This window comes from Staurois parvus, unplaced genomic scaffold (assembly GCF_062004578.1).
Source record: "Staurois parvus isolate SC_StPar_1 unplaced genomic scaffold, SC_StPar_1.0 ptg000327l, whole genome shotgun sequence".
Taxonomy (NCBI): Eukaryota; Metazoa; Chordata; class Amphibia; order Anura; family Ranidae; genus Staurois; species Staurois parvus.
This window is the reverse complement of record NW_028318123.1, coordinates 3,801,895-3,873,983: the sequence shown is the minus strand read 5'-3', so window position 1 is coordinate 3,873,983 and position 72,089 is coordinate 3,801,895. Positions and strand designations below refer to the sequence as shown.

General features: G+C 42.2%; 1 long non-coding RNA gene across 1 annotated transcript; it reads left to right on the top strand.

The window, feature by feature from the left end:
- The first annotated feature begins 26,896 nt into the window (after window positions 1-26,896).
- Window positions 26,897-65,320, top strand: LOC149457302 (uncharacterized). The gene is made up of 3 exons (XR_016313646.1): window positions 26,897-27,078; window positions 60,771-60,854; window positions 65,174-65,320. It is a non-coding gene; the product is annotated as an uncharacterized LOC149457302 (long non-coding RNA).
- Window positions 65,321-72,089: the final 6,769 nt, after the last annotated feature.

Genomic DNA, 72,089 nt, shown 5'->3' with positions numbered 1-72,089 from the left:
ATGGAAGATGGAGTGCTGAGGAGACTGTTAGTGTCTAGGAGGGGTGTGCTAGGTCTGGGGGAGCCTGCCCTCTAGGCTGGGCTTGGGCTGAATCAGGAAGATACATTCTGCGGAGAGGAGCAGATGGCATTAGTCCTGGAGAAGCAGGGTGCAAAGAGGACAGTGTGGGTACAGCAGTACACTTTGGGATCTGCAAGCGGAAAGACTGCCATGCGTAGCAAGCTTTCCAAGGACAGCATTGCGCTAAATCCTATATCCTTGAACTTCCGAAAAGCCAGGAGGGCTGGTAGTGCCTGCAGCTGTGGAGCTGGGAGCAGCTCCATAGGGGGGAGAGAAGACATCCATGCATGTAGCTACGAGAAGTGAAGTGATTTTTGAAGGGATGCAAGTTCCTCGCCCATAAGGGGCAACTGCTACTGATTCGCAACGACTGGCAGCTTTCAGGAAAAGAACATTTCAGGATCTGATCTGTACATAGGAGGGAAGTGTCCCTCTTCCATTGTTTCTAGATAAATGGGCATCCCATATTACCCTATCCAAGTTGAAATACCCTAATAAAACAACACAACCAAGTTCATGGACTGGTCACTGCCTTTGGATGGAAGTCTGTGTGAGAAATTCCTGTTGCCTGGTGGTTCGGAGGGAAGCTTAAGGATACCCACAACACAGCAGCACTCTCAAGGGTAGCGCTGCACTAATTAGCTACCAGGAAGCAAGCAGTATATCAAATTGAGGAAATTCCCTTGATGTCATTTGTAATAGCCACTGTTTTCCACATTAAAACATGAAAGCTCTCTAGCTCAAAGTAAAGAAACGATATCTCAGAAAGCTTTGTAATCTTCTGGGAAAATGTGTCACCTTGGTAAATCTAAAGGACTTGATAAATAATGTAACACTGTTTAATCAGTATTCAATATTTACTAACACAACTGATGTTATGCATTCCAACAAGGGATTAAAGCACTCATAGCAATTAAAGTATACACTATGGATATTATGGAGGTTGGATAGTCTGACTGCTGATTGATTGTTCAGATTGTTTAAGCACTGTGCAAGTTAATACCAAGGTAATACCTACAGAGAAGATAATACAGACAGACAATCCCGGAAGAATATATTTAAAAAATATATATTTTTTAAATATATTCTTTAGATTTTTTTTAACATATAAAAAAGTCATTTTAACATATATTTTTACATATACAGTGCGGAACAGAAGTATTTGAACACCCTGCGATTTTGCAAGTTCTCCCACTTGGAAATCATGGAGGGGTCTGAAATTCACATTGTAGGTGCATTCCCACTCTGAGAGACGGAATTTAAAAAATAAATTCAGGAAATCACATTGTACATTGTATGATTTTTAAAGAATTTATTTGTCTTGCACTGCTGAACATAAGTATTTGAACACCTGAGAAAATCAGTGTTAATATTTGGTACAGAAGCCTTTGTTTGCAATTACAGAGGTCAAATATTTCCTGTAGTTCTTGACCAGGTTTGCACACACTGCAACAGGGATTTTGGCCCACTCCTCCACACTGATCTCCTCTAGATCTGTCAGGTTTCGGGGATGTCACTGAGCAACACGGAGTTTCAGCTCTCTCCAAAGATGTTCTATTGGATTTAGGTCTGGAGACTGGATAGGCCACTCCAGGACCTTGATATGCTTCTTACGGAGCCACTCCTTGGTTATCCTGGCTGCGTGCTTTGGGTCGTTGTCATGTTGGAAGACCCAGCCACAACCCATCTTCAATGCTCTGACTGAGGGAAGGAGGTTGTTGCTCAAAATCTCACAATAAATGGCCCCATTCATCCTCTCCTTAATACAGTGCAGTCGTCCTGTCCCCTTCGCAGAAAAGCACCCCCAAAACATGATGTTACCACCCCCATGTTTCACAGTAGGAATGGTGTTCTTGGGATGCAACTCATCCTTCTTTTTCCTTCAAACACAACGAGTGAAGTTTAGACCAAAAAGTTCTACTTTGGTCTCATCTGACCACATGACTTTCTCCCATGCCTCCTCTGGATCATCCAGATGGTCATTGGCAAACTTCAGACGGGCCTGGACATGTGATGACTTGAACAGGGGAACCTTCCGTGCAATGCATGATTTGAGACCATGACGATGTAATGTTCTACCGACAGTGACCTTTGAAACTGTGGTCCCAGCTCTCTTCATGTCATTGACCAGCTCCTACCTTGTAGTTCTGGGCTGATTCCTCACCTTTCTTTTCATCAGTGATACCCCACGAGGTGAGATCTTGCATGGAGCTCCAGTCCGAGGGAGACTGACAGTCGTCTTTAGCCTCTTCCATTTTCTAACAATTGCTCCAACAGTTGATCTATTTTCACCAAGCTGCTTGGCAATTGCCCCGTAGCCCTTTCCAGCCTTGTGGAGGTCCACAATTTTGTCTCTGTTGTCTTTTGACAGCTCTTTGATCTTGCCCATGGTAGTATTTGGCGTCTGACTGACTGTGGGGTGGGTCTTTAAAGAGCTCAGACAGGTGCTACTAAGTTAGATTAATGAGTGGAGTAGAGGTGGACTTTTTAAAGGCACAGTAACAGGTCTTTGAGAGCCAGAATTCTTGCTGTTTCTTAGGTGTTCAAATACTTATGTTCAGCAGTGCAAGACAAATACATTCTTTAAAAATCATACAATGTGATTTCCTGAATTCTATTTTTAAATTCTGTCTCTCAGAGTGGGAATGCACCTACAATGTGAATTTAAGACCCCTCCATGATTTCTAAGTGGGAGAACTTGCAAAATCGCAGGGTGTTCAAATACTTCTGTTCCTTACTGTATTTGTAAATGCATTCCAAAAATGTAGATTTGTATTTTTAAAGACATACAGTATATTTGAAATGTATTTTTAAAAATATTTTTCATATATTTTGTAATAAAAACGCATTTCAACATACAGTCTGTATATATATATATATATATATATATATTGAAATATATTTTGAAATATATTGAATATGGCCAAAATTGTAGTATTTCAAATATATGTCAATATATTTGGGAAGAATATTTTTAAAATATATTTCCAATATATTTTTCTTCCATGTGGGTGTGATTGACAGCAGTGGGAGTCATGGCTCCTGGTGCTGTATCTCAGCCAATGAGGAGGCAGAGACCCGGGAGAGCTTCTGCTCTTGTGCACATCTCTGGATCAGGATTGGGCACCGGTGAGTATAGGGGGGGACTGTGGGAGAAGCTGCACACTGAAGGATTTTTTTACCTTTCTTATGTTCATGCATACTATGTAGTCATACCTATGCGTTCAAGCTTTAGAACCACTTTAGGGACTCCACTGGTAAGATTTCTGCATTTAAGTTTCAAGCCTTGCGTACTTGCTGTAGCTATTATGAAGAGAGTTGCTTGAAATGATTGATTTATATGTTATGAAGAAAAAACAAGATTCTGAAAACCCAGAACTCCATTATGGATGATAACACAGTTAGAACCAACTATGTTGTAAAGCGCTGCATAAACTGTTGGTGCTATATAAATCCTGTATAATACTAATAATAGTAATAATAATAATAATAATAATAATAATAATTATTATTGCAGTTAGGTCTCCCTGTTGCAGTACAATAGCTATAGTAAGCTAGTGGGCATCTCAGCATAATACACCATACCTATAACTACACTGTTTGCCTTGCTAATTAAATAGTTTTTATTTACTTGGGGAAGGCAATTCCACATTTTTGTTGCTCTGAAGAAAAAAATAAAAGAAAGCTTTACAATCACTTTACATTGTGGCCACATGTGCTCCTCAGGGACCTAAGATCAAACAGGTTTTTACCAGCTTTACAGTCACCATTGATTACTTTGTAGATAGCAACCATGTTTCCTCTTAGGTGCATTCTCTAAGGTAAATAAGTTTAATTTACTTAATGTTTCCTCATTGCTTCAAAGGTCCTCCATTCCCTTTATTCATTTAGTTGTCCTTCTCTGGATTCTTTTCATTCTAGGACATCCTTTATACTGATTGGGAGCCAAAACTGAATTACATATTCAAGATGAGGTTGAACTAATGTATTGTAAATGGGAAATAATATCAATTTGTCCTCAGAATAAATAGCCATTGTAAAGCATGAGAGCATTCTATATGCTAAGCTAGCCATGGCTTGGCTTTGCATGCTATTACTAAGTTTGTGGTCCACCAGGACCCCAAATGTTATTCCATCACTGATTCTCCCAGTGTAGCCCCTCCAAATTAGTATCTTTCCTGCAAATGTTTAGCACCTGAATACATTTCTTTTTATTTTTCAACGTTGTAATGCATCTGCCAGGTTTCAGCCCACTTCTCTGTTTGAGCAGATCTTCCTGTAATGTTGCTACATCCCGTGCCAAAGTTATTTCTCTGCATAGTTTTGTATCATTAGCAAATAGAGAAATTTAACTCCTATTTTCAACCCCAATGCTGTTTATAAACAAATAACAGCATTGGCCCCAAGCAGGGGTGTTTTCTGAAAGCAGTGGGCCTGTGTACAAGACTAGAAGTTGGGCCCTTTGCGCTGTGAATGATAAAATGTGGCCTGTGTGCCACAGCAAAAATGGGCATGTTTCTAAGGCTTAAAGGGATGTGATTACATGAGTTGGAGTTGACTTAGTGTAAAATGATACAGCGTTGTACAGCACAGTATCTGCACATTTGAAGGGCTCAATATTAGATGTTCGAGCACCTGTTCATTGGTTAGTAGTAGGTGGATCACTAACTACTGATCTCTGTATCATATACTACTGACCTCTGAGCCATTACTGACCTCTGAACCCTGAAACACTTACTACTGACCCCTGAACTTTGGACTCTACATCACTTACTACTGACCTCTATACTCTTCTTCACTTACTATTGACTCCCGAACTGTGTGTTACTTACTACTGACCTCTCAATTCTGGGTTACTTACTACTGACCTCTGCATCACTTACTACTGACCTCTAAACTCTGCTTCACTTACTACTGACCCCTGAACTCTACATCACTTACTCGTGACCTCTAATCTCTGCTTTAAGTACTATTGACTCCTACTCTTTGACATTTACAACTGAGCCCTGAACTCTGTACCACTTACTATTGACCTCTGAACTCTGTGCCACTTACTATTGACCTCTGAACTCTGTGCCACCTACTATTGACTTCTGAACTCTGCATCACCTACTACTGACCTCTGAACTTGCCATCACCTACTACTGACCTCTAAACTCTGCATCACTTAATACCGACCTCTGCATCACTACTGGCATCTGCATCACTTACTACAGAGATCAAGGGTCAAAAGTAAGTGATGTAGAGTTCAGAGGTCCGAGTGCAGTAGTAAGTGACCTTCTGTCTCACAGTACAAACAGCCCTCCTCTGCACTGCTTACCTCTGTTTCCCTTCTCCTTCCTGAATTCTTCACAGTACCCAGGGTACAGCAGCTCTGGCTCTTTCCCCATCTTCTATTTCCTGGCCCAGTAGGCAGGGCTAAATTACAGTCAATCATAGTCCTGCCTACTGTGCTTGGGAATATAAGAAGAGCCAGAGATGCAATACCCTACGTACTGTGAAGAGTTCAGGAAGGAGAACAGAGGTTAGCCAATCCCCGCTTTGTGTCTCCGCAGCAGGTATACTTGTTGCAGGCAGTCTCAGCATAAAACCCATGTTGGTGAGGGGGTGGGTGCTAAAGGTCAGCATGGGGAGTGAGGAGGGGCTACGATTGGCTGTGATTGGCTTACCAATCACAACCAATCATAGCTCCACTACCCTACTCCTAGTGTCGGCCTTTGGCATCCATCCCCTCCCTAGCACAAACAGCGTTTTTGATGCAGCTGCCTGACAGAAGCATAGCTGTCCTGGAGAAACAAAATGGGGAACGGGACAGTGTCTCCCCACATTTGTTTTGCAATATGTGAGAGCACAGTGGGCCCCACTTCTCTTGTGGCCTGCGTGCACTACACACATTACAATCATGGATGATACTCTTCTGGCCCCAAGATAGAACCCTGGTGCACCTCACTCACCACTCAGTCATTCAGCGTTATCATTTGTACTCGTTCTTCAAGTTGGCTTTCTATGTCTTGACACTCTAAGGTGCTTTTTGGCACATTGTGCAGATTTCTGAAAACTGTGTCAGGCCTGCAGAGACTATACAGTGGGGAAAAAAAGTATTTAGTCAGCCACCAATTGTGCAAGTTCTCCCACTTAAAAAGATGAGAGAGGCCTGTAATTGGCATCATAGGTAGACCTCAACTATGAGAGACAAAATGAGAAAAAAAATCCAGACAATCACATTGGCTGATTTGGAAAGAATTTATTTGCAAATTATGGTGGAAAAAAAAGTATTTGGTCAATATCAAAAGTTCATCTCAATACTTTGTTATATATTCTTTGTTGGCAATGACAGAGGTCAAACGTTTCCTGTAAGTCTTCACAAGGTTGGCACACACTGTTGCTGGTATGTTGGCCCATTGGTCACACATACTGTCATCCTCTGCACAGCAAGTTGTGGGATTTCTGCAATTGATCCTGGATGGTATTTGACTGTGTTTGGCCGATGGAGGCTATATAATAAAAAGCCTTTAATGATTTTGTGAACCACGAGTGACCTGGCATTATTACTATAGATGTAAGAGGAGGTCATTAGCAATATCACACTATATGCAATATTTTCTTCTTTGGCACAACGGTGGAGCGGTTTTGGAGAAAGGAGGTGGAAGAATCATCCTAGTCTGGTGAGTGCGATTAATGTTGGTTTTTTCACTGGTGGATGGTGGATGCACTTATCACAGAAGGATAACCACAATACATATTTATTCGTGTTTGGTGAAGCACTCTGAAGTTGGAGAAAAGCTTTTTATATATATATATATATATATATATATATATATATATATATATATATTTATTATATTTTTTATATATATATTTTTGGACACATTAATTTTGGACACTTTAAATCAAAATATGAGTTTTTCACTTTATTCCTTTATTATGTGAAATTTGTTGGGTATTGTTTTGCGCTGTTTATTATATAATTTTCATTCACTAGGTCCCCCCCTGTGGTCCTGGGATTTTTGCTCACCGTTCTTGTGATCATTTTGACCCCACGGGGTGAGATCTTGCGTGGAGCCCCAGATCAAGGGAGATTATCAGTGGTCTTGTATGTCTTCCATTTTCTAATTATTGCTCCCACAGTTGATTTGTTCACACCAAGCTGCTTGCCTATTGCAGATTCAGTCTTCCCAGCCTGGTGCAGGTCTACAATTTTGTTTCTGGTGTCCTTCGACAGCTCTTTGGTCTTCACCATAGTGGAGTTTGGAGTGTGACTGTTTGAGGTTGTGGACAGGTGTCTTTTATACTGATAACAAGTTGAAACAAGTGCCATTGATACAGGTAATGAGTGCAGGACAGAGGAGCCTCTTAAAGAAGAAGGTACAGGTCTGTGAGAGCCAGAAATCTTGCTTGTTTGTAGGTGACCAAATACTTATTTTCCACCATAATTTGCAAATAAATTCTTTCCAAATCAGCCAATGTGACTGTCTGGATTTTTTTTCTCATTTTGTCTCTCATAGTTGAGGTCTACCTATGATGTCAATTACAGGCCTCTCTCATCTTTTTAAGTGGGAGAACTTGCACAATTGGTGGCTGACTAAATACTTTTTTGCCCCACTGTATCTAAAGAGCATCCAGGGGACTGTATTATAATTAGAGAGTTGCAGTAGATAGGGGACTGGTGCAGAATCAGGGTAATGCACTTTAGGCTGGCAAACTCAGCAATATTCATGTTTCAAAGTCTGAATTTATAGTCTAACCTTTAAAGGCTCACATGGTAAATGTGTTTGTGTTACTGATAAGGCAAATTGAATGGCAGCTCCCCTTTTGCATTCGCTGCTTCTGAAAAAGATATGGAACATAAAAAGGAAGATAAAACAGCATTAACATAAGTATTATGTACAGGACAACTGGAAAACCCTGATAACATTGAGTAAATACCAGAAACTACAAATACATAGCTGAAAGAGGACCTAATATCCATTGTATTTTCCACATTAGGGGCACAGAGGCTAAAATTTGTGCAACTGTAACACTTATAATTAATATCTCTCCCAGAGATCACGGTATTCACTCAACAATCCCTTCATTTGCTTTTCTATCCATAAGGATTGTGCTTTTTTGTTCAGGCATCATGCAGAATCACTATTTACTTCTTGGACTGAGATGCTGGTTTAGAGATGACACAATTATACACTGCTCAAAAAAATTAAAGGAACACTGTGAAAACACATCAGATCTCAATGGGGAAAAATATCATGCTGGATATCTATACTGATATGGACTGGGTAATGTGTTAGGAATGTAAGGATGCCCCATCGTTTGATGGAAATGAAAATTATCAACCTACAGAGGACTGAATTCAAAGACACCCAGAAAATCAAAGTGAAAAAATGATGCAGCAGGCTAGTCCAGTTTGCTGAAATTTCATTGCAGCAACTCAAAATGCTACTCAGTATGTATGGCCCCCCACGTGCTTGAATGCATGCCTGACTACGTTGGGACATGCTCCTAATGAGACTACGGATTGTGTCCTGGGCAGCACTGAGTCTGAGGTGCATCCTGTCAGCGTCGGATGGACTGAAACATGCTATCCCAGAGGTGTTCTATTGGATTTAGGTCAGGCAAGCATGGGGGCCATTCAATGGTATCAACTCCTTCATTCTCCACAAACTGCTTGCATATATTCACCACATGAGCCCAGGCATTGTCATGCACCAAAAGGAACCCAGGACCCACTGCACCAGCGTAGGGTCTGACAATGGGTCCAAGGATTTCATCCTGATACCTATTGCCAGTCAGGGTGCCATTGTCTAGCCTGTAGAGGTGCGTTCACTGCTTCTTCAGATAATTTCATGGTCCTTTCACATCTGTCACATGTGCTGAGGGTGAACCTGCTCTCATCTGTGAAACGCACAGGGCACCAGTGGAGGACCTGCCAATTCTGGTATTCAATACAAATGCCAGTAGAGCTCTATGGTGCCGGGCAGTGAACACAGGGCTCACTAGAAGACGTCAGGCCCTCAAGCCACCCTCATGAAGTCTATTTCTGATTGTTTGGTCAGAGATATTTACACCAGTGGTTTGTTGGAGGTCATTTTGTAGTTCTCATCCTGTTCCTCCTTGCACAAAGGAGTAGATACCGGTCTTGTTAGGCTAATGACCTTCTATGTCCCTATCCAGCTCTTCTAAAGTAACTGCCTGTCTCCTGGAATCTCCTCCATGCTCTTGAAACTATGCTGGGAGACACAGCAAACCTTCTGGCAATGGCCTGTATTGATGTGCCATCCTGGAGGAGTTGGACTGCCTGTGCAACCTCTGTAGGGTCCAGATCCTGCCTCATGCTGCTAGTAGTGACACTGACCCTAGCCAAATGCAAAACTAGTGAAAATTAGTCAGAAAAGATGAGAAGGGAAAAAATGTCAATGGCTTCCACCTGTAAAACTATTCCTGTTTTGGAGGTTGTCTCATTGTTGCCGATCTAATGCACCTGTTGTTAATTTATTTAACAACAAAGCAGCTAAAACTGATTAACAACCCCCTCTGCTACTTAACTGATCAGATCAATATCACAGGAGTTTAATTGACTTGATTCTATACTGTGATTAAAAAGTGTCCCTTTAATTTTTATGAGCACTGTATAAAGCCTGGTATCTGTGCAGTGTTTGGCTGTGTTCACAAATGTCTGACACAGATCAGCTCCTGCTACAGCTTCTCGTGTGACTTGCCACAAAGGTACAATGTTGCAGTCTAATCACTGAAGAGAAGGTAATGCTTCCCCCAACCTGCAGCAAACTGATGACATCACCTCATCCTAGGGAAAAGTCACTTATCAGAGCTCAAAGCTCAAGTCTGGATTCATGCCTGAGGATAAGCCTTAATTGTTGACTTGTTGTTTATTTTTTTTTATTTTACTTGTTTTTCAGGTGTTTGTAGGTTTGAGTGTGTTTGAAAAGCTAGGTACTAGAAGGAGATTTATCCTCACTTCCTTTTCCTGCTACAGTGCAGAAACAACAAAAACAGTGGTGGTATTAAAGTCCTGAAGCGTTAAGAACTGTCTCAAAATGTTTATTCCAGTTTGTACCTTTCCTCTGTGAAATCCAATCTTCTCTTTTTTTCCCTGATGTTAATAGGACAGGAAGTGAGGGAAATGGTACCCATAGCAGTCAGAGAGAACAATAAAAACCAGGCAGAAGTTCCCATTCTTCTCCACATTATTCAGATCTAAGAAAAACACGTCCGAGGAGTTGGGCTTTGGTTGTTCATCCACAATACTTGCTGTTACCACAAATTGTAATGCATATCCTTTAACAATGTTCTCTTCTAATTTCAGGGAAACAGCCAAAGACAAGAAATATGATATGGAATAGCTGCATTTTATTTCAGAACTCTAACAATAATGGGAAAGTTGGAGGAATGTTCCTATTAAATGGAATAAACAAGTTACTGTAAAGGTCAGAGGTAGGAGAACAACATAATGTAAGCTGCCTTTAGTTCATCATTGGCTAACAGATATTTAGAAGGCATTTTTTCCAAATGTGTTGGCAATTTACAATAATGTTTGGCTCCATCAATAAAACCAAATTTAGCAGAAGGTGTGGAATACATAGGCAGTCAAGTAACCCTCTTTATACATGGAACTTGGTAAAATTTATCAAATTGATATATCAAAATGTTACCCTTTTACCACTACCAAGGCAAATTCTGCGGGTTTAAGATTTGCAGGCTCACACAAGAGAAATTTTTGGACTTTAGCCCAGGCAGGCTTACATGGGCCAATATAGGGAATTTTGGACAAGTCAGCTTTTTCACTATAAAAGGTGGAGGGGTTACAGAGCAGCCAAAATGTCAGTGTTTTAGAAGCTGCTGTAAGGAAAGCCTAGGGAATGCTGACAAACTGCATAGGGAGTGATCAGGGTCAGTTAGAGAGCTGTCCTTAAATTCTGATTGCTAGCTCTTTGAGCAAAATCACTTGGCTGCTTTTTTTGTCCTTAATATAGGGGGCTTTTTGTCTTTAAGGTGGAATTCCAAGCTGTACCTAACCAATCTTAAAAATGCTTCCTCCCCTCCTAAAACCTATTCTGGCTCAACAATGGCTGGAATGCCTGGGATCGATGATGTCACCCATAGCCATTCACTGACGGCATGCCCTCCTCTTCCCAGAAGGGAGCTGCTTCATGTTTCTATTTTATAATTCTACAGTTCTACTTTAAACAATCTTAAAAATGCTTCCTCCCCCTCTAAACACCTATTCTGGCTCAACAATGGTTGGATTGCCTGGGATCGGTGATGTCACCCATATCCCATCCATTGATGGCATGCCCTCCTCTTCCCAGAAGGGAACTGGGTCATGTTTCTACTTTATAATTCTACAGTTGTACTTTCTACAATCTTAAAAATTCTTCCTCCCCCTCCTAACACCAATTCTGGCTCAACAATAGCTGGAATGCCTGGGATCGGTGATAAATACCGTGTAAGATCCTACTGGATCTATAAAAAGTGTAAGCAATTATAATTTTCTACAGTGCAATGAATAAATGGCTCTTAAACCAAGGACCCTATAAGATGCTAGCAACCAGTCCCTAAAGGGACCAACTCCTAACTAATAAGTGACAAAAATAGTGAAGTATCCCCACTCTGGGATATATATCAATGTGAACACAAATAAAGTGACTGGTGTAAATATCCACATAAATTAATATACATAAAAGCCAAATGTCCAAATACAACAATCTCAATAACAACTGATGTGTAGCAGTGCCTTTATCTTCATAAAAGTACTCCAGTGCTGGTGCAAATGGTGAACATATATCCTAGATAGCAGGCATGCCCCCTCACCTCCTTGATGTGACCCACAAGGGTCAACACGCCTTTCGGATCTCCCTGGATCCTACTGGTATTGATTCTCCAGGCCACTCAGGTTCCACAGCCCCTCCAATATGAAAACACTCCTCGATAAACAGGTACTGCAGTATATGTATCAACAGGTGAACCTCATATTAGGACCATAAAGGGATAAAGAACAGATCTCCCATAATGTAATACACGTTACGTCACGCACACGTGACTTCCTCAATAAAAGTTAGATTTACCTGTTTTTGTAGATATTTTTATCTTTTTATTCTTATATATATAGGGTCATAGGCAATATATAGGGGAATAATATTATGAGTTTCATCTGTGGTTTCCCACTTGATGTATATAATTTTGTAGTATAACATACTGCATAGTTTGCGTAAGTATATATGGTACAGTTATTTCATAGATCGGGTGTTGATGGAGTGACATGCCACTTGTTATAATTAGATTAATATCAGCTAGATCCCCGGACAAATGGCCGTGTTATCAATATCCTCGATGCAGTAGAGACTACTGAAAAATGGCCACAACTGATCTTCCCACCGCTGACAGAGTGGCATGTTATATGCCATTCACTGATACTCAATTAGTAAGATAATCCAAAAAATGGCCGCGAAGCTAGTGTCTACTAAAAAATGGCCACGGCGGACCTCCTTACCGCTAATTGATTGATAGTCAAATCTCCCTATAAATACAAGTTCTTAGTCACCATGACGCTATCCTGAGGAAGTCACGTGTGCGTGACGTAATGCGTAGATGCGGCGTGGTGACGCACGTTTGGTAAAGCACCATCTTACTACTCCAGAGTGCATGCAGTACACCCATGCTGAGTGGTGAAAAAGCCTGTTTGATCTGCTTACATGTGAGTCTGAACTTGGTGATTTTATATGCTTTTATACAAATAAACAGTATTGCACTATGGGAGATTTATTCTTTATCCCTTTATGGTCCTAATATGAGGTTCACCTGTTGATACATATACTGCGGCACCTGTTTATCGAGAAGTGTTTTCATATTGGAGGGGCTGTGGAACCTGAGTGGCCTGGAGAATCAATACCAGTAGGATCCAGGGAGATCCGAAAGGCGTGTTGACCCTTGTGGGTTGCATCAAGGAGGTGAGGGGGCATGCCTGCTATCTAGGATATATGCTCACCATTTGCACCAGCACTGGAGCACTTTTATATGAATACTGTATAATAATAATAAGAGGCTAATTAGACCAGAATGGCTCTGATCACCTAAATGACATAGGAAACCGGAAACGATCAGTATACATCACTTCTGGTTTCACCGGTTGTCAACAGACCATTTTTAGAAGGGATAAGCATCTTGGTGTGATGAAATGTTCTTAAAGTGATAATAAAGTCAATTTTTTTTTATTTAATAAAACAACAAACATGTCATACTTACCTGCTCTTAGCAGTGGTTTTGTATAGAGCAATGGTTTTGCATAGAGCAGCCCTGATCCTCCTTTTCTTGGAATGCATGAAGGTAAAAAACCTTGAGCCTTTACAAGCACTTTAAGGGCAGGGGAGATATCTAGGGTCTAATAGACCCCAGCTCTCTCCATAAAGAGTACCTGTCAATGTCTATTGCTATCTCAGGGGATATTTATATTCCCTGTGATAATAATAAAAGTGCTAAAAAATAAATAAAGTGACAGTATGAAAATAATTTAAAAAAAATGAAAGAACTTTTAAAGCTCCCTGTACTCGCATGCAAAGGTGCATGCAAGTGTTGGTCCCGCATAAGCGTGTAAACAGCGACCGCACACACGTGAGGTATCACCACGAACATCAGATCATGGGTAGTAATTCTAGCACCAGACTTCCTGTGTAAATCTAAAGTGATAACCTTTAAAGGCTTTTAAATCATCACCTATGGATAGTAAAACTTACACTGTTTGTAGCCTTTGCACGGGCATGTGCAGTTTTGAAGTGTGACATGTTTAGTATCTATTTACTTGGCATAACATCATAGTTTTAATTTTACCAAGCAATTGGGTATTATTTTCTGTTTTTGTGCATTCAAATTCAAAAAAGTGTATTTTTCCCCAAAGTAATTGCATTTGAAAAACCGCTGCACAAATACCGCATGACATAAAAAATTTAAACACCCACCAATTTATTCTCTAGGGCCTCTGTTTTAACCACTTCAAGTCCAGAAACTTTCACCCCCTTCCAGTTCAGGACAATTTTCAGCTTTAACGCTATCACACTTTGAATGCAAATTGCGCAGTCATGCAAAACTTTCTTTTGGTGGTATTTTCTTCACTACTGGAAATTTTATTTTTTTGCAATATAAATTAAAAAGACCAAAAATTTTGAAAAAAAGTGTTTTTCTTATAAAATTTTGTAAATAAATAATCTTTATTTATAAATCTTGGCCAAAATGTATTCAACTATCTTTTTGGTAAAAAAAAAATAACCCAAATTAGTTTATAAAAAAAATTATAATTTTTCAAAACTTTTTTTACATTTTTATTTTATGTTTTTTATATTATTATTTATGTATTTATTTATATTTTTACATACTGTCACCCTAGCAGTACAGTGTTGCCATAGTGAAACTGTACTACTTGTGGGAGGTGATAAAGATTTTTTCTTTTTGTTTTTACACTGATTGCTTTTACACCCATAACGGCTGTAAAAGCAATCATTTCTCTTTTTCTCTGCCTGCATTCCTGGGTGGGAAGAGGTTAAAAAAGATATAATTGTAACCCATTGAAATGTTATTGCTTGCAATACATTATAGTGGACATTAGATGGCAGTGGCCTGCTATGCAGGGTTATTTACATTGATAGAACAGACCTCTGGAACTTGTATTTCTGAATAGCAGGACCTGGCTGATAAGCAGAATGTCTGGGACTACATTTCCCAGGAGAGGTAGCGTGTGAGCGGGGGCATATACAGTAAATATCAAAGCCTGGGAGATTGGAGGGAGAGTTTGGAGGGAGATTGAAGGAGTAGGAGGTGTGCTGATGGCTGAAATGCTGAACTAGGCCGCAAAGCCAGGATTGGAGAGAGAGAGAACTCACTGACCGACCAGCTTGCCACACTGCCCTACAAGCCACTCTGACAGCAGGAGACAGAGCGTGATGCCAAGTCTAAACCAGAGGGCTTGTGGACTGTCTGTGTCCATCGGGAAAGACGGATTGCGGATTGCACATTGATCAAGTGAGAGAGATACATGCATCCACTAAAAAAGTGAACATTGATAGTTCGTCATCTCAGTTATCTGCTTGCAAATAATTGTGAATGTTACATACAGATGCCCAAGTTTGCGGCCTAGTTTTGTTGGAATATATCTGCAGTACAGTTATCGTTCAAGCTGACCGCAGGATTTACAGTTACAGACCAAGATACAGCAGTGCCAACTAAATCAACAAGTCCATTCCCTCTCTGCATATCAAGATTCCTACTACTGTTCATCTTTTGCTTTTGACATTCAGAGGGAGTTGTCTTTGTTCCTAGACACTTATGTCAATTAGTGCTAATTAGTACTTCAAGCTTAATTCATGGTTAGAGCTTTAAAAAGGGAACCTTGCACTAATTCTTTACCATCAATCAGGGAATTGTTGAATCCTCTCCTTTTCCCTCTCTATCTTTGATGTGACCAACTTGAGGAACTATCAGCCACCCCCTTGATGCAACTTCACACCAATTGGGCCACAACAGGTGTGCAGAAGACATTAAAAAGCTCTTAAAGGGGGCACTGTCAATTATAACTGAGAATTCAGTTTATTTCACATTTAATCCTGGTTATCTAGTTCTGGGGACCCATAGTAAGCTTATCTGTTATTGATAGTCATTCCTGCTCACTGGAGATTCAACAGTCCCCTGAGGCAGTGGATTATTTCTGAAAGCAGTCCTGCTAACAGATACTGTTGTTTTATTGTGAATGTCATTACGTTTCGTCACATTTGCCAGTAGTGATCAGACTTGCTGTCAATACCAGTGTTATTTTGTTATTCTTGACTCAGTTACCTCCAAATACAATCTAAAAATTAATTTTGGTTTATACTACTCTGTGTGTGAGTCCATTTTACTGGTGGGTGTCAGAGCCTGGGATCGAACCTGGTCCTTGGGCAGTGAGAGGCAATGTCTCTTCTCACTGAGCTATCTGGAATGCTGGACAGCTCCCTTGACAATTCTTGGATAATCCTGCCTTGTGCCTTGAAAACTCTTGAACCTTGAACTCCTTGCTCCTCCCATGAACTTCCTTATAAAAGCCACGTCCATGCACTTCCTCCTTGCCAGATTATTGTGCCTTTCCAGCCAATATCCTGCTACTGGTCCTGCTGCTGTCTACACCTCCGCTACTGACCTTTGGCTTGTTCCTGACCACGATTTCGTCTCATCCTAACGTACTACGATTGAGCTGCTACCATTTGTGACCGACCCTTGGCTTGTGACTGACTCTGCTTTCATCTGATCCCTAACCTGTTGATCCGCTGTCGGTTACCAGTCTGCTCATTCCCTGGTGGGGTGATCCTGAGATCTGCGACCTGGTATTAACACGCAGCCCAATCCATCTCCACCATTAGGAGCTCTGGTGAATACCGGTTAATACTTAGACCCCGCACCTCAGGTGAGCCTGCGTCATTCCCAGGGGGATCTGCTGGTGTACCTACCCTGCTGGTTCCAGGTAAGCCTTTTACTGCTATAGCAACTGGTCTCTGAACCTGACCTTACACCGTGACAGTGGGATTTATCTGACGAGAGGTCCAGATTGACAGGGAACCCACAAATTACTAAGCAACTCTTAAGGGGGTAGCGCTACATAATGTTTGGGTGTTCTAAGAAATGTTCTAGCAACAAATACTGATTGTTGCAAAAACACAAAGTGCCAGAAAAGGCCTGGACTGTAAATGGCTACTATATTGTATTTCAAAAATATTTTTAGACAGGATTTGCTGAGCCCTTGGAGAATTGAAGCAGATTCACCCAGCTGCATATACAAAATTGATAGGTTAGCAAATAGAACATCTGACTATCCAAATTAAAGGTAAAATCAGCCTTTAATTACCTTGTAAGTCACCCAATAGATGGAAGCAGCACCTTCCAATTAAGGTTACTGAAATTAAATGGTTCCTGTTGTGGTTCCTAATGAGCTCCAGTACAATCAGGACAGTCCATTGTCCTCGCTGTAATTCAGCTAAAGGACACATGGGCATGAAACAGAATGCCAGTGGTCCACACACTTAATGGCCCTCAAACCATGGGGATACCAGCAACATATTTGGTGTGCTGAGTTGTTTTCTACTAGCATGTTCCTAGAAGTGGTATTAGAACCAAAATTTGTCAAATCAGGAGACAATGACAGCGGAAACATTTATAATAAAAGCCGCAAACATGGCACTTGTTTCATGTCATATGTAGCATTGCAGCTTGGTGAATAAAGGCCCTATATACTGTATATGTGTGAAGGGTATGAGATGTTTGGGGGGGGGGGTTTGGTATGACTATAAAAAAAAATTCCAAGGCTAGTTTGAAGTAAACACATGGACACTTTTTCCTATGAAAGTCTATTACAAAGAGCACCAGCTTCAGCAAGCATTTGCAGAGCCTTTAACAAGCATTCAACAGATTTATTGGAGCATTTTAATGTTTTTGTTAGCTTTAGTTTTCTGTTAACTTTATATTAGGTAATGCAAATAAAACCTCCATCCACTCACATTGCCACTGTGTTGTTAAAACTGTGGTCCTAAGGCAGAGCTTATGTTTTGAAGTTGCCCCCACATTACCTAATTCTGAAAATAAACTTCTACTGGATTGAAACACAACTTCCATTGACCCATTCCCTTATTTATTTGGGTAAATATTTGATTTGTTAAAGCCCTTACCTTGTAAAACAACCCATTCAGTTTAAAATAGAAATTATTGTAAGTGTCTTTCTTCTTCTTATCATACCTTGGTTGACTCTACTTCCCATCAGGACCGCCCCATATTTACAAAAATGGGAGAGGTACCTGAACACAACACTCTCTGATGACCAAAAGAACTGCCAACAAATCTTCCTTATGTAGCAAATATCAAAAGACCACATCTAAAATTCTAACACAATGATAACAAAACCCCCTGTGTTGGCTTCATTGTTTCATCACCACAGCCCACTATGCTGGAGATGTGGTACACAGGTTGGCACAATACTCCACATTTTCTGGGAGTGCCCTGATATCCGCCCTTTTTGGCTTGCAAATAACGCACAAACTTACAGATATCTCTTTGACAACCCCGTCACAGTGCTTCTTAATTTGACCCCAGTGTCTAATAAGAGATATCGCAAGTCGCTACTGAAGCATTTATTGAATGTCACCAGGGTCTGTATCCCCTATATGTGGAAACAACAGACCTCTCATACCGTGCCCCAATGGTTTGCCAGAGTGAACGATATCAAACACATGAAACATCTGACAGCTGCCCTCAGGTACAAAACAGAGGAGCACAATACAAGCTGGTTCCACTGGGACCTATATAATTTTTCTGATGAACAACTCTCGTACTTCTGATTAGTTTCCTCTCGTCATCGTGGAAACTGCCTTTCTGCACCGTTGGTCATGCCTTGGTCCCCCCCCCCCCCCCCCCCACCTTCCTCCCTTTCCCTCCTCCACCTCCCTATAATTATATTAGCATACTGTAATGCCTAATTTTCTTCTATTTGAAAGGTGACAATTCCTATATTACCAAAATTACTCACTAGAATACACCAAACAACCTTAGGCTATGGCAGTCTGTATACACAGTAGAATGACACAGTTTAATGTATGTCAATGGCATGCGAAACTCCATACCTACTACATTGTAGATCAGCTAATACACAGACCTGTTAACTCATTAATTCATGAGAACAATTGCAGTAGTTACTTTGTTTTAAAAGTCCCTTTAGAAAACTTTCAAAATGGCATAATCACACATTTTCAGGTGCTTCAATAAATAAAGATGTGCTTAAAATAACTGAACTAGTCAGACAGGCAAACTTTTAAAAGCAGGAAATTACAATAGCAGAAATTAAAAACACAAAAACAAAAAGTCAAGAGAGTGAATGGACCTGATAAGTAGGTCAGGGGTATAAAAGCTATAAAAGAGAATAGCTAACAAAAAGATATAATGAACAGGTGCAGCATAGGTATCCACCCATATGGAAGAAAAATATATTTGAAATATATTTAAAAAATATCCTTCCCAAATATATTGCCATATATTTGAAATACTACAATTTTGGCCATATTCAATATATTTCAATAAATAAATATATATATATATATATATATATATATATATATATATATACTGTGTGTTGAAATGTGTTTTATTACAAAATATATGAAACATAATTTAAAAACAAAATGTCAGATATACTGTATGTCTTTCAAAATACAAATCTACATTTTTGGAATGCATTTACAAATATACGTAAAAATATGTTAAAATGACTTTTTTATATGTTAAATAAAATCTGAATAATATATTAAAAATATTTAGAGTATTCTAATTGGCTCACTGACTGTGATTGACAGCAGTGGGAGCCAATGGCTCCTGATTCTCTCAGCCAATGAGGAGAGGGAGTCCTGAGATAGCTGAGACTCCAGTGTACATTGCTGGATCGAGAGGGGGCTTAGGTGAGTATTAGGTGGGCTGGAGGGGATGCTGCACATAGAATGCAGGTAAAATACTTTAAGCCTTTAGAACCACTTTAAGGTTTGCCTGAGAAACATGTGAAATTGAGCCTAGAGTTCCCCCTTCTGGCTGTAAGTAATAAACATTATTATATTCAAGATTCTATATTTACCTGGTAAGAAAATGAAAACGTCTTTAACCACTTGCATTCTGGAAGATTTACCCCTCTTCCTCACCTGGCCTTTTCTTGCTATTTGGCACTGCGCTATTTCAACTGGTAATTGTGTGGTCATGCAACACTGTACCCAAACAAAATTTATGTCCTTTTTTCACACAAATAGAGTGTTCTTTTGGTGCTATTTCATCACCACTGTGGTTTTTATGTTTTGTGATATGATTGAAAAAAATACCGAAACTTTAAAAAAAAAAAATATTTTCTACTTTCGGGTACAAAAAACAAACAAACTCAAAGTTAGTCATACATTTTAGGCCAAAATGGATTCTGCTACGTCTTTGGTAAAAAAAAATCCCAATACATGTACTGTATATTATTTAGTTTGTGTGAACGTTATAGCGTCTACAAACTATGGTACAGTATATATACTGGAATTTACACAGCTTTTACTTTCTTACTGCCTATCACATTTCTTAAGGTGCTAAAATGCCAGGGTAGTACAAACTCCCCAAATGACCCCTTTTTGGAAAGTAGACACCCCAAGGTTTTTTTCCACAAATTTTTGAAAAAGTGATAATTTTTTTTTTTTTACACAAAGTTGTGACATAAATGATATATTGCTCATGTGCATGGCATGGGTATATGTCGAATAACCCCCCAAAACACATTCTGCTACTTCTCCTGAGTATGGGGATACCACATGTGAGAGACTTTTTGACAGCCTATCCACATACAGGCCCCCAAAATCCAATTACCACTTTCAGGCTTTCAAAAGGAATATTTCTTCATATCACTTCCTCACTGCCTATCACAGTTTCGGATGCCCTAAAATGCCAGGATAGCACCAACCCCCCCACCCCAAATGACCCCTCTTTGGAAAGTAGACAATCCAAGGAATTTGATAAGAGACAATGGTGAGTATTTTGCAGATGTCATTGTTGCCACAGGGTTTTGGAAAATAAAAAATACATTTTTGTTTTATTCATAATTTTCCAAAAACCTGTGGCAGCAAATGAGATCTGCAAAATACTCATAATGCCCCTTAGCAAATACCTTGGAGTGTCTACTTTCCAAAAAGGAATCATTTGGGGAGGAGGGGGTGCTTCTACTATTCTGGCAATTTCAGGGCCAACATTAGAAGCTGCTGCCAGACGTCACCCACTCTTCTAACCACTTGAAGGACAAGCCTTTTCTGACACTACATGAAAAAACATTTTTTTACTAGAAAATTACTTTGAACCCTCAAATATAATTTTTTTAAAGCAATGGCCCTAGAGAATATAATGGTGGGTATTGTAATTTTTTTATGTCACACAGTATTTGCGTGGCAATTTTACAAATGTGTATGTTTTGGAAAAAATACCCTTTTTGGAATCTCAATGCACAAAAGCACAATATATTGCCCAATTTTTGATAACATATAAAAGATGATGTTATGTCGAATAAATAGATACCAAACATGACCTGCTTTAATATTGCACATGCCCGTGCAATGGCAACAAACTACGTAAATTTTTCATATCAATAGGCGACGCTTTAAAAGCCACTTTATATTTACACAGGAGGTCTAGTGCTAGAATTACTGCCCTTCATCTGACGTTTGCGATGATACCTCGCATGCATCATGCAATCTCTGTTTATACTGACATGGGACTTCCGCTGCATTTGCCTTTGTGCATGAGCATGGGAAGGGGGGTAGGTGTGTTTTTTTTTTTTTTTTTTTTTTTTTTTTTTTTTTTTTTAGTTGTAATGTTTGGTTTTTTTTTACACAGTCCCTTTCTTTTCTTTTTTTTTTTTTTTTTATCGATTTTATTATTATCACAGGGAATGTAAATAGGCAATGACAGGTATTCTTTTCTGAGAAAGCTGGGGTCTAATAGACTCAAGATCTCTCATCTGCCCTTAAAGCATCTGATCACACCAACATCAGTGTGATCAAATGCTTTCCCAATTTAAAAATGGCCCTGTTAATATCTGGCAAAATGGAAATTATGAAATGCACATAGCTTCCGGTTTCTTAGACCATAGAGATGATTGGAGTCATTCTGGTCTCCGATCAGCTCTATGGTCAGCTGGCGGAACTGCTGGCTGCATTCTCGGATTTGCCTGTGTGATGGGAGAGCCCAAGAAAGCCAAGGAAGGCAGTGGCTTATGAAAACGTTCCAGCAGTTAATTAGCCACTAGGATTGCTTTTACATGAAAGTCAACCACCAGCTGAAAAAAAATTATCCAGGACGATGCCTGTAGCTGCAGGCATCATCCTAGTATAACCACTCAAAGTATAGCGACATACCAGTACATTGCTGGTCCTTGTTGGGCAGATATGTAACAACAAAGAACATAGGCATATGATGAATCGGGTCTGTAGACCAATATGATGACAATTCATTCTTTTTTGTAATGCCCATGTTGAGGGTGATATGTTTCCATGCGAATTGTCTGGCAAAAGCTGAATTTGTGTGGGCAGCGATGTATTGTTGTGCGTATAAATTGCTTTGGGCCATAATCAACTGGTGCAAATTCTCAGCGAAAAACAGCGGAGGGGCTAAACCAAGGGTCAACTAGCAGTAGATCTCGGCCAGGTGACTGGTATATCGCGCTATGGGCTTGCTGACCCGCCATCCCAGAGAATCAAACAGAGTTCAATGCAGAGGGACTACTTGTAAAGTTGGAGCTGTAGTAGGGATCAAGAGCCACATAAGCTGATGTCTCCTCTGTAGTGCTGGATTCTGTTCCAGGTGGAGTGATACCAACTGCACTCCACCTCTTATCCCGGCTAGCGGTCTCTAGAGTGGTGCCAGAAGCAGGAAAGAAGAGATCTTCAGGTCAGTGTGAAGCAATACACTGGGCATAATAGTATATGGCTGTGTTCACACTGATGTGCTGCAGTTTACCCAGACCACGGGTGCAGTGCAGTGCAGGTTTGCTACGCTTAGCCATAGACGTCTATTATATGCTGAAGCTTGGATGCACTTTCTGAAATCACACCAAAACTTCTATTATATCCTGCAGGTGTGGTGCACTTTCTGAAAGCTCACCAAAACACCTGCATTCAAAAGTCTATGACAAAGTGCAGCTAACCCAGGAAAGTGTCAGATACACTGCGCTGCACTTTCAGTGCTGGTAAATCCCAGCACATCACTGTGAAAGCAGCCTTATAGGGGGCTCAGAACAGTAAGGGTTCGTTTACATTTTCAGTCTGGGGGGTGGTAAAACCATATAGTTAAGACACGTTTTTACCACCCCTGCCCCAACCGTACACACTTTAGCTGCAGTGGCCAGGGGTGTACACATGTCCCAGCCATTGTTATACGCCCTGTCATGGTTGGCGCATGTAGCACCTGCCAAGCATGACCCATTCAAGTAAGAGGCTGCTCTGCAAGTGCCCTGTAATCTTGTGCAGAGGTTGCAAAGTTGAGGTTAAAGCGGGCAGCATTATGTCGCTTTATCACCATCTGCTTTAACCCCTTGTACCCCACAGAAGCATGCAATTGCAGAATAGCCCCATTTACTTGAATGGGTCATGATTGACAGGTGGTAGCGCCCACCAAAAGCAACAGGGGGTTTAATTCCTGCTGCGGCATGTGTACACCTTTTGGCTGATGCCTCAGCAGTTAAAGGGGGTTGGGCTTGGGGGCAGTAAAACCCTGACTCAACTTCAGGGTTTTACCCCACTTCCCCCAAAGAGTGCTGTTGCCGAATGTAACTAAGGGCCCATTCACAGGTGCAGCAGACATTTAAACCCATGCAATGCATGTGATTTCGACACTATAGTACATCAGAGGTTTAAATCGGGTTTGAGGAGGTGACACTATGCCCAGTGATCTTTGACTTTTCCCAGGTTGTTCAGGTAGATCTCCACCTCTTTAAGGTTACCTACCCCTGGGCTAAACGCTAGTGCTGGCAGTGAACGGGCTGATCCTGCTAATACTGCCTTTTTGGGGACACTATACAAAGGAGGCACAAGTATAGTTTTGTTCTTGATCAGTATATTGATCCGTACAAACACTATACTAGTAATGGGGTTGATCTGCAGACTATAGCGCGAGTGTGATAATGTGCAGGCAATCTAACGCTAGCTGACCCTGGCTGGAAGGGGCGCTAACTGATCCTCATGCTATCTGATGTCACTAGTGGCAGTAATACAGCGATCAGTGAAAAATTCTATATACTGACACTGTACTAATGGCACCAGCTGGATGATGAGGTGATCAAAGGGTTAATAGGGGTGATCCATGTGTTAAATGTGCTAATCTAACACGTGCGTGTAAAATGTAGTGCTTTTACTCAGTGTGTGTTCTCTCTTCTCTCCCTGGCCCACGGGGGGGCAACGAGGGGTGCAGGCGCATTCACAATCAGAAATAGAGAGCGTTTTCTACATATTCAAATGGACCTAGTACACCAGCGCAGTCAGTTCCAGGTTTCGCGTGAAGGAAAAAATGTTAGAACGTGCTGCATTCAGGGGTGGACTGACCATTTGGAAACTCGAGCACTGCCCGAGGGCCCGGGGTTAATAGGGGGCCCCATGAGATGCCCCTGGTACTTTTTTCATAGACTTTTTTTGAGTTTGGGCAAGGACAAGGGCCCCATGATCCCCTATTGCCCGGGGGCTCCATGAGTTGTCAGTCCGCCCCTGGCTGCATTATGCTCCTAATGGGATCCATAGTGAATACAACCAAAAAAGACAGGTAATATCAACACATACTGATCTCTCTGCTTCTGCTCTCTATTTTTCTTTCAAAATGTCTGAAATAGTTAAATATTTACTATTTTTCAGTGCATTCTGGGCATTTGGGAAGGTCTCCTGAGGTTATCTTTTAAAAACACTTCAAAACGCGAACGCGCATAAACGTGGTATGCAAATGCGGCTAAACTGACGTTTTTTAACCTACGTTTTCCAGCAGTCAGTTTCCATCGTTCAGAAGAGTTTTCCAAACGCCCCGTGTACATGAGCCCTTAGAATGGACAAAGCTGTTTACAGAGTTGTGGCACCAGAACAGAGAATCTGATACATCCAGAGGCTCCTCCTGGGATAAGTACTACGTATTTATTATCACAGGCATTCTACAGGTAATCTACAGGAATAACAATTTAAAGTAGTTGTAAAGGCTTAAGGTTTTTTACATTAATGTATTCTCTGCATTAAGGTATACAATCTTCCATTGTCAGCTTTTCCCAGCGTCCCTAGATACTCGCCTGAGCCTGATCTCGATCCTGGGCTGTGCATAAGAGCAGTGTTGCTTCTCTCTCTCTCTCCTCACAGGGCATGGAGGAAGAAGTGGGAGCCATTGGCTCCTGCTGTTGTAGATCAATTCCTGTAAGGAGGGAGCTAGGGGCGGGGCTGAGCCGCTGTCACGTACCTGACCGAAATGACGAGGGTGGCCTCTTGCGCAATTCCTGTCCAAGCACCCCTGGTAGTGGAGACAGGGACTGCTAGGGCAGTGGAAGAGCGCAGGTGCCAGGAAGCTGTTTTAGTGGACTGAAGCTTGGCAGCACAAGAGATCTTCCAGTGGTAATATGGAGACTGGTCACAAGTCTTGTTCAGCAGCTGCCAGGTAGATAGGTGCAGAATCAGGATCAAGGTCAGAAATGGGCAGAAGTCGGTAACGTGCCAGCAGCGAGGTACAAGTCAGGAGACCGAGACGTAGTCAGGAATCCAAGCCAAGGTCGGTAAAACAAGAGCATTCTAGCCCTTGCTCATCTTGTTAGGCTTCTATGTGCACAATTCTGTGCATGCGCATAAGAATGCAAATAGGAATGAGCACCTGCTGCACAGAATTGAGCATCTGCTGTATGAGATCCCTGACCGCCGCTCTGTGTGTGTCAATAGATGCACACAGCCCAGTTCGGGATCAAGCCTGCATGAATGCCCTTATAGGAGGAGGTGGAGCACTGAGCACTGGTAGGGGACCCCAGAAGAGGATGTTTGCAAAACCATTGCACATAGCAGGTAAGTAGCAGGTAAGTATGACATGTTTGTTATTTAAAAAAACTGTAACTTTACAATTACTTTTTCTTTTTTCCTTAACAATGGTGATTAAACTGTACATCAGGGTAAAGAAATAAAACATATTAAGTACAAAACATGCACATTTTGCTGTTTTGACTAATTTCCTAGCAAATCAATGTTGCTGCCTTCACTCTCAAAAGCCTGCCCACAACTGTGTGTATGGAAAGGGCTCTTGGAAAATATAGCTTTGGTGGGGAAAAATCAATAGGACCTGGCCTTCTAGCAGCTGCCACTGCAAGATTTTTATAAGTCTGGTCATGGTGTCACAGTGAGTAAGAAAAGCTGTTTCTCACTATGAGGAAAAAAAAGAAAAAAAGAAACAATAAAATAATGCTAGGATGTGCTCTAGAGGGAGGTTTTGGGGTAATGTCTGGACATATACTTCTTTGCTAATAATTAATCAGGCCTGACTTGAATAATCCCCAAGTAAAGTTGTAAATTAGTGAAGGAAATGTAAATTCCAGACATCCTTTGTTACTATCATATTACTAATAATATATAAAGCATACCTGATTTTTAAGCCAAATAACATGAATGTTTATTAAATAAACTGTAGTAGAAAAAGTACACCTGAAAATCTCATCTAAAATTTAGAGTCCAAAATATGTAAGCATATTTGACAAACGGGAGTGTTTTTAAATAGCCCACATAGAAAAAAAATGTGTGTGTAAAATGTGTGTAATATGGGTATTTATTATACAGTTTTCTAGATAAGCATGTGGTTTTGATTTGCAAGATGGGTTTGTTTCAGCATGATCATTTTTGATGGGTTAGATTTGGTAAAATTTGGTTTAGTACAGGCTTCACTAAATGGTGGACCATGGTCCGGACCTAGCCACTGCTTCATCCAGACCCGATCACGCCATGTAGGATCCGCTTCTTTTTCCCATTCCTCCATTGCTGTTATAACAGCAGAGCAGACAGCAGGAGACAGAACAAGTGTGGAATAACAGTACAATATTGAGCAGGAGCGGGAGCTGCCATAACGTTTTTGCTTCAGATGCGGGAAGCACAATACAGCACTGAATAGAGCACTAGAGCTGCCGGGCTTAACTTTTTAAGTTAACCAGCGGCTGATTGGAAGCAGGGCAGTGCTCGCACCCAATCACCTGCTGGTTATTACAAAAAGTTAAGCCCTGCAGCTACCGTGCTCTTTTCAATGCTGTGCTGTGCTTCCTGCATTCAATCCTGAAATGTTATGACAGCTCCCGCAGTCTGTTCAATACTGTGCTGTTATTCCATACTCGCTCCAGAAATGTCCTGTCTCCTGCTGTCAGCTCTGCTGGGAAGGAATTGGCTCTGTTCAATGATGTGCTGTGCTTCCCACAACCGATCCAGAAATGCTCTGCCTCCCGCTCTCCGCTCTAAGGTAGGAGAGTGAAGGGGGGCCGGGGACACTACTCTGGCTGTGTGTGTGATGTAAAGGGGGGCAAAATGTGAATAGGGGCAGGGCTGTGTGCATGTGGTGGTGGGGGGTGATGTAAAGGGGGCAGTGCTGTGAAGGGGTGATGTAAAGGGGGCGGTGCTGTGGGGCAGTTGATGTGAAGAGGGCAGAGAACACTACTGCTGGGGGGGGGGGGGGGATTTGTGATGCGAGGAGGGGGGCATTGCTGTGGAGGGGGAGATGTAACGGTGGGGGGATGTGAAGGGGCAGAGGACAGTACTGTGGGGTAGGGATGTGAAGTGGGGGGTGGGGTTGATGTGAGGAGGGCAGAGTATACTACTGGGGTGGGGTGTGAAGGGGGCAGTGCTGTGTGTGGGAGGGGGGTTGATGTGAAAATGGCAGAGAACACTACTGTTGGGGGGGAGGGATTTGTGATGTGAGGGGGTGGGGTATGGCTGTTGGAAAAGATGTAGGGGGGGCACTGCTGTGGGGAGGGAGATGTAAAATGGGGGGGGCAGTGTTGTGGGGGGATGTGAAGGGGGCACAGTTCTACTGGGGGTTATGTTAAGGGGAAGAGGACAGTAGTGTGGGGGAGAGATGTGAAGGGGGCAGAGGACAGTAGTGTGGGGTGGGGGTGATGATTTGAAAGGGGGTTGAAGACTGCCGAAAATAATAGGGGTGGTCTGTAAAGGGGTGGGTGGGGGTGATGTGCAGGGGGCCTGAGAACACTACTGTGAAGGTGAAACTGATGTGAAGTTGGGGGAGAAGGACTAAGGACACTGAAGTATAGGGATTGTGATATATACAGCAGAAGAGGGCTAAAAAAACAAATGCGGTTCGGACCTCTGTTGGATGAAAATTTTACTGGTCGGACCTCCATGACTTTTAATTCAGTACCCCTGGTTTAGTATCTTGCAAGTCAGGATCTAGATGCCAAGGTACAGGACAATGTTCATGTTCAATGTTCAAAAGATTTCAGAAAATCACGATTTTAGTTGTCAGATTCCTAGAAAATTTTAAGAAAGTTTAAACATAATACTGTATATACCTATGTCTATCAAATACACACATTGTTTGGGTAAAAAACTATTAATCTATCAGTTCAGGCCTTGGGACACAGCCCCATAGGAGTATACTGTACAGGGTAGGGAGGGAGTATAAGCACACTTTGTTTCTATGTTTGAAAGGCCACTTATCCTTTAAGCTAGCTGGTTATGCAAATGGTTGTTAAAGGTGCTGAAAATGAGCCTTTTTTGTTTAGAATTCTGAACTTTTGTAAAATAGAATATACTTATCTACGGTATACTTCAAATGATCTTCACTATGCATCCTCCGGAGCAGTGGCCGCTCCGTCAAAATCTACCCAGTCCAGTTGGCATCTTCATGCCACAATTTCCATCCTTTTTAATGCAGGGTCAATATTTGTAGATAGACCTCCAGTTTAATTTAATGGAAACTGCACCATACATGCACTGGAGGTTAACTGGGTAGATTTTGTCGGTATGGCCTTAGGTGGCTATTTGGTAAAGAATGATGCTGACCATCATTCAATCCAGAAAAACAACTGCGGTTCAACATCTGGAGAGTCATCAGGGAACAGTGGTGGAGAGAAGGTGAGACTTGTAATGAAATCTGTTTTTTTTTTTTTTTTTTTTTTTATTTGATAGGTGCTGGTAAAATTATTTTTAAACTTTTTTAAATCCTGGAGTTTTTAAGTACTGCTGGAATCACTCATAAAAAGATATATAGCATGAATCTCCTGATATGAAAACACTTTCAGTCTGGGAAGTGCATAAGTGCTTTATAAGAGGTTCTCTTATCAAGCTAGGTTCAGGGTCTCCAAACTATGGCCCTCCAGCTGTTGAAGTATTACAAGTCCCATCATGCCTCTGCCTCTGGGAGTCTTGCCTGTGGCTGTCAGAGTCTTGCAAGGCATCATGGGACTTGCAGTTCCTCAACACCTTGAAGTCCATAGTTTGGAGACCCCTGTTCTAAACCAGGGGTCTCCAAAAGTTCTAAACAAAGGGCCAGATTACTGTTCTTCAAAATTTAGGGGGGGGTCGGACTGTGACCAGTAGAAGTAGAAAATGTCCTTGTGACAGCAAGAGTAAACAGGGTCCCATCTCTGGTATTAGGGGGAGGAATAATGGCCCATCATTGGTGTCAGTAGGAGGAATAGTGCCCCATCTTTGGTATTAGCGGGAGGAATAGTGCCCCATCATTGGTGTCAGTGAAAGGATAAATGCCAAGTTGTCAGTGGCAGGAACTATGCTCCACTGTTGCTGTCAGTGGAGGCAATAATGCCCTAATGGCCACATAAAAACAATGAAATGGTTGCAGTTAGGAGACCACTGTTCTAAACATAAAAAGAACACCTTAAATAAAACTGACTTAAAAAAAAATTGCAGGTGATCCAACTGGAGATGGAGCTAAAGGCATTACGAGAACAGATAACCTCTTTTCTCATGCTTAAGTTTAAAATAAAATTTCTATGCAACAAAAATGTCTTCTATGAATTTGATAATAAATCAGGCAGGTTGTTTGTGCGATCACTAAAAGTTCTGTCCACACAGGTCTTCATTTCAGTAATTCTCTCCCCTCAAGGCCATGAGCTCACGAACTCTCTGGAAATCACCAACTGCTTCAAGGATTTTTATTCATCATTAAATAGTCTCCCAAAGCCATTACTTCATCTATCCCTGGACTGGAGGGATGCTTTAATCTTCCAGTATTTGCAGATCTCTCTCCAAAAACTTGTGCGATTAACAGGCACTAAGGAGGACTTCACTCTTGCCCAGACATCCAAGCCTTCGGGTAACGCACCAGACAGATTCATGCTGTTTTATAATATGACGCTTCAACAATCCCTGGCCTTCAAATTCATGGCAGCATTCAATTCTATACTTCAAGGTCATCCTATCCAGAAGGATACCTCCCATGCCCACATCAGTGTTTCCAAAGCCCGAAAAGGACCCCTCGCTCTGTGCCAGCTTTTTCTCTACTAAATACTGACTTAAAATTTCTCTGTAAAGACATAAGTGTCAAGGTTGCTACCTTAGGGTAAAGTAGCAGCACTGCTCCAGATCCTTCCACCTCAGTCTAGCCTTTAATTCCACATAAAAGGTGCAGGTCCAGCTCACAACTGCAGATTCTAGGAGGAAAAATTGGATGACTGCACTCAGAAAAATCATAGGAATTTATTGCAGACAATCCATCAAAACTGACACATATAGAGTATCTACAGGACAGTGCCAGCAACGTTTTGCATTGCAAGCACATAGTGGTAAGTTATGACTAAGCGCTTGGAGCTCAAAGCGCTTCAATGCTGTTCCTATTCTGTAGATGCTGTATATGCGTCTGTTTCAATGGACTGTCTTCAATAAACTCCTGTGATTTTCTGCATATCTGAGTGCAGTCATTCACTTTTTCCTCCAATGTTTCTGCCATACTTGCTGAGAGTATTCACATGGAAAAGACCAGCTTTGTGCTTGGTAGAGAGGCAAGGGACAACAATACCAGAGCAATGAACCTCATTTATCTCTTATCTCTTTAACTCCCTCCTGTCACTGCCGAAAAGGCCTTAGATTGAGTAGCTGTAGATTTTTGAAGAGCACCCTTCAATATATAGTTATTGGTGCTAAAAATGAAATGGTTCAATTCACTGTATGACAGTCCCATTGTGGCTGTGGGGACCTCTCCTCTAATTTCACTCTAGCTAATGGCATCCATCAGGGCTGTTCCCTTTCAACCCTTTTTTCATATTAACCCTAGAGCCCCTTCTACAATATATCAGATTAATCCCTGATATTAAAGGAATACAGATCAACAAGGTGCTACACAAAGTCACAGAGTATGCCAACAACCTGCTTTTCTTTATTACCTGCCAGGAAATATTAATCCCTAATTTGATCAAGGAATTAGACCTTTACTGTCACCTGTCCAACTGCAAAATTAACTTTTCAAAGTCATAAGCATCACAATCTGCTAGGCTCTGCGTTTTGCAATCCAATTTATCATTTAAATAGGCAGCGGGGAAAAATATTTAAGAATTTTTCTCACCTGGACCTTGGTTACAATGTTTCAGGAGAATTTTCACCCTCTGCTTTTGACAACTTGATGTGACCTCCACTTCTGGTGCAGGTCTCATATGTGTGGTTTGGTAGTAACAGTATTGTAAAAATGTGCTGTGAATGTGCTTCCCCAATTACTGTACCTCATCCTGTTTTAGTGGCTATTCTCAACCAACGTTTTGAACCAGGTTAAGAGAAAGTTCACACAATTCCTCTGGGTGGATTGTCCATCAAGAGTAGAAGTGGACACCGTTAGTCTGTCTAAATAATCTGGATGAATGGGTTTTCCACCAGGGATCTGGACTGGTATAAACATTCAGCTACTAAAAGTTGGGTCTTCCTGGAACAAGCTCTATTTCCCTGTGACATAAGGAAAGGTGAAGTGTTTTGAGGGATGTTATGTATCACCTCGCATTCTTTCTTATAGGGAAACTAGGTGGAATCTGGTGTGCGTTTATGGACCACTTAGCAGTGTGGGTTCCAAACAAGATTTAGCTTTCCACTTGTGACCAGCAGCAGGTGGTATAAATAAGGACGGATTGGAGCAAGAGGTTGCTGTGGCCTGGGACTCTAATACCTGAGAGAGCTATATGTGAAGATTGCTCTGTAAAAGAAAGGAAAAGGCTTGCAAAACATTTGTTTTTTTGGTGGTGGCTGGGAGAAGCCCTTCACCTGTGAAATGGGAACCTGTACTATTTAATTAGTGCCTGGATGGCAAAGAATTATTTTTGTTTTGTTTGTTTTCGGTGCAACCTTTTAAAACTGACTACAAGTCACAATTTTAAGAAAAGACCTGTCATTGGACTGCCTTTTCCCAGGTAAGGTGACCCCCACTTGAGCTAACCCCCATACACTCTTTCCCCTGAGGGCTCTCCCATGGCTGCTCAGCTCCTGTCTGACCTCAGTAAGGGCTTACCCGATTCTAGGCAGTACTCATAAAATAGCCCTCAGAACCTGTCCTAGGGCGATCAGCTTCAGGCCTGACTCCTTTATGTTGCCAGTGATAGGCTCTCTGACCCTCGATTTCATGCTAAATAAATTAAGACTGCAGGACTTTTGGGACTTTGGTGGCTGGAAATCCACACCTGTTATCCTGCGACCTTATCTCCTCTCCATTTGGCTCCAGAAAGCGTCACTCTACACTCCTGAAAACAGCTGCAATTCTACCCTACCTGGATTTTCCATTGCATATGCCAGGTGGACTACTCCCCCAGAAACCTATACCCCCTTTTTCAGAACCGAATGGGAAAAATATCTTTAAGAAATCCTTTTTTTTTTTTATTAAGCATAAATCCTCTATCTCATCGAGATTGCAGGAATCTGGTTATAAATTACTCACTAGATGGTACAGGGTTCCAGAGAGGTTACATTGCATGTTTGCCAATGTGGACCCTAACTACTGGAGATGTGTAATGGCCAGAAGCACACTCATCCACATTTTCTGGTCTTGTCCATGGATCTGCCTCTTCTGACAAGATGTCTGTGCACTGATTCAAGAACTCATGAGCCTCTTTTTTTTCCTCTGTCCTTCTTTTTCTACCTTCCCTCTTCTTCACTTTCTTCTCTCTATCTCTGAAAATATTAAACCCCTGTGGGGTGTGGGGTTCCCCCCCCCCCTGCTGATGACTTATGGTTCCAATGTCCTGCATATTTGCCAGCATTTCCTGTTTGTTGGCTTAAGAATGTGGTCCCACTCTGTGCAAATTCTTTAGACTTAATGTTTGCATTTATAATCTCTTCAGTGATGCCATCCATTTCATTAAATGTTTTTCCATTATCTGTAATGTATACTGTCCATTGATTGTGGACCTGTTTGGGTGATCTGGCTGATTGATCTGTGTACCACCTGTTTACTAAATTGCTGTAAATAAGTAATTAAAAAAAAGACAAGTAAAAAGTAGGTTGTATTGAGCTGATATGGAGTATTGTATGTACTATTCATGATGTACGCTCTCTTTACGGGTAGATATAATAGCATGAGTGAATGTGGAGCAATGCCAGCTGCCATTTGATATCATGAGAAAACTAATTTATTTTTTGTTCCTATTGTTGCTATCTTGTTCCTTTCTGTTCTTATCACTTTCAGTGCTAATTATATTACATTTCAATTTAATTTCTTATCGCATAACATTAAGGTAAATACCTGTAATACATTGGATCAGGATAGGTAACTGAACAAAGAAAATACATCAGCTGGCTAGAGCCCCTTTTACACAAGGTGAACACAGTTTTGATCAGCAGGGGATCTGTCTGCAGATCCCCTGCTGATCAGAGCAGACAGATGAGCCATCAGTTTATGCAGAGCAGACATGGACAGAGCTCACTCTGGCAAAGTCAGTTTACACCCAGCCCATAAAGCAGTCTGTTTACACCCGACTGCTCTTCAATCCGATCATCCTGGACAGAGGAGGGTGGATTCCTTACCATTTTTTTAAGGGACTGGATTGGACCGGAGGTAGGCAGGAGCAGGGGCGGACTGACAACTCATGGGGCACCCGGGCAATAGGGGATCATGGGGCCCCTGTGTCCTTGCCTACACTCAAAGCACACCCAAAAATGCCTATAAAAAGGTACCAAGGGCATTTCATGGGGCCCCCTACTTACCCTGGGCCCTTGGGCAGTGCCCGAGGGCTCGAATGGTCAGTCCGACCCTGGGCAGGAGTAAACGGACACAAGTCCGTTAACACCTGCCAGGCCATATGGATGAATAAACTGTTAGATCAGGTTTGTATGAAAAACTGACAGGTGGATCTGATCAGACCCTTCACATGATAGAGGCCTTAATGTGAGAGGCAACAATGTGTAACAAATCAAAATGTTTAGCTGTGATTAAAAAAGAATGCATAAGCTAAGGTTTGTGGGTGCCTACACTGAAGGCCCTTTTATACACATGCATATGTGTGTCCCTAAATTCTTGCCTACATAATATTTGGTATGTAACCACCCTGCCATAAGCAGGAGTGTCTCTGTAATTTAGTCTGCATGTCTGTAGTCAACCAATGCCAATTTATAGTCTGTGTTTGCTCAGCCTTCCACTAAGTCCAGTCTGGATGTCAGTTCTTCAATCTGTCAGTTGTTGACACTATCACCCTCTAGCATTAGTGTAAGATCACAGTGAATCTGGATTATGACTATTCCTATATTTCCCACCAATAGGAATTTGTTTTCCAGTGATGCCTCATGGAAAAGGGTATAAATATTTGGGGTGAGTTGATGCAAGATCTCTTCCCCCTGGGCTGTGACTTGTGGAGAGTGCAAGTTTTTGGAGCTGCTTGTTCAGGCCTGTCTGCCTGAAGAGGCCTGAGTGTGTTTAGAAAGCTAGCCCAGTCTGGAGGCAAGATGGAGGCTGGTTGACTCTCCTGCAGAAGACTGGGATTAGGATGGAGTCCCAGGTGGTGCTGGTTAACTCTCCTAAAGAAAGATGGTTGCTGAGCACATTGTCAATAGAGGAATTCTAAACACAAGAGTGTCATATTCGACTTAAAGGCCCTTTTTCTGTGCAGTGATGAACTTCTACTTTAACATGGAGCATCTGTAACCCTAACCCTCTCTCCAATAGTTCCATGACTAATAAACATCCTTTTTCATCCCCTAAGAGTGTCTAGCAATCATCTGTTCACATTCCCCATTACTGTTTGAGAGATCTACCTGTTGTACACCCTGAGGTGAAGTGTCAGCCTGCCCTGTCTCTGGAGGTACCACCATGCCTCTAGGGGTCATGGGGTGTGAAAGGTATTAGTCTGAATATGGCCAAATACACAAGTAGAAATGTACACACAAAATGGTGTAAAATGTAAAAAAAAAAGACAAACCTAATGGACTATTTTATGTTTTCTCATGTCAGTCTTCTCTGATTCTATCTTTCTTTGCAGAGAACAAAGTCCATCAAATTTTACTAACCAGAATGAAGGCTGTTTTTAGGTTATTGTAAATGTGACAATTGCAGGGCATTGAGCAGCTGTCTTGTTTTCCCCATGCACAACTGTCCTGTTATAAATAGGGCGAATGCAACTGGGGAATATCTGGCAAATGAGTGGCTGGCGAACGATATATAAAACAGATAGCTGGAAAAAATGTTGGTGAAAGCCATGTACTGTAAATATGCAGTTTAGTAAATGCTTAGGCTTTTCTGGGTGCCATGGGAGCTTTTATGAGGCAGATGTACAGTATATACTGTGTATATGATTGTAATGATAATACAGTCTCTAAGTAAGGTTAGTTACAAAAAGCAATAATCAACAATCGCTGACTTTACCTAGCTTATTTATATATATACCAGATGGCACATATGTCATTCCTGGCACTAAAAACAGGTTAAAATGACCCTAAATTGAAGCTTCAATGCAGAAACACAAGAAAAAAGGATGCAGAAAAAAGTAAAATCAGTACATAAACCCTTAATGTTCATACCACAATTCTAACTACATCATAGTGCTTTAATGCACACTAGGGGATTGTACAAAAAACAGGGCTGATTTCTACACTAGGAATTTCTCATCTTGTTGTATGGATTTTCCATTAGCTTAGTGCTTATTTCTAAAACTCTTAACCAGAGACACTTTTGAAAGAGTCCTCAGATTTAAATACATTCTGGTCTGGTTCCTGAAGCTCAGATGCTTGGAAGGGTTTTTGGTGGGATAAAGCCTCTCATAGGTCCACATCTTACTTGTTAGCTGGACCTCACTAATTAGTGTCAGCTGTGCACTGGCCTTTTATATACAAGCTGTCTGAGGGCCAGTTCACACCACATGCAGTCCACTGCGGTTTTTTTCTGCATCAAAAAAGCATTGATAGTAGGTTACATGGTTTCCACTGGCATAGTTTACATCAGTTGCAGTTTGATCCAATTCCAGAAAAAAAAGTAGAACATGCTGCATTTTTTCTGCACTGAAATATACTGGAACGCAGTAAAATGCATCAAAAACACACCAAAAATGCACTGAAACACACCTAAACACACCGAAAATGCACCAGAAAACATAGGTCCTTGTTAAAGAAAAAGAGAAGGGAAAAAATTATCGCCTCAAAAACGCTTCCGACGAAACAGTAGGAGAATGTGCTAGCACCTTTTTAATGAAGAAGCCCCAAAAGGCCTACTTTGATTGACAACCCCAAGATGCCAATGAGATTTCTAAACATAAAGGAGAAATAGTAGACAGACTTGGGGTTATCATGGCCATCCAAGCACAGCGTGTGTTTGCAAGTGTACATAACCCTGGGGAGCTCACAATTTCCCAAATGTATTTGTTCCATCTTACAAAAAAGTGGTTGCAATGGAGGTGCTCAAGTCTGTTCAGATGATGGAGTGAGTGGTCTACAAAATTAGGCATACAGAGTATATATTCTCTGTATATCCCCTCCTTTCTCACCTGTGCTCCCCAAACTGTATTTCCTTCTTTGCCTACCTTTGCACACCACAACCGCACCACTTTGCTTACCTTTGTAGAACAGGCTGATGGTAGGCTCAATGGCCACAGTCGAAGGCAGGACTTTCAAGAATGCACCTGTTCACCTCCCCAGTGGGCAGCATTCAGTAGAGGTGATGGTGGATGGAACCTCAGGGGGGCATGATATACTTATGAATACCGCCACTTACACATTTGAATGCTGACATGATCTGGGTCATCTGTACACAGCAATAGGGCACAGCTGGGTAGTATAAGTGACAGGATATCACACTGAGATATTGGGACACCGCACAGGAGGAAGATTTCAAGGGGCAAGGGTTTTTTAAATTGGCAAATATGGGGCAGCTGCTTTAGGCCCCACAAAAATGACTGGACACAGGGCAGCTGCCCCTTTTGCCCTGCCTTAAAGATGGCCCTGATCCTTTATAGCATGAAATACTAGAACTGAGGACTATCTGTCCAAGCTGGTAACACCTAAAAACAGAAAACCATCAAACTCAGGTAAGACTGTTTCCTTTTATCAAAGGGGTAAACAGGCTGTTAAGGAGGACAGTGAAATATTAGTTGCTGGCTACACCAAGGACAGGGACATATGGTTGTCAATTTCCCCATAATACATGAGCCTATGAAATGTAACCTGGTGAGGGGTATGTCACTATTTTCTAAGTCTATTAGCCTTGCTAGTCTTGCAGGAGACTTGAAAACTGAGAATGGAAGGCAAATAAGTCTTATTACCATAGAAGTGTAGCAGAACCTCCTCAGGAATCGCTAAGATTTGAGTCCCCCTATAGTCCTGCACAGCCAGGCAACACACATTTTTCACACAGACTTGTATTCAGGAGACAGTAGCCAGTCCCTTGAGCATGTTTTTTTTTTTTCTTCAATTTTATTAGGGGATTTTAACTTTCATCTTCCACCTGAACTCTCCTGGTACTAAGCTGTCTTCAGCACATTTAAAGGCTGCTCTGGCCCCATGCCAAGATTCCTTCTTGGAGATAGGGGACCCTGGCCAAAGTGTGCAGGCCAGCCCCTTTCCACTCTCAAGCCTCTCCTGGTATACCACCCCAGACCCCAGATAATCCTCTTCTATCCAGCTGTCTGAAGGAATCCCTGGGTAGGGGATTCAGTGCCTGCCAGCTTAATGTGAAATAGTCCTGGATAAAAAGCTAATCCAGTTTACCACTAGAGTGCCTCTTTCCCCTTAACTGGCCCAGGGGGTGTAGGACTACTCACTCAGTCCACTGCCTATGAGCTGGTGGGTTGGTAGCTGCTCTCAGGCCTTCTGCTAGGCCACTCATTCCCCGTTGTACAGGTGCCATTTGCTCTGGGGGCCGATGAGGTCCTGAGCTTTCCTCCTTTCCAGCACCACTGCCTTAAGGTGAGCACCTTCCCAACTGTGCCCCATCCAAGGCTCCTGCTCTTCAGCCTCTCACTTCATCTTCCACCTGAACTCTCCTGGTACTAAGTCATCTCCAGCACATTTAAAGGCTACTCTGGCTCCGTGCTAAGCTTCCTGCTTGGGGATTGGCCAGGGTCCCTTAAGTGTGCAGGCTAGCCCTTTTCCCGCTCACTGCTTTTAGAATCTTCTCCAAGATTCTAGAGCAGGGGCGATGTCAAGGAACTGACCTGCAGAGCCTCTCAGCCCTGACTTGTAATAACCCTCTTGCTCAGCCCAGGCTGCTATTTAGTTTTTTGATAAACCTGCTTTAGCTCCCTCTAGCTATCTAGGAGGGTGCTGCAGAAGGAACCTCTATGCGGGCATTACTAGACTATGGAAGCCTTGTCACCTTTGTCCATGGCAATCAGGACCCTGCAAAGCTTGACTCAGACGATATGGAAGTATTCTATATACATAGCAATACCAAAGACCATCCTACTGCAGATCTGATCTGCAAATTTATGGGAGTCTGTCTAATCCCAGGCAAGAGGCCTGACCGTGTGGCAGGCTGGCCCATAAATATGACAGAGCCTGGCCAGCAGGAGAGTCAGGTGGAAGATGGATTGTAGAAGTGCTGCTGTGTAGCCTGGGAGGGGGCCCCTGAAAAGGGGGGTTCTTCCTCCAGGTTGGAGGAAGGAGGAAAGCTGAAATAGGGAGCTCCACTGCCCTGCAGTCCACTGAACAACAGCCTGCATAGCCTGGAAAAGAACCAAACCAGCGGAAGACCTGAAAGCAGTTCTATCCACAGTTACAGGACAAGGACAGTACCTCTACATACTCAGGGCCTATAAGTGAGAAGCCTGCTAGATGCAAGCTTTTGGCAAGTCTTCAAGGGACAGTCTAGTACTTACCCAATCCCTTGTCCTGGGATCAGACACCAAACTGGAACCAAACCCTCCTATCCTTTACAGCCAAGGAAGCTGCCATCTTGGCCTCTGTTTGGTCTGCAGTTATTATGGTGTTACTCATGTGATGTTATGACACCAGCCATCTGAGGGCTTGACAGTTCAATTGTGAGCACAAGCTAATGGGAGAGTTATCATTTAAGGCATACCTTGAATGTAGCTGTTTTGGGAAACCGTTAAATCATGGGATTTAGTTCCACTCCCCCCCCCTCCCCCCACACATGTTGAGGGCATGTGAAAAAAGGATAAAGAAGGCGCCCCTGAGTGCAGACCATTACCTGCGACCTGGTAAGGTTATGGGGGGGGGGCTCGCTCGCCCACTGTGCCCACAATGCACTGCACTCTCACAGTGCAATGTGCTTGACCAAAGCAATGCACCTGGCCACAGGTCAAGTGCAATGCTTTGGCCAATCACTGCACAATTGGGCAGAGCTAGCGGTGATGTCACTGCTAGCTCTTCCCAATCGTTTACATCTGACCGGCAAATGCCATATTGCGACAAGTGCTCGGTGGGTGCGAACGGGTCGGTGGACATCTGTTTATTTTTTATTTCGGCAAGTTGTCATCATCATGACAATGCTGGACACCATGAGTGACGATGAATTACAACAACTGAACCATTTTTCTTTTGTTTTTTCTTAATAATGGACTTGTCAAAAACTTTTGTTTTGTTTTTTGTTCAATAAAGGAGTTTTTCAAAATACTTTTCTTTATTTTTTACTAAATTTAACCCTTTAGTGAATGGGTAGGGGTACAAGTACCCGTTACGCATTCACAAGGGGGGAAGTGGCATCAGAGTGCCTCCTTATTTAAAGGGGTACCCTGATTCTAATGAGCTCCCCCACCCGCAGACCCCCACAACTACAGGGCCAGAGTTGTGGGGAAGAGGCCCTTGTCCCCATCGGCATGGGGAAACTGTCCCAATGCTGAAAGCATGTGGCCTGATAAGCCACGGGGGGGGGGGGGGGGTCTCGTTCGCCCTCCCCCCTTCCTGCCCTACCAGGCCTGTGCTCAGATCAAGGATCTGGTAGGAATTTAGGGGGGAGGAATTTTTTCCTCCATTTTGGGAAGTTGGGGTTCCCCTTAAAAGTCCTACCATGCCTAAAGGACCTGACATGGCTTGTAGGGAGAACCCCATGCACTTTTTTTTTTTACTGTGGGGTAGCTCCTAACCTTCCTACCAGACCTAAAGCGTCTGGTATGGATTGAGGGGGACCCCACGCTGTTTTTTTTTTTTAATACAAAAATGTAATTAAAAAAAAAAAAGTCAGTCCTGGAATATGTGTGTGTGTGTGTGTGTATGCAATTGATCCTTTTTCATGACATCGATTTTTTTTTTTTTTTTTTTTTTTTTTTTTTTTTTTTTTTATAAGATACTTTGTACTTCATGTCATTCACATGATAGGGAGACAGCAGACCCATTTATAGAGAGATCTCTCGTCCCACGAGATCTTAGATACTAGCGATATCCAGCCTAGTGGATGGTCCATATTCTGGGGATAGCACTGTACAGTGGCCACAGGTGATGGTGTGTTTAATAATTTTATTGGGGTTGACACTGTTGTCTGGGTTAGGGATATGAATGTGCCATGTTATGATTGCTATATAACTTTTAGCATGCTTTGATATTCCAAATAAATACATTGTTTGTGTGGACCTTTTTACTTCACATATTTTTTTCTCTGCTCAGATTACTTTTACTGGCTTTGGAATTACCGGTACCAATACGTCGCTGGACAGGAAGTGGGTAAGGTGTTCTAGGGCCATAAATTACACACCTAATTTACTGACCATCTATCAAATTTTTGGAGGCCCCCAGAGAACCAGGACAGTGCAAACAACACAGACTCTGACACTGATATGGCAGTGATGAGGCCACTGGTATGGCAATAATCAGGACAGTGGTATGGGGTATGGCTGTGATCAGGATGCTGGTATGGGGTATGGCTGTGATCAGGATGCTGGTATGGGGTATGGCTGTGATCAGGATGCTGGTATGGGGTATGGCTGTGATCAGGATGCTGGTATGGGGTATGGTAGTGATGAGGTCACTGATATGACAATGATCAGGACACTGGTATGGTGTATGGAGGTGATCAGGATGCTAGTATGGCATTTGATGGTGATTAGAACGTTGGTATGGCATATGGTGATGATCAACACACTGATATGGGGTATGGTGGTGATCAGGTTGCTGGTATGATGCATGGAGGTGATCAAAGCACTAGTATGGTGTATCAGGCCCCGATATGGCAGTGATCAAGGCACTGATATGGTGAATGGAAGTGATCATTGTGCTGTTATGGTATATTGTGGTGATCAGGATGCTGGTATGGTGTATGGCAGTGATCAGGCCTGCATATGGTGAATGGCGGTGATCGTAGTGCTAGTATGGTGTATTGTGGTGATCAGGATGCTGGTATGGGGTATGGCAGTGATCAGGATGCTAGTATGGTGGTGAACAGAATGTTGGGATGGCGTATAGTTGTGTTACTGTGAGCACTGGTAATGTGATCCACCGTGGGGGTCACACAGGGTACAGCGTCCCTGAAGAACAAAGGATATCACAAAGGAACTAAGTTCTCCACAACTTCCTCTCCCTACTGTTTTGGAGCTATAGCATCACCTACAGCGGGAAGCACAGACTGCACCTGCCTACACTCCCCCCCCCTTGTCAGAAGCTGTTCTCAGCATTGAAACACAATAAAGAATCAACACATAAATGCGTAAACATAATCACAATATAGCAATAAAACGTCAAACAAAATAATCAGAGTACTTTGCATGGAGCTGCCCATAGTTAGACTGAATATAGTGTCAAACCTCACTGTCCTCTGTGGGGTCACTCTCAAAACTGTCATCTTCTGCACAAGGCTCTAAGGCCTCAAGCAGTTGGGGGTCAACAGGAACAGCCACATCACTGTTACCTGAGCTAGATGCTATATCCATGGAGGAGTCCAGGTAGTCAGCAGGACTGGCAGCCTCTGGGGTGGGCATTTCCACACCGTCTGCAGATGATTCTGTAGAGCTCTCCTCCTCCAGAACAGTGGGAGCCTGAGGTCTGAGCCCAATGGGAGGAAGGCACCACTCTGAGGGGACTTGCTGAATTGGCAACAGGTCCACAGGTTCACTGTCCTTGCTGTCGGTGCCAGGTCTGGTGCAAGAGTCTCCACTCAGCACACGGGCCTTTAGCAGATTGTGGTGCAGCTGCTTCCTGATTTGTTCAGGGCCTTCTGAGACCACATTGTATACAGGGGTCGGTGGGAATGGTTGTTTCTTCACCTGATAGGGGGTGTGCTCCCACTTGGACTCCAGCTTGCTGCCTCTTTCACATTTCAGGTTCTTCACAAACACCCTGTCCTGTTCCTTCAATAGGACTTGCATAGTAGGTCCAAGACCCTCAGGACATTTATACACAGGACGGTGGGACCATTGAGCCTTCAATAATGCAGGTCACCATGACCCCTACCCATGGGAACTTCTAATTTAACTGTGGCCCTTGGGCACTCTTGTTCTCGGGCCAGACACAGCTCCTGGCCAAGTGTCTATAACAACACCATATGGCCGGCACTTCTGATCTGTGTCCTGGTTCATCTGGTTCTTTCCTTTGTGCTCTAACTCTTGCATGAACTTAGATCTTTCTTGTCTCATGTATGTAATGTTTTGCATCAACTCCTTAATGGCGGTCCGCATGGTCGACGGAGCATGCCAAGGTCTCCTTCCTCACGTACAGCAATACATGTTTCTTTCTCACAATGATGGTAGCTTCTGCATCTTCCTGTTCCTGAGCTACTGCTTACACCACTTTGTCATTAAAAGGGAGGGTTGTGCTCTTACTTGTTCTTGCAGAGCTCTCCTGATGGGGCCTATCTTCATCATCCCCCAAACTGATCCCCCAACAACTTTTCTGGAGCTCCTATATCCGTACAATTGTGTACATCCTCCTTCTCCAACTGTTTCCAAAGATTCTGTAGGGCTACGGCAAAGTGGGTAAGGCTTTCATCCTCCTGCTCTCTGCAGACAATAAATCTGTGTCTTGTTCCAGTACTGTCACATTTTCTCCAAACAGGTCTAGTCATACCACAATTTGTTCAAGGCTAGCCCAGGAAGCACCATAACTGCTCAGTGGGCATCATCTTCTAGCGAGTTAATGGCCAGCTCCGCAATCATGTGGGTGGGAAGCTGATACAGGCAGGAGGCACTCTCTAGTCTCTCTTCTCACTCTGACAGAGAGATGTTCGATCCATTGAACTTGGGTATTAAGGGAAAGGTGGCTCCAAGAGGTGTCATAATGCTCCCGGCTCCCCCTCCCACCCCAACTGTGACAAGGGGCCTATCCTGCTGACTGCCACCAAGTGTGAGCAGGGTGCAGAATGGTGCATCAGTGGCAGAGATCACACAGAGGCCGAGTAATATGAACAGTGTATTGTAAACATTCCAACCATATACAAACAGGCCTGGAATGCACAGCAGTGATACAGTAGTTCCACCGATGCCTTCAGCTTCTGCAGTGGAATTGTGGCCTGGCTGGTTAAGCCCAAAAGGGAAGCTTCCTCAATGAAGATAGCATAGTCCCTGCTCTTTCTCTACTCCTCCGGAACCTTATCCTACCACTCAATGCTGTCCCTAACAGACAGAAACTCTGTCCAAACACTATACACTCGAACATTGTGCGCTAAATCAGAGTGTCAGAGATTTAAGCTCTGCCCTGCCTAAGATGGCCGTGGGGATCACATGAGGCACAATGTCCAATTGGACAGCTGCTACCAGTACAACAAAGGAAATCATAGAGTAACTAAGTTCCCCACAATTTCCTCCCCCTACTGTATTGCCGCTGCCACCTACAGCGGAGAGCACAGATTGCACCCGCCTAAAGGTGTACAAGGCCCTCCTGCATTAAACTGTGTTTATTGCATTGCTGAATAAATGCGCAGGCTAGACCTACTTGGACTGTCTATGGGTACCACTGTTTTTGTGCATGGTTACCTTTACTAATACCAGTTAAGCGTGTCATCCTTATGTGCTACACAGATGTACTGAATTTATTTTTTATATTTCCTAGACCAGGGGTCTGCAACCTTTAAGACATAAAGAGCCACTTGGACCCGTTTCCGAGAGGGAAAAAAAGACTGGGAGCCGCAAAACCATTGCAACATTTAAAACAAATCCGACACTGCATATATTGCAAAAAACGCTCTGGTCATGAAGGGGGTTTAAGGGCCCAGTAAGCAAAGGGTTAATCAGGGCCACAGTGTATCGTCATAATCACAATCATAGCCTTAGGTCAGTGGTGGGCAACCTTTTTTTTCGACTGAGCCAAATCTCGCCAAAACCACGATTGAAATTTATTTTGAGAGAAACATTTTTAAAACTGAAAATACATCCCCCATATAGTAATTCATCCCCCATATAGTAATTCATCCCCCCTATAGTAATTCATTCCCCATATTGTGTGAATTCACTTACCTTTGCTCCGCGCGTTCCTCTCGCTGGGTTCCCGCGCCGTTCTGGTCTTCAGGGCGGACTGTGAGAGGAGAGGAGTTCGTCACGCTGCCCCGCCTACATCCTGACAGCCAATGTTTGCCAGCGGGCGCCCGGCACACAGAAGAGCTGCATTAAAAGAGCCGCGGCTTGCCGACCCTATTGCCTGTCACCTGGTGGGCAGTGTGCTCCGGAGCCGCAGGAAAGGTGAAAAAGAGCCGCGGGTTGCCGACACCCGTCCTAGACCTACACATTCAGGTAAATTTTCCTATGTAACCAGTTACATTGTTTGCTAGGTAGCAAATGTAGCTAACTGATTGCTTTCACTTGGTGCCTGGAAGTGCTCCTTGAGATAATGATTCCCAGACAGTAAAACCAGGAAGTAGTCCAGTAATTCACACTTAATATCTTTCAATTGAAACAAAATGTGTTACAATCCTTCAGACCTGGAAGATCTGCAGCTGGTTATTATAATGTATCACAGTCTATTGCATTCAGCTGTAGACAGAAATAGATGTGTACAATCCATCCTTTGCCATCATGCAGTGAATGTATTCCTATTGCTATAAGAAAGAAGCAGGGAATGGATGTATGGCTTTAAAGTATGCAAAAAAAAAGGGATATACTGTACACTTCGGTAGCTCATGGCAAAATATTGCAACGTACAATAACTGAGCAAAATGTTTGATGCAACACACAGGCAACAATTTGTTATCTGTTTCTTATGATTTTGTGTACAATGCCAAAAATAAAAAATTAAATAAACCAAAACCAAATGTACGTCACCTTACCTGTCCTCGTGTGCAGTGACTGTGTCAGTTTTCTTTTTTCCCTTTTAACCTGGTAAACCTGTAAATAACATACCTCCTGTCCCTGGGTAGCTATGCTCTCTCCTCCACTGTATCTTTGGAGGGAGTCATGGTTGTCTCTCAAGCTGGATTTAAAAAAGGTCTGCCTGTGTTCATTTTTTTTTACATAGTTGATTGGATTTGTAATTTACACAAGAGAGAACATTGTTTTTGCTATCTTAACAGGCCACATGAAGTGACAAAAATACTGTCCAGATCAACAGGTGTTTTCTGTACTTGCTGAAAATGTTCTTAGCCTGAAATTCGACAGCTAATGCAGCCACAACATCTAAGGACCGGGTCATTTTGCTCTTGGATTCAGTTATCCCTCATTTACAGACTACTACTTTTGTTGAGAACTGTTATTCCATTTTCCAGTAAAGGACCATACCTAGGTCAGGACTGTACATTTCAAGAACCTGTTAAAGTTATCGTTATGAGAAAAATAATGAGACTACCATAGGTGACCTCCTGAAATTTCCACTCACCTGGTTATCATGCTGACTCACTGAGGCTGATTTACCAAAGTGATTAAGAATTTTCACTCAATTTTGTGAAGATTCACTTTAATTATCCAATCATGTGAAGAGCAAATCTCTGTTTACTTCTTTCATCTGCACATGACTGGATAGCTGAAAGGAATATTCACACAATGTATTATGTGTATGAACATTCTCAATATCTTTCGTAAATTAGCCATTCGGTAAGGCTAAGAAAAGTTAGAGTTCTTTGCATTTTGAGAGATGTAAAAGGCATGACTTTAGCACTTTGTATATCCCATGGAGTTTTCTTGAGGATATGCAAGCAGGGCATTTCTTTTTTATACATATTGTGAACAACATACAGTATGTAAGCTTAAACATGATAGGGTTACAAGTGTAGTGTAGTTTGCTAATTGTACAGAGACTAGTAGTAACATCTACACAATACAACTATGCTTGTGTTGGTAGATTGTACATCCAGCTCAAGTCATTGAAGACTACTCTGACAGAGGTGCTAAGAGCATGGGGCAGACAACCTTCTTGAGCCCCTCTTACCCTCAACAAAGTAGCTGTGTCATCCCTGAGAGCACTATGACCTAGCAGGACACAGGATCTTGCAAATGGCTGTCCGAATCCATAATTACAGAGATCTTTCTGTAAACAAGTCCAGCTTGTGGGCAAGTAAATGTCCACACCCAGTGTGCATCATGGTTGATTGGACTAAATACTCTCATAGTATCTCATCGTCCAAATGTTGTACAAATGAGCAATACGGAATGTATGGCCATTTTATTGCCCACTTGATAAAAAACAGTCTTGAAAACGCTCTATATAAAACTGTAAAGGATCTGGTCAACCAGTAAGATGATTTTTAAGCACATTGGTGCACTCATGGGTTCCTTAAATGACTAGAGATATTCTTTATTGCCTCCTAGGAGATCAGAAAAGAACTCATTTTAAAAACAATGGTGGAAATTGGGGGTATTGCGTGTTACTGTTAGGCCATTTATGTTCATTCTTATTCTTAAAATCCATGGGAACATTTTTCAAAGACATTAACATTTTCATAGCAGAAGCAACTCATTTCTAAATGGTATTTGCAGTTATTGTCTCCAAGTCATTGTTTGTAGAATTGTTTTGCATGGTATAGCGTATCTAGTTCAACACAGATATTGTATCCGGTAGCAATAAGGCTGTAATATTATACATCAGAGCAAAGAAAGTGAGTTTATTTGTTTCATTATTTCAACACAAAAGAGAAAAAAATCCCACTGCAATCACTTACAAATGTAGCAATTTTTGCCAAGTCTGATGGGATAACAGCTTGTATACAGTTTAACAGAAGGATTATTCTGGGCCAACAGGTTCCTTTGTTCTCATGTGGGAAGGCATTCACTTTGTCCAAAAAAAGCAGTATGACCCCGCAGAACAATGTAAAAGTCATCTTATCAACATTTCTGGTTTTCTGAAGTTTTCACTATAGTAAATACTGCTTGAAAGCACAGCAATTATTATGTACCTGTCACTCAACTTGGCAAAGCCACTGTATTGGCTAACATATAGAAGGGCTAGGGTGGAGGGGGGGTCAAATGTATCTGAGCTTATGGAATTCATTTTTAATAGTCACTCTACCTCCATTCATTTCCGTATCTAGCACAATCTTATCCTTCTGCTTGATTTAATGGATAAGTGCACTCTCACATAAAGTTTGAAGTGCATGTTCCTTCCTTTAGCTCCCCTGACCTAAAGTAACCCGCTTTCCCACACCCAAGTTGTACACTTGTACAAATCCCAAGGCCATGACTTTCCTCAATGTTTACAGCCCATAACCAAGGTTATTTTTCTGCTGCCTGCACCTGCACATTCCTTTCCCCATAGAATTCTATGGGACCACTTGAGGAACGTCTTCAGCCTCAGTATGCACTGCCATAGAAGTCTATGAGTATCATCTGTGCACACATGGCCAGCAAAAAAAAGGAAATCGGCTGTGTACTGTCAAAAATGCTAAGTGAACATTTTGTGAAAATGCACTTTGGAATGGATCAGACAGAATAGGCATGTTTTAATGAAATATTAAATGATAAATGATACCTACTTGGGAAACCTGATTTGTAACTATCACACACAATTTTTTTGGGCTAAAATATCTTTGCTATCACATCATATTTTTAGAACTTTAGCTCTTTATACCCACAGATATGCTATTGTAATATGGGACATTAGGAAAGCCAACATCAACTAAATATCATCTCACAACCTTTCTCTTTGGATAGAGGACAGTGAAAAAAATGTGCTAAGTATATCCTGATAACCAGCTGGACCTTGTATATAGGAATATCAGCAATCCAGCACTGAATGATAAATAACACAAGGCTACGGATATGTAAAGTCAAACACTAGAACCTCCTATTATCCTAAATATGAAATGTAATTTCAAATGACTTGTACCCATTACTATAGTGCAAGCATCAGGGACGTTGCTTGGATTGTGAAAGGCTTGGGGCACCCTGAGGAAAACAATATAGTAGAGTAGTTATGGCCAAGTTGCAGCACAGTGGAAGAGGCTTAAAGTGGCATGGTTAAAATAAAACATTCATCTACTCACTGTATACCCAACACACAAATGCCACAGTCCTTGTTCCCACAAATTCTGTTCCAAAACACCTCAGAACAAATGATCATTTTAATTCAATTGAACTATTTGATTACATACTGTATACTTTTTTCTAATCCTATCTTAAAGAAGAGCTTCATTAAAATAGTATAAGACTACTTAGCATTCATGTTGAACTGTTAAGAAAATGAGCACTTTGTATCTAAAATAGGAGCAGGTAGATACCACATCCGTGTTTACATATAATTATTCTAAATCATTAGTTGGATCACACATAACAAAAACTTTTAATGTCATCAACATGTAATAATTGATCTCATACAGTTACAATTTAAAAGGTTCTTTGTGGTCAGTAAATGAATCTAACTAATGTCTGTGCACTGCTCGTAATGTTATGCCATGCACTCTTGTACCAATGCCACTTTACGGTAGGTATTAGAGTCAACCTATACATTCCAACTTGATACCTAGTTATACATTACCAATTACACTGTATAACTGCACATATTACTGCCCAACATGCTCCTGGTCAATGATTTAATGACATCTCATTTTCAATGTGTTTCACAGACAGTTTAGTCTCCTTCTTCAGGAAAGAGTGGTGTTATTTTGTATTGTAGTCACTGCTTCTCCTACTGATGAGTATACGACTTCCCCAGTTCATCCTGCAGTGCTGAAAACTGTACCTGAATCGGGATTGGTAACAGAGCAGTTGCCCACCCTCTGCTTACTCTGTTGAATAAGGACACTGTTAGCACACATATATCCATATACATACAGTATATCCAACTCAGTTGAGAAAACTTTGCTTGTCAGTTCTCTGACCTGTCTGCAGACCCACCTCTGTTATTCATCATCACTTTTCAACCTTAAAGGGCCCCAACTTGCTAGCAGAAAATCTTAGCTCCAACTTTGGGATTTAATCTATTTTCTGACCACAAATGTTCACTGCTTATTTAAAGGGGTGCCCCGCCTCAAACTATCTATCTATTTTATATATATACATACATATATACAGTATATGTGATTCAGCTGGATCCTTTACTTTGTGCCAGTTCCTGCGGGAAGTTGGTTGTTTTTTTTTCTTCTAGGCCCTCTTCTCCCACAACCAGTGCTGCACCCTCTTTAGTCACTATTGATGTCCACTGGATAATTACAGTTTACTGGTGTTACTCAATTGCTGCTGTCTGATTTGGGTTACTTTACTTGTGCTCTCTTGAGTGTGTATATTGTTGCACATTATTATATTGAGTACCAATTTGTGCAAGCTGAATTACTTAATACAATTGTGGTATTGAAATCTGTGCCTATTTCCCTTTACTCTGAGCTGGGTATCACTGGTGATCCATTTATTGAGCTTTGATTATCTAAACTATGTATGAAACTAGATTGTCCGAAGGGAAAAGGAGCATGCAAGGTCAGGGAAGCACCAGAAGACAAGCATTATCCTGCAGCACCTATGGGGGTTAGTGCTACAATATATTGATACAGATAAAACTGATCTCCCCATGCATGTGTCATGTGACATATCAGAGCTGGAGAGGAGCCTTCAACTTTGCAATGCCCATTGCTCCTCTGATTTGAGGGCTGGGAGGTGCTGGGTGGGGACAGGAACTGGTTGAAAAGTGGTGGGCAAAAAAAAAAAATGGCAGGTGGTCATGGTCTCAGGACCCAAGGCACCAAAAAAGAAATGAAAGGCTCATACTCTAGACACCAGCTGCAAGTGAACCCAATGGCATGCATGTAGGCAGGAACTGGCCACAAAGAGGCTAGTAAAGATATCAAAAGGGATGGTATAAGGGTAAAAACAGTATTTTATTTTTTAAATAAAAAAAAAAAAGGTCGCTTCTCGGCCTTTTGGCTAAGATCAAGTATCTGTTCTTATCAGTGTCCAGTGGGGGTGCTCCCGGTCATTCTAGCTTTGCGGGGATGGCTGTTGTATAGTACCCTCACTGGTATGATGGGGGTCTGGACGGCTAGTACCGGGGGGACAGAAACCGGGATGCCCACATGTAGCTGGGGCCTGGGAGTAATTCCCTCGAGGAGACCGGAAGGACCCAGTTCCTCCTGATTTGGACGGATCTACCTTGTCTGGCCAGGGGTCGGGAAGGCAGAGAGTCCGCCAACCAGTGCCCCCTGAGTAGCCGCCTCAGGGGTGCCACTAGTAACACCTGGGTGTGGGACCCCACAGTGTGAAGATGGCACATGGTCATTGATTTACCACTTTTTCTGCACAGCGCCCTTAGGACCAGGCCTTATGGCTAGGATCAGGGCAAGTTTTGCTACAGGCCTCAGGGCCTGGTCTGTGCACTATTTGGCACGGCCACTTTTTTATTTTCTATTTATTTAATTTATTTTCACTCCCCCGTATTGTCACTTTTTCTTTACTTATGTGTGTGTTTTTCTCACAGGATGGAGGGTGTGGGTCCTCGGGCCTGCCCTGAAGTCTAGGGGGAGGATGTGTGGCCTTTTGGTTCCTTCCTCCCCTGTCCCTAGGGGGTTTTCTCTTCGGGAGAGCCCCCTGACCAAGTACTGGGTGTCCGGCTTTGGCTGGACACAAGGAACGGTGGTCCACCAGGCCTTATGGCCAGGAGGACCAAATGGGAACCTTGTCCCTGTCAGAAGCTTTGTGCCCCGGGGGATCAGGGTAGTGGTCCAACCCCTTCGGGGGTAGGATAAAGCACACCCCTAAGTGCACTTTTTCGTGTGGTGTTTTGCACTTGCACTTTTTTTGTGAACACTTTACAGGTTTTTTCATTATAGTTGCACGTTTGCGGACTTTAAAGAAAAAAAAAATTGTATTTTTTAAAATGCCAATTGTTTATGATACAGTGCAATTAAACAAGTTAATTGTCATTAAGCTAATTTTATCCACGGTGTTTACCTATTAAAAACCATAGGCATAAGCATTAGAGGGTAGTCAAACATCCATGCATTATTTAGGTGTCTTTAGGCACAATGATTGCCCAGTGGACCCATAAACAATATTCTTTAGCTGTTAATGTCAATAGATAAGGCAGGGATAGACAGAAGGAAATGATCAGTGCTGCTGCTAGATGCTGCTGGCACCACCTATCCTAAATGGGAACAACTGAGATCATGGCAACCTTCCTAATAGATGTTCCCTATGGTAGCTGCTGCTTGGGAGCTCTCCACAGCCATTGCATTGCCAAATGTGAATAATATGGGGAGCAGAACCAGATTGCACAAATTACTGGTTCACAAATAATTTTTGTTGGGTTCCATAAGAAGTAGTATAGTCAAACTGGGTTTCAATCTAAGGCTGGTGTTCAATCTAAGATTGGTCATACACTCCAGGCTGAACTTAAACAAAAAATAAACATATTCCCCTTTCATGCTTTACACTGCAGATAAATGAATCTTCTTGCTTGGTGCGGAGGCAGTCAAAATACCCAAACAGAAGTTTTCATAGTCTTACCTCCTCTTTTCTTGCATCTAAATTAAACTGCACAGTGAAATAAGCACCAGTTTGACCACGCAGCCCAGTGCTTTCTATATTGTAACAGACCTGGTCAGGCACATTTTCTCTCCCTCTGCAATATCACCTTTTGCTTTCAAGCACTGCCTCCCACTTTGCCAAGAAATGTTCTTTCATCCAGTGGAAAATGGTGTATTTACTGTCACTCAGTAATAGCTGTAGCATAAAAAGCAGTTTGAATAAAACGAACCTTATTATGACTGCAGCAGTTTAATTTTTACATTAACATGAAATTATAGGAAAAAATGTGCGGATTTTACCATCTTGGCTAAGCTTTATATCCCTCCATGGCAGTCATGGCAATCACTCTTTTCCCCTTTGCAAACTCTTGTGTAAGCTAGCAATACAAGTGCTGTAATTGTGCTTGTTCTACTGATACGTGTCACAGCTCAGTTTCTCTTACTGGCAGCCAAATTTTTAAAGACGGTTGAGTTGTAACAGTATTTTCCTCTTCAGTCTCCCCCTGTAATAACTCTGCTTATAAACGTTAGTTTAAGGATCATTTTGAAAAAATAAACTCTTTCGTTACATATGATAGGCAGAGAACCAGAGAACTAACTCTTTTTCTGATTCTACCTTCAAGAAGAACTGTATTAATATAGTTGGGAACTACTTTGCAATTGTTGGGACAATGAACACATTAGCCAGGAATACATAATACAACCTGGTGCACAGATTGCAGGGGTCAGAAGTGTGTAAAATAAAGCCCAGTGCAGTGATCAGGACTAAGTTGTTTGCCTGCCCTTTCCTCCCCCCTTGTTCATTCACAGAATGCCTTGTATTACGTAAACAGAACACAAGGAGTTCTGTGAATGGACAAGGGGAAAGGTAGGGTGAATAAAAGACAGGATCCCTTCACGGCTCTCATAGCCTCAGCTTCAGAAGTTCAGCACTGGCTGTATTATCCACTGGGTACAAATCAATGTATTATACAGTAAACAGGGCCAAGGTGAGCATTTAATACTCCTCACAAGAGGTAACTTTATTTTCACTTGTGTAAATGTTTGTGTCTGTGGCTAGAGTTTAGCTTTAAATTATTTCACATGTGATTGAAAATCTAGTAACTATTCTCAGGCTTTATTTATTTTTTTGGGGAGTAAAAACTATAAAACTTTTTTTTACTAGCCCCTCCTCACACCCACCACTAACCCATTCTATTAGTCTTCTTTCTTTGCTTACCTTATGAATTCAGATATACACACAGGGCCAGTGCTCCCACTAGGCGATCTAGGCAGCAGCTTAGGGTGCACTATTACCTAGGGCGCAGCCATGGCCACTGGTTTCCTTACTCTTCTGCTTGCTGAGAATTGTATCACATAGAGTGTTTTTTTTATCTCTGGTTTTATGTTCACTTTGCTTTTTCTACTTTAATTGAATTATTGCAAAAAAGTCATGCTGGTATCTGTAGTCCACCTAGCTGCTGTTGTGGCCATAATTAGTGGGATACATCAGTATGCTTCCAAGCCTCTAGAAGGAGCAGAGAGCTCAGAGTGCGTAGTCTGTCTTCCAATGCACCTGACCTTTCCCCTGTGAGGTCATGTCCTCCTCGTATGTGTACCAGGCTTGTCCTGGCACTTTCGGTTGTCACTGATGGGCACTGATAGGCGGCACTGGTTGGTGGCACTGATGTGGCATGGATAGGCAGCACTGATGGGCACTTATAGACAGCACTGATATGCGCCACTGATAAGCTGGCACTGATGAGGTGGCACTGATGATGCTGCACTGATATGCAACAATGATGGACATTGATAGGCGGCACTGATGGGCAGCACTGCTGGGCACTGATGGGTGGCACCACTGGGCGGCACAGATGGGTGGCACTGCTGGGCGGCACTGCTGGGCACAGGTGGGTTGAACTGGTCATCAGTGCCCTGATGATTGATGCCGATCCATCCTCTGATAATTGCTGGTTATCGCCAGTACTTTCCTCACGCTGTGACAACGTGAGGAAAGTACAGCTGATAACCGGCAACTGCAGATCACGTGATAAAAGGCCACTGTGATTGGCCTTTTACCACATCACGTGATCTGCTATGTCCGTAGGACACAGCGATCATGGAGATCGCCGGGTGCGCACCACTCGGGGCGCATGGGAGGGCGGTTTCTGGGAGGACGTCATATGACGCCCTCCCAAGACTGGACAACTGCACTATATAGCTATAGGCTGGAAAGTGGTTAAAGCAAAACGAAAACCAAAAGGTTATACCCCCTTCAGTTTTTTTATTTGTCATCTGTGTCCCATTGGAGAGATTTCTCATAATTTCCTGTCCTATAGCTAAAACAGTAAACGAGAGGCAATCCCTACAAAGTAAGGGAATCCCTGGTTGTCACCAGGATCTCCAAAACTAGTGTCCCCGTTGGAAAATTTCCCTTCCATTCCTGTTCCGTGACAACCCAAAATTTGGGATTTTCTTTCAATTTCACTCTTAGTGATAATGGTGAACAATACAACTATTTCCCTAATGGAAACACCCTAACACAGGTCTGGTAATCCCTCTTTACTCTATCCAAAACTGCCTTTAGTTACACTTTAACTGCCATAGTTTCATGTTTAACAGATATTCAATTCAAAAATTGCTGCCTGTGACTCATTCCTAGCTGTAACCCTTAGATCTTTGTTTGCATTCTGTGGTTCTTGCTCTGAGTCACAATCCTAATTTTGATCCTGCTTTACAGTTTGGAAATGAAATGTATTAAAGTGTTTTGTAGCTCAGTCGTCTGATGCAAGCTGATTCTCCTGCTCCAACATACTTATCACTAGACGTTACTAAAAAGTTGCAAGTAAATATTATTCCTTGCGTAAATGCTTTCCTATAGAAAATCGCTGACATTTCTCACTAGGTGAACTACATTCTAAACATTACACCATCTGCCAGATCTTGTGTAAAATCCTTTTACTGATCCTCCAAATTTGTTTTGTGTTGACTGTTTGGTAAAATCTCCACGGCAACTAAATGGTTGTATGAGGAACTGGCTTTCTGAGCCAGGAGACGTGTAATGGAACTCATTTCTCCTCATGAGTCGACGCCTAGCTGAGAAGGAAGCATACAGTTAAGAAAATGAATTGTAACCTGCTGTACATTTAGAATAACCGTAACCATTTTTACAGATCTTTAATTACTGCAACCACAACTGAGAAACATCTTGGGATGCTGAGACCCCTGTGTTAACTAGGAAAATCACTAAAGAGACTCTTCCTGTCTCTGGTATTGTCAGAGTAAGGGCTTGTTTACACCTGTGTTGCTCTCTGATGAGCAATGTGGGGTGCATCAATTTTTCAGAAAGTGGTGCAGGTACAGCTGACAGGATTTTAGAAGGCGGTTCTACTGCCTCCTGAATGCCTGCTTTATTTTAATGGGAACACCATGCCGCTACCAAGTCGAGACCAAGTCTGGCGAGGTCCCATTCACTCAAATGGGTTGTGCTCTGCGGCAGTATTGCCTACCAAATACAATGGGGTGGAGTAATTTTTGCTGTGACACAAAGGAAGGCATTGCGGTGGTAGCATGTGTAAAACACCCTTTCAGCTGCCTTTGCAGCTTACACGTAGCACTACCCCCTTTAGGGGCTGCTGAGTTTTGGGTCCCCCTATTGTCCTGCACAGCCAAGCAACACAAATTTTCTTCAGACCTTGCACACAGGAGACAGCAAACAGTCCTTGAACTTGTTTTTCTTTGGATTTTATTAAGGAGTATTGAACTTAGATGCGAACTGAGGACAAACTCCTTAGCAACTACTGTATGTACAAGTCCATTAGACAACAAAGTCTCTTGGTTGGAAGAGCTCTCCAGCCCTCCAGATGTACCACCTCACACCCCAAATGAAATCTCCTCTTTACCCAGCTGCTTAAGGGAATCCTTGAGCAAGGGGACTAAGAATCTGCCACTTTTCAATCAGCAGTCCCAGATGGGGACTAGTCAGTCCCTCCAGAATGCCCTCTCCCCTTATCTGGCCCAGGGGCTGTGGGATTACTCACTCAGTCCTCTCCTACAAGCTTGTGGGTTGGTGGCTGCCTTCAGGCCTTACACTGGGCTGGCTCCTACCTTGCTTCCCAGGCTGTCTTCTCTCAGGGGATGGTTGAGGCTGAGAGATTCTCCCTTCCAGCTCCTGCCTGCAGGTAGGCCCCTTTCCTGCATCCCCTCCCAGGCTCCTCACTCCAGCCTTCTCACTCCATCTTCCATTCGAACTCCCCTCCTACTGAGCAGGCTCTATCACTCTTAAGGGCTGTCCTGAACCCATGCCAAGATTCACGGATTGGTCAGGATCCCTCAAGAGTGCAGACCAGCTCCTCCTCACCCTCACCCACTGAGTTCTAGAGACTTCTCCAAGTCTTCTAGATCAGAGGGAGGTATCAGTGAGCTGATCTGCAAAGCCTCTCAACCCTGACCCAAATTTGACCCTCTGACTATCACCCAGGCTGCTACTCAGCCTTCCAGCTAGAAAAAATAATTATCTAGCTCCCCCTAGCTAACTAGGATGCACATCTTTTTTGCAGGTTAAAAAAATGATCATTTATTATTTTTTACATTGCATCCATTAACGCATTACACCCGCAATCAGCAGATTGTGGGTACAATGCTGGCTCCTGCAGACTCTCAGTAAGCTCTCTGTCCATACCTCCCATATGGGCTGGCAGTTACTGAATAGCAATAAGAATGAAAGTACTACAAGAGCACTCACCAGTGCCCTTGCAGATCATTGAGAACTACAAGCCATCAGGCACAATGGCTGACGGTACGTGTAGTCTAATTCATTCACAGGAAACTGAATAAATGACGTGGCCATGTGGGTGGAGCACTGCATGACAGCACTGTTTTCAAATAGTGACAGCGGGTGGAGGGAGAAGAATCCTCGATGGCTGTCAAGTGTAGAGCGCTGTAGGCGGAAGATGGTTGCATAGGAGCATGTTACATGTTACACCCTAAATATGGGTATAACATGTAACATGCTGTTAAATATGTAAACTAAGCCTAAAGGTTAGTGTAGTGCGTAACCTTACCTCCCCATTAGAGGAGGGGGGAAAAAATCACAGAAAAATGGGGATTATATCTGTATAAAATTCCTTTTTTATTTTATACTAATTTAAAAAAATTGTGTTAACTTGTAAACCTCTTAATGAGAACATATTGTACAGGATACAAACTGAACAACAAATGTGAGTGAATTGAAAATTATTGTTATGGCGCCTAATGTTTCAAAAATAATTACAAATAAACTGTGTAAGTTATGCAGCTGCCCCCAATAGGTGGATGACCACACTTGTGCAAACCAATATTTATAAACAGACTGGCGCTACATAAATAATGTGCATGAACATATAGGAGGCTTGTTTCACAACATGCCCCTAAACCAAACCGGTATATTTTATATATTGCACCTGTAGTGTCATCTTTCCACCACTCCAACATAGTCGACCATGTTCCCGGAGCCATCCAATTAGAATTATATAAAATTAGTTCTATCCAATCATGAGCTAGGTATCTCTATATAGTGAACCCGTATATGGGGGTCATCCCTTCCTGAAGACGCCGCTGGGCGAAACGTACGTCGAAGCGCCATTATGTCACTTCCGAGTCCGGGGACAGGACGTTCAGCCATAGCGCAAGCGAGGCTTGGAGCGCATGTCGTCCATCTTTGACATTCACAAGCTGCAGCTACTGGTGCCAGTATTATAGCCACCGCTCCATGTGAGTGCAAAATCATTTGTTTCTGCTTAAAATGTGTATTTAGTAAATGCTACACTTAGAAAGAATGTATATCTGTCTGGTTTATCTAAGCGGCCTGGCACCACATCTCCTTATTAGCCCGCATTGAATACCTAGATGAATCGGAGAGTTTGCTGAAAACCCCATTGCCTTAGCTTTTGGCCTTATCAATGGAGAGCTGCTTCAGGGAAGCACACTCAAGGAAAGCCTGAGAGGATGGTTTCGTATATGACCAAAAAGCGTATCTGACCACCTTAACTGGAGTCAAAAGGTCTGGTGAGTGAGCAATTTATATATACCTTGCCGGCACATGGTGAAGATACAAAATCACTCACTTATTTGGGTCACAGCATAGAAGAATAGAAAGGACAGTCACTTTTTTCAAAACCTAAACTCACTCTTGGATTTTTATTGGTTTTTGTGTTTTTTTTTTGCGTTCTTTGTAAAGTTAGTGGAAAATGTAGCACCCACTATAGGTGCAATATATAAAATATAACGATTTGTGAAACAAGCCTCCTATATGTTCATGCACATTATTTATGTGGCGCCAGTCTATTTATAAATATTGGTTTGAACAACAAATGTGTCTGCTTGGTTAGAAGAAACGTACTGCATACAGGTTGACGCGTTTCGGGATCCACTTCATTATTGCCACACATATGCTTGTGTAGCTAATGAACAATAAAATGAACACAAAAATAAAACATACAAGAAACATACCGGTAATTCAAAAACATATACAAAAAGTACAACAATGTTAAATATAAATTATATCATCATAGGATCTCCAAAATGAGAAAAGGAAAAAAAAGGGGGGGGGGGGCAGGGGAGTATTACCTCATAAAGGAGAGCCCATGGCAACAATCTGAGAGGAGAGCAAGTCATAAAGGAGGGGTATGGAGTAGAAAATAAACATAACCACCAAAATATATAAATATAGAAAAAAATAATATAGAAAAAATAAGAAATAATGAAATTCTATGCTTACCCACAGCAAAAGATGTGCAATTATATATCAACAGTGTGTCAAAAATTATAAGAATGCACGGCCAGAGCAGCAGAATATGCTCATATCATATAAATAACTTCAAGAGGGACTTAAAGTTAACTTTACTGTGATACAAGGGATCAAATTTGAATATCCCATAGGGACACCGACCTAATAAAAAATACAAAGAAAAAAAGATGTCCTAAAGTACAAGCCATATAAACATGTCCCATTAGTATTAATATTGAGTGAGTCAATCAACTGGTGAATATGCAGAAAGGCATCCAAGAACTCAGCCAGATCTATTAAATGGCTCTTGAATGTGAAGGTTATGATGTAAGATAAAAACCAGATGGTTCAACTGTAAAGTCAATAAAAAAAGGAGAAAAGCCCCATGTAGTCAGAAAGCGTACCCCACAAAAATCAATATAAATAATCATAGAAAACCTAGGTCGTATTGCCATAAAGTATATATTAGTTCCGTGGAGGGGGGGACCAGTGACCCTGGATATACTGCATACATGAAAAGCATGGATGGCCAAAATGGCGGCAGCACGTGCATCCGGCGTGAATACGCTATTAAATAGTGACTGCAAGACCCCATCTTTGCCATCTGTCTTCCAAGTCCCGCCCATGTGGGACAGCTGGAACAATTAGGATCCATCATTGTTCACTGGAAGTGACATAAAGACGAATGTCTAGCGTAGGACGGAAGTGACGTCAAACTCTAACCACGCCTCAAGCCAGGAACCAGCCGGAAGCAGTCCCAGTGCATAACGCTATGCAAATCCCAAACCGGGACCAGGCAAAAAGGAGCAGGACACAGGACATTCTTCCCAGCAATAAGCCGGCAGAAAAAGTAAAAATAACCACAAAAAGAATGACAACACCCAGATTGGACCAATAAATCCCAGCTGCAAGCCCACTAATCAACACTAATAAAAAAAAAACAACAAATAAACCCAAATATTATTTTAACCACTACTAAAATGTTACTATAAATTTGTTATCAGCCTTGCTTTGATGCATACATAAAATTAAAACATTAATGGTAAAATGGGATCTGCAAAGTCCTCTGTGTCAATGTAAACAAATAATAATTAATAAACCAAAAGGGTGGTCCATATATAGTACATATTTTTTTAAGGACAGGTCTATGTAGTAATACATGTTTTTTACATACATTGACTGTGTTTTGATGCTGGATATGCTCCTTTTAGGCAATTGTAAGCTGCTATAACCCCCCATCCCCACAATGTGTATTATATTGCAGTTTACCAATTCTTAGAAATGATGGTTGGAATACTCTTTTTTTAAAAACTTTTATTCCTTTATTTTCATTTGGTGGTCTGACCAGTTGCTCTGTTATTTTTTTAACTTCCTTTAACATACCAAGCTGTCCAACAAAAGTAGCAGTTATAAGGTTGAGACAAACCATTTAGCACTGACAGCGTTCCTTACAATGGTCAGCTTTTATTTATTCATGTAAAACTTTATTGCAAAAGGAAAAAAAATCTGTTTATCTACTTAAAATGTGATCCCTGGAGTTCAGCTTTAATTTGTTAGTCAAGTCTATCTAAGTGCCCATTCATACTGGTGCAATTTCAGGTTCGATTTGAGAATTGAAATTGCACCTAAAATTGTATCTAATGAATGTGAATGTCCGTGTCTTAACATGTGCGCTTTGCTGCAGTGCAATTTCTAAAGTAGCTCTTGCATTGCTTTATCTGCAGTTTTGTTGCGATTTCACATTCATAGAATATGCACTGCAAATTGCAAGAAATCGATGAAAATAGTAGCATTAAAGTCTTCAGAAATCGCACCTGAAATTGCGCTAAAATTGCACACAAATTGCGCGATTTTAAATCGAAGTAGTGTGACCGGTGACTAAATCTACTAGTGCATCTAGCACTTCTCTCTCACCAGATTGACAATGCTGCTATCCAAAGGTGTCTACATTACTCCTCCATCCAGAGTGGAAACACCCTAAGGATGTGTGTTACTGGCAGGATTGCCAGGTGTAAATAAAGGAAAAAAAGCTTTTAAAAAAGTAAACAAGCACATTGTTTATTTTGGGGAATCATAAAAAGATAGGGCTTAAATATCTTAAATTTGTGGCAGTAGTTGTGTATCTTTTATATCTGCCTGGAGTTCAGCTTTAACTGCTGTCCTTCCCATTTGCACAAACTCACCTTTCATTTTTTCTCCTGCCCTCCACAACCTGGAACTTACATAGAGAAGACTCTCTCCTCAGCTCAATGTAACAACATGAGGTGGTCATTCATGAAAGAATACGATACTCCAACATTTCATATTCCTGGTATGTGTCTTGTTGTACTATGTATCCTGCTCACTTTGTACTGTTTCCTTTGTGTGAAATACTTGGTGATCCTGCCAGTCCCTTTGTCTTCCCATTTCAAACTGACCACGCTAGGCATGACAGCACATCCATCTCAGTGTGGTCAGTTTTCTGACTGTGCTGAGAGCACAGCCTGCCTGTCTTCCAATTGCAAAGACTGATGCTGACATGCCTCCCTGCACAGCCATTCACTGGGAAAATCAGTCCTTCCCCACCACTCTCTCTCTAAGACCCTTATGTAGTTGAGAACGGAGATTATGTGATCACTCATATACACAAATGTTTTGCCTTTCATTTCTATTTTAATTTAAATGGGTTGCTTTACAAGGTGAAGGTTCGCATATACTTTAAGCACCAGCAGTGAGATAGGAGGAATGGGAGTCAGTTACATGCTCCTCATATGTTGGAAGTTCTATTAAATACTGTAAATAAATTGTCAATTAGTCCCATATTTGGTGGTCCCAGGCTCACTCAGAAGACTAAAATTACTTTTTAGCAATTCTCTCTAAATCCATTCTAGTTGTTCTATTCTTGGACAATATATCTCCAGGAATGAGATTTCTGGCTCATAGGCTGGTTCAGCATTTAACAATGATCACCCTGACCCACACATCTTTTAAATGGAAAACAATCAGCTTATTGTATGAGTTTATAATGTAAAATGTTAACTCCGTAATCTATGAATGAACTCTAGCAATTTAGACACTAGAGGGAGGTTGTTTTGTCTACCCAATGTCCTGTGTGTTTCACGCCCAGGAACACACTGGGGTCATTATGATGTACAAGTTTATGCCTAACACCTAAACACAAAGTAACTTGGTATATGCAATATATGAGGAGGAAAGCAAAAACCTGTATATTGGAAGAAAAAACAACATTTCAACAAACAAATAGGTCAAAGCTCTGCAGTCTTTCTACATCCTAAGGAAAAGGAACATTCTATAGAGGACAGCAAGATACATTTAGCACAAGAAGGACAAATGGTTTGCAAGAGACTTGTTAAAGGCCATCTTCCTCAACCATCCCTGAGCAGTGTAGGGGCCTTCATCACCATCTGCCTTCCACAGCTCATGCTGTTTTAACATCTCCACACTGGCAAATTGACAAGAAGTCACACCTTCAGCCATGTAAATTGTGGAATTAACACCTATGAACCTATGAAGCCTTCCTGGCACCAAGGATGGGATTATGTAACAAGAACAGGGCGGTTCCTCAACTTTCACACCTTCCATACTGCTCTTGGACAATTGACATTCTGTATGTCTTTCCATGATTACTGGATTAAGGTTTTACTGTTACCTGTGTGGATATAAACGCTAGGGTATTTTCCTGACATTCACAGGAACTGAAGAAATGGATTAGAGAAGCATCTTTAAAGCTACACTGCATCTGAGCACCACAAACCAAAATTTAATTAAGTTTTAATATTAAAAGCAAACTCACTCATTCATCCAAGTCTCCAGGGTTTATTTTGCTTAGAAATCACTTTGAAAAACACTTCCCTAGCATTTTTGACCATGGCCTTTGAGTAAGGGCAGATTATTAATTTAGCATTTACTTCCTGGAATCCATCTGCTCTTCACTCAGGCATGCAGTCAGGAGCGTGTGCTTAGCTGAAAAAAACCCTCCTCCCCTCTTGAAGACTCCTGGGATCTATGGCACAATTTGCCTAGACCTGGAAACCATAAAGTAACTGAAGAAATGCAAAAGACCGTTTAAAACAAGTAAATATGACATACTTTCCTATCTATTTACTAATGATAGCAGCATAAAGATTAAAAATGGTCAATATTGATTAAGAGTGTGATTCACAGAGATCAGGAATCAGGACTGGAGCAAGTAAATTGGTTGTGTCTGGTTCCCCCACTCTTGCTTGGTGGCTGTACCTGGTTTCCCTTACATCCATTGGTCTGCTCCATTGGTCTGCTCCTGGTGAGCCCCAACATAGTTCCTGGGAGTCAAGCAGCATAAACATTGCAGTGTGCAGGCTCCAACTCAAGTCACACTGTGTAAGTGCCAATCCAGAATGACGCTGCTGGAGCAGCCTGCTCATTCGTAACATCATCATGCAAGCACAGGCAGCTCAAGTGGCGCCAGTTTGGATTGGCGTTTGCGCAGTGTGACTTGAGTTGGGGCCTGCAAACCACAATGTTTATGCTGCCCGACTCCCAGGAACTATGCTGGGGCTGACCAGGAATGAACTGCAAAATTTACTCTACGCTGTCTGACTCCCGGGGACAATGCCAGGGACAACCGTTTCCCGAGGAGTGTCTCCAGGAAATAGGGAGGAATGGTATCATTACTATGAATTTAGATTATGGTGTCAGGATACCTGCAGCCCAGTGTAACCAGATGAATGCAGCTAAAACAGGGATCTCAAAGTCTGGATTTAGTGAAAATAGGACTTTAATGAAAAAGATACAGACACATGTGACAGGAAACAAACAATAAAAAAACCTGCTGGAATCACATTCACAAGCTAACTAAAATAGCATGATAGAACGGACAGGGTAATCAGGGAGAACAGACAAAGCAGAGTTGGATGGGAATGCAAGGTATCATGTAGCAAACAAGTCAGGAGCTGGGCCAGAACAGGTAAGAAGTCAAGGCAAGTCTCCTTCCAGCCAATATCTGATGGTGACTGTTTATTAGGCTCTGACAGGAGATATTGTATCTGCTGGTCCACACCAGACTTACTCAACTCAAGTTCAGGAGGCACAGTCGAGTTATTCTGGCTATCCAACATAGTTACTGAAATATGCAAATGAGAGTCTTATCTCTCCTGAAAAAAAGTAAAGCAGAATTTATTTCACTGATGGGATGGCTCAAGTCATACAGTATTAGGAATGTAGTAATGTGATAATAATGTTTGATGTGGGACATTCATGCCAGTGAATCTTTCAATTGCTGCATAGTAGTAGGCAGTGTAACCATCTTTTTTGGGGGGGAAGGGGGTTATGCCAAATTTCCCTCCTCAAACAGGATATTGCTCTATACCTGTAGGTAAATAAAAGAACCAGAACCTTCACTACATGGAAGAATGGGTTTGATAATAGAGATGGCACTGCCCCCGCACAGGACAGGACCTTGTGAACACAAGGGATTCCCTTCCTGAGAAAGGGCAGATTGTGCAAAACTGAGAGCTGTGGAGGGTGGGGCAGGTTGTGCAGAGGAAAGAGCTGTGGGGGAAGCTGGGGGTGCAGAGGTCAAACATGGGGGGTGGCAAAGGTGAGAGCTGTGGATTGGGGTGAGCTTTAGAAGGGGGCGCAGAAGAGGGACAGAGATAATGTGGATGGGGGTGCAGAGGTGAGTTGTGAATTGGGGGGCAAAAGTGAGTTGTGGATGGGGGGTTGTAAGGTGAGTTGTGGATAGGGGAAAGAGGTGAGCTGTGGATGAGGGATGCATAGGTGATCTGTGGATGGGGGACAGAGAGATAAGCAAAGATAATTGCAGAGGTGAGGATTTGATGGTTACTTTTTTTGGGGGGGATACTTAAGGGAGGGGAGATTTTTGCTTGGGCAATTTGCTGGGAGACAGTAAAGCATACAGAGTTCGGTGACCTAAAGTATGTAATGTATGGCACAGCATTCATGGTGCAATGGTGGGAATTTTGTAACACCTTGTACATTACATACTCAGAACCTCTATACTCTGTATGCTGTGCTGTATTCTGGACTACATATTACGTAAGCGTTACCACTGCACTGTGTGTGGTGGGCTCTATGTTACTTATTCCTGACCCCTGCACTCTGTACACAGGGCTATATGTTGCATATTCCTGAGCACAAGGGACGATTCAAATTGAATGTAAGTACTATCCCTTTTGCTGATCTTGTTTGTGCACCCTTTGTGATATGCACTTCTCACAACTGCACAATACACACTCCTGAGTCCTGTACTTTGTGTGTACCATGTGCCTTGTGTGATACACAGTTTTAAGCTTTAACCTATTACATTTGGCGCCACTGTACTTTTCTCCTCTAAGGAAAGCGTGGCTGGCGGCATTGTTTGGGTGTTGTTGGGGTGGGGAGTTGTTCAGGGAGGGTGAATTTCTGTGAAAAAAGGCCTTGGTTTGATGTAAGGAGGAACTCCGATGTAAGGGCAAGCTTTAATGTAAGGGGGGGAGTCTGAGGTTTATTTGGAATTTCTTCCCTTAGTCATTTCTGCTTTGATAAGTAAATCATATTCTTCCATTTAAATTGTATTAATTCATTTGTATAACTTTTTTTTTTTTGGTCCAAGATTTTTGGTAAAATATACAATATGCCCTTTTATTGCAGTTTGGAGACCCCTCATCTACAGCAATAAATGAGAAACACATCCTAAGATTCTGGGCTGCAAGGACTTATAAAACTGACTTCCTCTAGCTCCCTAAGTGGGAAACTATGGCTTGTAAACCAAAATTAATAAAATTATTGCTATTGGTATTTTGCTGCATCTGCTATCCATACTTTTGTTTTCATTAATAAATGCCTCAGTCATTTGTCCACCATCTGCTCTTTTCTTTCTCTCTCTCATTTAAATTATGCTGGTAATTTAACCCTCCATGACAATGTAGTAATTGATTATACAGTTTTTTTAAAATGTCATCTCCCCGTGAACTGGCTTAAAGAACTTTACTTTCTAAACTGTTTTCCACAAGGTTAAAATGACTTTATATAGTCTTCCTTGCCTTGGAAAGAAAACATGGGTGCAAATACTAAACTATGTAAGCTCAACAAGACTACAATTTTGGCAAGTGAAAACTCTTCTTTCGACAAACTTCCCAAAGAAGGCCAAACATGCTGCATCACCTGTTAGAGAAGTTCAAGGTAGAAGTGTACTAATTAGTGATTTGATAATATAATGCACCCTCTGTGAGTTTTAGCTTTAAGATCACACTTTATTTTCTTTCTACGTCGTTTCATGTAATAGCACTACTGTAGCCTCCCATTACTAATATTTATAGTAATCTTTGCAGTGGTGAAAGGGCTGCTGTCCTGGCCAAGCTAGTTTTAAAGTGTGTGTCAGCACATAATATGAAAGACCAAGGGCTTTTAATTAGTCACAGACACATTCTAATGTATTGACATGCAGCATTTGAGTTATGCTCTTGAAAAAATATTTTCCAAAGGATTTTCTGCATGTATGAGTAAGATCAAACTATGGTACTCTGGTATCCATTCATACCTTCATTATCAACCATTGGTAAGGGCGAATATGTAAATAAGTATAATGAAGTATGCAACTGTTCATATGATTTCTTTTCAACTGCTGTACATCCTCAAAGTGCTACAGAATAGCAGTTAAAGTGTATCTGAACCCAAAACATAAAAAAAAATTGTTTCCTACATTGACTTGATTTCTGTGTTTGCATGTATTTTCCCAGGTTTGCTTTGTATTAAGAAGATGGCTTTTAAAATAGTGCCACATTCATGTCATGCAACAGGTGAGAGCGCCACCTTTTAATTTCTAGTGTTTCGCATACCACTTGCTGCATCGGGTCTTCTGTTCCTGTGCCCACAACTCTGCAAACAGTTCTGTACTCTGTGACACACCTGGCTGGAATGAGGAGGTAATTGTAGATACCTGTGCGTATAGGTTCTCCCAAACACAGCAATACATATACACCAGAAAAATGACACCAAACCAAGTAGTAGCAAAATGTATTGCCACAGAAGAATGTGAGGGAGAACTCAGCAATGGTAAATCAACCAGAGAAATATTATACTACATTGTTTAGCAGTTGAAAGATATCTGCCCCTTGTAGGAGCTGCTAGTTAAGATGGGTCTTCTGCTCTTTGCCTCAACCTATTCAAGAATCTCAGCCCCTCTAACACACCAGATTGAGCGTATGAACATACAATGTCACATGAAATCACTGAAAGTAATACTTAGCAACAAGTAGTATTGCTATATCAAAGAAAACAGTCACCAAGCCAGGTAGCAAAGGCAAATGTAATACATTGTCACCCAATATGGTTGGTAACTAGGCAAGCATAAAATACTTTAACATTGGTAATAATACCAAGCATACAAAGTGATTAACAGTAAGAACTAGACATCAGATGACATTTAGCATCCAGATCAGCATAAACAGTAGTAAGGCCACCTCAAGTGCAGCAGTAAGCTGTAGTAAAGTTTAATCTACGGAGTGCTGGAACTGCCAGAGCACTTTGATGCCAGCAATGCGAGTCCTAGACCTGCTGGGTATGTGCCGTCCAAAAAATAAGGATACTGGTACAGGAAGGGACAGGAACAAAAGGGACTTTCAGAATAATTATTACAGAAGGGACAGTCCTTTAAGATGTTCTTCTGCCGGCTAACATTGGGGCCCTTTTAAGAGCACTGGCATACTTAATGACAGTCCCAGTTAACCTGCATACAGTATAGGTATGGTATAGTCTCTGCACAGGTGCAAGGTAGATGTGGTTCAGCTGTGATAAAGGTTCAGTATAATGTGGTATAGGGTTGGTATAGGTGCAGTATAGGTGCAGTCTAGGTTTGGAATAAGTGAAGTATGGGTGCAGTATTGATTGGGTATACTTGGTGTTCTTCCCTCAGTGGCTGAGTCCCAGCTAGCAGTATCAGCAATGGGCGAATAGCCCTCTCACCAGTCCTTGGGATACTGTGTTGACCACTCTCTGTAGAAGGGGGGGCCCCTCAGTCTTTCCACAGAATGCCTCTTGTGATCAGTGGTGGGAAGTAGAAGGTGAGAGGATGATTCTCCCTGTGGCAACAGTGCTAATGTAATCTTTGTGGTACATGCTGTGCTGCCACCAGTGTTTCCACCCCCAGGTGTCAGTCTTTCGCTCTGGTCATTCACCCCATGGATAATCTGCATTCATGAGGATGGAACTTGACTCCTGTGCTGCAAAGAGGAAGAGGTTTTCAGTGCAGTCTGGTAGAAGCTGCTCTCCCACTCCCCTTTCTCCTCAATGTCCTATAGGAACTGTATTGTAGAGGTTCATAAGTCACATTTTGGGATTGATGTTTCAGACTACAAATCCCATGATCCTCAGTGTTCTGCATATAAGTCCATAGGCTTTCCTGGCTATAGTTTTCCCGCTGCTGACTGGAGGGCATAACACAACACAACATGCACAATCAATCAGTATCAAATAATGATAATGCAGCAGTTGAACAGGTTACTCTAAAAGGCAATAAACTAAAATGTCCAAAGGTGCACCTTTTTCTTACACCTGCTATAGGTAAACCTAACTAGCGACAGGACCTATAGGTGATAACCTAGGCAATAGTCAAATCAATAGTACTCCTGCTGGTCTGAGTCCAGCAGGAGAATAAAGTACTGTACTACACATTATAAAATAATATAACAGAGGAGTGATAAACCAGGAGGACAAATTGAGAAACCTTGTCCCCGTCAGGAGCTTCGTGCCCCGGGGGATCAGGGTAAGCGGTCCAAGCCCCTTTAGGGGTAGGACACAAGCACACCCCTAAGTGCACTTTTTCGTGTGGTGTTTTGTACTTGCACTTTTTTTGTGATTCACTTACGGGTTTTTTTGTTGTAGTTTGCACGTTTGCGGACTAAAAAAAACAAAAAAAAAAAACAAAGAGGAGTGATAAACTAAGCATTAATTAAGCAGGCATCATGGAAATACATTTATTTTGTAACACAGTTCCTAACAAGCATTCTAGCCAAAGGAACTTCTCCCTTTTAGAAGTGTCAAGAAGTGGGCTAGAGTCGTCTTTCACTAAAGCTATAGCGGAGAGGACTGGCATTTCTTGAGACATTCAGATTGTAAACACAGTCTGAGCTTTTGCCTAATGAGTCATAAGTCAGTCTTTTTGGCAGGCATATTGACCCTTTGACTTGGATGGTCCTTCTCCTGAAGGCTCCTCATTAAGTTCAGAGGGTGACTGAACAGTCTGGGTATATTTTTTCACTTGGTGGAACAGAAATATCCTCCTGGCTTTTTGGCTCCTGGATCTGTGGTATAAATTCAAGAGTCTCAGGCCTGAGGGTTCCTAAATGAGCCTCTGCAGAAAAACCGGAGATGACACAGATGGCCACAACCAGTCTATGCAGACACTTTCCTCTCCACGGTCTCTTCCTCTGTAGCTGGTGCGGAATACTGTGTTCTGGTTGCTAGTTATTGCCTTGAGCAGTCAGTTTGAGTAGGGGATGGACCAGGTTGCTGAGGCATCTAGACAGCTTCAGGAAGAGGTAGGAGATGGTTCAGTGCCAGGCTTTCAGTGTACGTGGCAACATAAGACTGAAATTTCTACTGGTCAGCTAGATTATGCTTCCCAGGGATAATCAGATTTCTTAGCAGTACTCCCTCACCCTTCTGCTTCTCCTAACCCCTGGAGATATATCCTCAAACCCTGGGCCTCCATAATTTAACTGCGTCCAACGCTCCCATCACCCCACTCCATCTGACAGCAACTACGAATCACAGAACTTGGTCTCCATTCCTCTTCTTCCCAAAACCATTGTCCCTTTTCCTTCACACTCCGGAATGCCTGCTCTTTCTGTAACAAACTCACCTCCCTCCACAACCTCTTTATCATGAATTCCTTTAACCTCCTTGCCATTACTGAAACCTGGCTTCCTGAATCCGATACCTGTTCCCCTGCTTCCGTCTCCCATGGTTGCCTTCTCTGCACTCACTCCCCCAGGCCCAGTAAATGGAAGGGAGGTGGAGTAGGAATCCTCCTTGCCCCACAGAGCACTTACCAAGTTCTTCACCCACCTCCCTCTCTGACACTCTCCTCTCTTGAGGCACATTATATTTATCTATTTTCTCCCATTTCTCTAAGAGTTGCTTTGATCTACCGGCCCTGAACCGGCATCTACCTTCCTTGATAACTTTTCTGCCTGGCTACCCTACTTTCTCACTTCTGAAATCCCCACAATCATTCTCAGTGACTTTAACATCCCTGTTAGTGTCAATACTCCTGCTACTTAGTCTAGCCTCCTCTTTTGACCTGAAGCAATAGATACATGCTTCTACTCCCTCCGTCTTCTTCCAACACCCTTGATCTTGTATTCTCCTATCTATGCACTCCGTGCACCCTCTCCAACAATCCCCTCCCACTCTCTTATCACCACCTTATTAGTTTCACTCTCTCCCTGTCTTCCACCTCCTCTCCGTCCAACCGCCTAACAGTTATCCATAGAAACACTTGCCACCTCAACCATTCTCTTCTCTACTCTGCTACTGACTACCTCCATGAAAAGATCTCATCCCTGTCCTGCCCCAATCTAGCCACTTCTGTCTACAACAGTTCACTGTCATCCTGCCTAGACAAGCTTGCCTCCCTCACTACACACAGAATCAGGCCCCGACCCTACAACCTTGGCAAACAGATGACACCAGAAGTCTCAAAAACATAGCCATCTTGAACACCTATGGAGTCAGACTAAGTCTCAAAATGACTTTATCCTATATAAATCTGCCCTCCAGAAATACTATTCCTGCCTCCTCACTGCCAAGCAGACCTATTTCATCACTTTCATTAATACCTTCTCATCAAGTCCCCGTCAACTCTTCTCTACCTTCAACTGTCTTCTTTGTCCTCTGCTGCCTCAACTCACTAACTCACTCACTGCCCAGAAGATTGCCAATCACTTAAAAAAGAAGATTGATTCAATTTGTAAGGCGATCTCCAATGCGCAGATACCTCCACCACTTCAAACTCCATGTCCCCAGGTACAATCACTACTTCCCGCATTCAACCCCACTACTATAGACAAGGTTGCTAATTTTTTTTTCTAATGCCCACCTAACCACCTATCCCTGGACCCTGTTCCCTTGCAAATGCTACAGTCACCCTCTAGCTCTATCCTACACTCTCAAACTCACATTTTCAATCTCTTCCTTTCTTCCGGTATCTTTCCCAACTCTCTAAAACATGCAGTAGTCATCCCCATACATAAAAACCCTCACTAGACCACACTAATTTTAACAACCTATGATGCATCTCCTGACTCCCCTTTTCCTCCAAACTCCTTGAATGCCTGGTCTACAACCAACTGACTGACCATCTCAATGAGAACAACCTTCTTGTTCCCATTCAGTCTGGATTTCACCCTCAACACTCCACGGAAACTGCTCTCTTTAAGCTCGCAAATGATCTATTAACAGCTAAAACCAATGGACACTATTCTGTACTCTTACTCCTGGACCTCTCTGCTGCCTTTGACACAGTAGATCACTCCCTCCTCCTCAAAAAACCTCATGCCTTTGGTCTTCGCGACTGTACTCTTTGCTGGTTCTCATCCTGCCTATCCCACTTCACCTTCAGTGTCACTTACAGTTCTGCTCCCCTTCTTTTCCCCTTTGGGGTTCCCCAAGGTTCTGTTCTTTACCCCTCCCATTCTCAATGTACACTTCCTCCCTGGGTCAGTTGATTGCCTCCCATGGCTTTCAATACCATTTCTATGCTGATGACACCCAAATCTATCTCTCTACCCCTCAGCTCACGCCATCAGTCTCTTCACACATCACTAATCTACTAACGGACAAATCTGAATGCCACACCACTTCCTGAAAATCAATCTATCCAAAAACAAGGTCATAATATTTCCTCCCCTATTGTGCCCATTCCCCTGACTTCTTTGTCAAAATCAACGGCTCAACCATCAACCCATCTCAGCATGCTAGGGTTCTAGGTGTAATCCTGGACTCTGAACTATCCTTTTGGCCCCATATTCAATCACTGTCCAAAGCTTGCTGCCTCAACCTCCGCAATATCTCCAAGATATGCCCCATTCTAACCAATGACACCAAAAAGCTTCTAACTCACTCCCTGGTCCACTTCTGCCTTGAGTACTGCAACTCCATCCTCACTGGCTTACATTTACATAGGCTACCCCCCCTTCATTCCATCATAAATGCTGCTGCCAGGCTCATCCACCTTACCAACCATTCAGTGCCTGATACCCCTCTCTGCCAATCCCTGCACTAGCTTCTGCTCACCAAACAAATTAAATTCAAGATACTTACAACAATTAAAGCCATCCACAACTCGTCCCAGCTACATCACTAACCTTTTCTCAAAACACCAACTAAATTGTTGTCTTCTTTCCTCCCAAGACCGCCGGCTCTCTAGGTCCCTTGTCACCTCCTCCAATGCTCGCCTCCTGGACTTCTCCAGAGCCGCTTCCATCCTCTGGAACTCCCTTCCCCAATGTGTCTCCTACTCTGTCCACTTTTAGATGATCCTTGAAAGCTCATCTCTTCAGAGAAG